The sequence below is a fragment of the Tauraco erythrolophus genome, chromosome 3, assembly GCF_009769465.1.
Source record: "Tauraco erythrolophus isolate bTauEry1 chromosome 3, bTauEry1.pri, whole genome shotgun sequence".
Classification (NCBI taxonomy): domain Eukaryota; kingdom Metazoa; phylum Chordata; class Aves; order Musophagiformes; family Musophagidae; genus Tauraco; species Tauraco erythrolophus.
In genome coordinates this window covers 43,247,816-43,319,904 of record NC_141467.1, presented here as the reverse complement: position 1 = coordinate 43,319,904, position 72,089 = coordinate 43,247,816, and the positions used below count along the sequence as shown (strand labels likewise).

At 38.3% G+C, this 72,089-nt stretch overlaps 1 protein-coding gene across 1 annotated transcript; it reads left to right on the top strand.

Annotated features, from left to right (window-relative positions):
- The first annotated feature begins 27,317 nt into the window (after window positions 1-27,317).
- LOC147529003 (endogenous retrovirus group PABLB member 1 Env polyprotein-like) lies at window positions 27,318-48,349 on the top strand. Its single transcript, XM_086609292.1, has 2 exons — window positions 27,318-28,110; window positions 48,027-48,349. The coding sequence occupies exons 1-2, from the start codon at window positions 27,318-27,320 to the stop codon at window positions 48,347-48,349; spliced, it is 1,116 nt and encodes a 371-aa protein (XP_086465418.1).
- The last annotated feature ends 23,740 nt before the right edge of the window (window positions 48,350-72,089 follow it).

Genomic DNA, 72,089 nt, shown 5'->3' with positions numbered 1-72,089 from the left:
TGCTTTATGCAGACATGCCGAAAGAGGAGCCGAGAAGGAATGTGCGTGTAGTGCACAAATCCGGTACAGATTGGCCTAGACGCTGATTGACTCCATGTACAATGTTAGTTTTCCTAAAGGTACTGTGGTAAATCACATTTATACATCAGAGGATACAAAAGTTTATATTTAACTGAGTTCTGTTTACTTATAAGAAGATTCATGGTTACTCAGAGGCTCATTGACATTGATTTTCATAGTCCTCACTTAGAATTAGTGTGTGTCCTTGATATAGGAAATTATCTGGAGTTGATACAAATGGCTAGCTGGAACGATTCCATGTATATTTAGCAGACATATTATCTTGTGGGGGAGCCAGACAAAAGATCCAGCTTTCCTGAAAGATTGCAGCAACAACATTATCAAAAAATAATGTAGATATACATTAATGCAGTAACGAGACTGCCAATTTTGTTTAAAATTCTAAGGTCAAAAAGGACATTTACAGACCAAAGAACGAGTCAGCCCAAGAAAGATCAAATAGCGTTATATTTTTTTCAGTAAAACATAAAAGGTCTAAAATTACTTTCATCGCTAACAAGGAAGTCTTTCCAATGTGACTGAAATAGAAAGAGATTTCTTTGATTAAAAAGATTTTTTTTAATAGATTTGGAAAAAGTTTGAGGATTTACTTATTCACAGATCGTCTAAACAGTACTTGAGAACTGTATTAGCTCAGTGGGGCAGAAGACCATAAAAAGCCAAACAGTTGGCTCAATTTATGTTTGTTTCTTTCAATCCCATTATTTCTGTGAAGAAATCTTTAAACATGGTCATTTCACTCATCGAAATTAATCAGGTATAGCAACCGGACAGCACAGTTAATTGACTTGTTATATATTTTTCCTTTCCATATTCCTGTTTACATTCTCCAATGAAATTGTTCCTTTTAGCTTCTATTAAGCTGCCCTTGGAGCTTGCCAATCCATGAAAAATTCAACTACTCCCTCTACAGTTCTTCCACTTTTTAACACTGATGTCTGTTTGAATGTTGAATTTATTTTTTTTTTCTTTTTTTTCTCTACAACATGAATACAGCTGTTGCATAATTTTCTCTGGACTTTTAAATTTTAAACAAATTTGTGTTAAAGGTAAAATTCCTTCAGCAACTGTACTGTGAGCATTTTCCTCCTGCTCCAGTATAATAACATATGCTGACATTATCTGGACAGTCCTGATCCTGTGAAGAACGCTTCTGAAGGGACATGAAACACTTGTATGAAAAGCATGGCCAGACAACTGCAGGCAAATGACATAAGATACTATTTCTTACCAGTTGTAAGTTTTATCTGAGGCTACTTACTGCATGTCAAGACAGCCTGACAATGCGTGCACAACCAGTTAGCAAGGATAGTGTAACTCATTTGGCCACTAGCAACTCCACTACTTTCATTATCATCTCTATAGCCTCGGAGTGCATGAAGTATTTATACACAAGTCGGTGTTGAGTAGCTAACATGTTAATGTAAATTTATTAATATACAATTCACCATTTTTCTACAAACTTGTGTGTTTAACTGCAAGACAGTCAAAAGAATCCTTCTTCATTTTAAATTTAGCTGCTTAGTCTGAAGCCATTCAGACTCTGTAGAAATATTTCATTCTACAATTTCTCAAAAATGACTGGATCTTGAAATGAATACTGCCAGAATAATAAATAGGAAATTTGACAATATACTATAGTTCACTTTCAGCTTCTATCAATATTCTTTAAATAGTGACAAAAAAATAACACCCATTGTTAAGATTTTTTCTAACTCTCCTGTCACTCAGTGACAGGATGAAGTGGCATTTTTAGGCAAAGCTGTCACTTTGAGCCTGACAGACTTTGCTTTTGTAATCAGTCATGATTCAGTATGAATAAAGATTGGGGAAACAGTGGTGGTGCTAGCTAGCTGACAAAATTTGACATTAATATTAGACCTAGAATTAACTAGCCAATAAATTCGCAAAGTGATTAAGTTATTTCAATGTACAGAGATTCTTAGTCTGCAACTAGGCGACTGAGGGAATCTATACTGCAGTCAGACCTGGTTAACAGCTCTGCAAAAAGGAACTTTTTTTTTTCTTGTTGTTCAGAAAAAATCCAACTCTGCAAGTGGTGCTGGTGATGAGGGATAAAATGTTTCTCGCCTCCCTCAGTAGATGTCCAGCAAATGATGCGCTTCCCCAGATGGAAGCTTCCTTAGCTCAGGCAATAGTTTAACACACAAATTAAGCTGGAAAAAGCCAACTCTACCACTGAAAGAAGCAATCCTTGTTATGTCCTCAGCCTTGACTATTTAATGTTTGTCTCCCCTTCCATTGTTCTATTACAAGGACCTCCATAGTCACACAGTGAAGTAGAGCAAAGAAATAATCTAATCTAAAATTATTTTTTTTTCCCTGCAGCAAATGACAGAAAGATGTATAGATATGTAAATGTATGTATGGTAATTCATACAAAATGCTCAAATCGAGTCTAACAAAGTCTTGGCAGAAGTAGTCATCTATTACATTTTCAAGGTGTGACAGTTATATTTAATAAAAAATCAGGAGAAGGTAAGAAAATAAAGAATAAATCAGTGACATCAAAGCTGGAGAATATCCTTTAAAATGAAGAATTAAAACAAAAAAAATGTTAAAATTGTATTTTATACTATTTGCATTTATTATATTTCTATTTAGTACAGCATTTAAATTATATTGATAGTTAATATTTTATTAACTTTTCTCCCAATTTGTGCTTGAAATGCTATTTTAAAAATATTTTTTAAAAGGGATGGACAGAAAAAACTTTTAATTTTCTATTCTGATGAACTGGTTTTAAATTCCTTTTTCAGTCTTCTGACTTTTGCAGAGAGATCAATCTTTTAACTCCTATGCTTATGATGTAGGCCAAAACAATCACTTTTTGAGATCCAAGATTTTAAAATTTAGTTATTGCAATTTTCCCAAACATGATGTTCAAATTCTTGGGCAGAGTAGAAAATAGGCCACCCAATTGGACTAGTGAAAAGTAGATTTGCTATGGTATCTAGCACTTACAGTCAAAGGTGTCATTTTACTACTTATTGTGTAAATAAATCGTGAAATTTTGTATAGTATAAAGAAGTTGTAAAGAAATAGCAAAATAAATTGCATAAAGAAACAATAAAAATAAAGCCTGATGACTATTTCTTACACACAGTTTACTATGGTTTGCTCCTCTTTGAAATTCTGATTTTTAAAATGCAGGAGAGAGATTCTATCAGTAGCTGAAACAGTAATAAGCAGGCTAGTCGCTCATCTCAACAGAATAATTAAAATTCAAATCAGTAAGGTTCAATTATTATTCAAAGGCTGTGATAAAGCAACTCTACTGTAAAATGAAGATCTCTGCCCCACTGTACTTTATAGACATATGAAAAACTCTAGAGACATTTTCTTACAGTTCCCAAATTGAATTCAATAGAAGTTTAGTGACACAAACAATTTAAAACTAGATTAAATCATTTCGGTATTTTAGCAAGTATTTTTAATATTCTCTTACTGTTTCAGTGAGCGTAATAATGTACATTATGCATAAAGAGCAAGATTCAGATAAACAGATTAGACTTTAGATTAATATGCTGGTCATAATAAAGGTTACATTTATGTAGATAAAGCCTCAATACATTTAAATTAGAAAGACACTTACTAGGTTATGACAATGATGAATCAAGTAAATGACCGATACTAAAATAAGATTATCAAGGCTATTTCAGAGCTTTTATAAAATAATTGCCTGGGTGTGCTTAATTTCAAAAGTGTCCTAATATAATTCCCACTGGGAATCCAACAAGGTCTTTTATTTTTCTTTTAATTAAAAATCCAACATGTTCCTTTTTCTAAAAGTAATACCATCATAAAATCAGTATGATTAGTATGATCAGTACTAGTATACAGCTTAGGATGCTGAGAAACCAGTGATGTGTAAATCCAATACTAACTTTAATTGACAAAGTAACCAAATTTGTTGTATCATGTGGTTTCATATCTCCAGCATATTTTTATGATAGATTTATATAATGACTGCTTTAAACAGAAGTAACTTTTTTTTCTTTCCTAATTGAAAATTATAACTTTATCATTTGCTAAATCTCCCCTGACTTATTTTTCTTTTTAGTAGGTAAACTTAACATTTAATTTTGCAAACAATTGAAAAGTCTTGAGGATATATTAATATGGATAAATGACTGTGTTGTTTTTAGGAAATAGAAGAGACTTAGAGAAAGAGAAATATCCCCTTGCATAAAATTGAAAATTAATTTACTTTTCTGCTTTCAATTTCAAACGACATATAATATCATGGTAGTATTTCTATAGAATAATCTCTTCCTGAAATCTGAAATTGATATAGATGTAATATTCAATATTAGAATTCTATGAAATTTCAAATATATTCTACAAAGAATTAGGTCCTCTTTCAACAAGACATTTATGCATGTGCTTAATCTTGAGCTTTTTTAGTTAAAGGAGATCCCTTAGCTGAGCATGAATTGGTAAATATAATGATCTTGGAATGCTTAATGCATTTGGCGACAAAATTACTGTCTCTGAAAATGTGTGACTGGCTTCCAGTTTCAGAAAGTTTCAGCCAATCCTAATATACGGCAACTCAAAGACACCATTTAAGTTCAGGCACTTTCTTAAATTTCACCAAAGGTTAAATTCCATTATCTACTTTGGCATGTAAAAATTATTATTTTTACAATATATGGGAGTTACTTTAAAAAAAAAAAAAAAAAAAGGCTAGAAAATCTTGACAGCTACTGAACACATCTGGTTTTAACTCACACGTTGGCTTTGCAAAAGCATTCTTTCACCTCTCATAGATGAAGTTAAGCTTTTCGGCAGAATACTGGCCAGCTAAGACTAACCACATCCCTCTAAATTAAGGTTCTACTATTTGTAGCGAACTCGATCAACAGAATAATGACCTTCTATACTCAGCATAAATAACAATGCCAGCCAACACAGTCTTTGGCTGACTAGATATCTACCAAAACGCTGAAGGATTCAGCAGTTCAGTGAAATTGGATAGAATTCCTGAGTTGTTTATAGACTGCGCAATATAACAAGTGAACAGGATGTCAAATAGAAGCAGGGAAAAGCAGAAAGCCAAAAGGAAATATTATGGTCATCTCATCTCAAATAAAATCTCGAAAACAAAAAATATCTGAAAAAGTCATCCCTCTAAAAGATGAAAATGTGAACTATCACAAGTATTCAAATTTTTCTGTCTTTTAGTCCATCTTATCCCAGAAGTGTTAATTTGGTCTCCATGTATAGCAGCACATCTGTGTGTAATTTCTTTAAATGTTTTCCTGTAACTGTCCTTTATGTTATAAATACAAGAATCCAAATTTGTAACTGTACTGATATCCCTCCTTCTTCCCACTTCTAGCAGGAAACGTTCTTCAATTAGGCACGTCTTTAATTCCTAGCTTTCTACATAAAATTGCATTTACTTTTAACAACCAATAAAACTTCTGATTTCTCAGCAGTTCAAGCCAATTTTAATTCCGTTACCTGAAGAGGCAGAGTTCACGTGTGCCATGTTTGTTTTACTGATATATTTTCAAACTACTATCTTCAGGGTCGAGACAGATTGTAAACACACAGGTAATGCGGATGTTCTTAGCTCAAATATCACTTGCAGCAGCAGGAATATCTTCACAATACTTCCTTTAACTTTCCATTTGTGAGTTTGTTTTTTTTTTCATAGTCTTCAAGTAAAGATTATTAACTATAAACATTATCACATGGTGTATTATTATTTCAGATCACCATCCAACTGATTTTGACCTTTGTTTACGACAAGAGATGCCTTTGTGAATCCAAAAATCATAGGCAATTCATGTATTTGGTTTATACTAGGCCAATGCTAATTTAAGTCTGGATGCTAGAAATTTTATCACACAGTCGTCATTCCCTAGTAGTCTTAATAGTTAGCAGTAGAACGAACGATCAATATAGGGTTGTTTGTGACCATTGGTATTTACAAGATGGGACCCAAATTTCTAATTCCATTCCTTAAAAGCTTGAAACAAACTGTACTCTCTCTGCCTCTGAATTACAAGTAGATTTACATGACTGTCTCTTTTAAAAATAGAAAAGAGCAAAAGAAAAGCAAATGAGGCCGGTGGCCTTTTAAAACTGAATCAGACACTGGAAAAAATGACATATTGTACCACATAAACAAATGCCAGGTGACATGATCAGAAATTAATGGTTTCTGGAAAAAAGCTTATTTCCTTTGGTATATGCCTTTGCTGTGTTTTCTTATCGTGGATGCATTAAAAGTAAAGCTACCTGGATCTTCACAATAAAGCATCTGTGTCAAGACTTGAGAAAAATCTGTTTGGAATGAGTCTCTAGAGTTAGACGTCATGTAAAAAGAGGTCACTGTAAACTGACCTTACAAACCATCCACCTGTCTATCCCATCACATATTGGCTTCTACTAAACAACAACAAAAATCCCTGATGATTTCTACTTCTTCTGCTCCTGTTAGCTCAGAAGAAAAGACAAGAGAATTATTTGTTACCATTTAGATAAAGGTGACATAGCAGACATTTTATCATTGTTTTTCAAACAAAGGATGACAGACAGCAAAGGAATCCTTTTGCTAGTGGAGTGATAAAAAAATAAGAATATTGTAGATGAGAAATTCTAGCTCCCTTTCTACATAAATCAAGGCCATGAAGTGTATTAACACATGATCTAAAAAATGGAAACAAAAGCTTGCTTTTGACGTTTGTGACTATGGCTATGTATTAGTTCTTTTTTAATAGCTGTTGTACTCAGAAAAAAGATTGAGATTGAATTCCTCCAGCTAAAAATCCTTCCTTTTGCAGGATGACAACACACTAATGCTTATATATATACACATATATAAAAATCTCTCTTCAAAAAAAACTTACTGTGAAAATTTTAAAAACAATTGTAGGTTTGTGGTCCTCAATACCGCAGAGTCCCACATTCTGATTAACTGTAACTACCTATTCAAACCATAACCCCTGCTATGAGCTCTGTGCAATAAAGCCAACAATACTGTTATCAACAATGAGCAGCATAATGCAAGTATTGCTATAACTATGCATGTTGAGACATTAGGAATTTTCTACATTGTGGAAGAGACTGTCCAATCTCATTAGCCATTTGTCTTAAAGACTGTACATGCTAATTATTCTGCTTTTATTGTGCTACTCCAATGAGACCATCTCAAAAGCATAATTGTCCCATTCCAGAGCACTTACAAGCCTCCTTAAATGAAAATTTTGGAAGAGTGAGGTGGGGAAAGAGATGAGTCTATAAATATTTTCCCAGTCTCAGGGAGTTTGCCCAAGGAAGCTTTTTTTTTTCTCAATAATGAATGTCAGAATACTTGATTTAAACTGTGGTATGCTGAAGATTTTTCACACACAAGCTGTTTTGAGAGCTTAAGATTCATCTTTTTTTATTGTTGCAAGGAAAGGATAATATCTAGACAGCTCTAAGATACTGAGAAAGGGTCAAGACTCACTGTACAACTGTCAGCCCCTTTCTTCAAGTGGAGAAAGGTCAGACATACCTAAAGAATAAGGATTAAGATGTATCTAAATCTAAAGGGAAGGAAAAAAATACCAAAAAGAAATTATAAAGAATAATTTTCTTAGGAGAAATTTGGTGAAACCAGGTAAATGGTATTAACCTACTTTTGAAGGAGTAAATGTTAATACTCTAACCTCGTTTTCTATTTTTTTTTCCCTGTTATGTGTAGCTGTAGTTTATATTTATGAAAAAAATAAAGGAAAGATGTTATGCATGATTCCATTATGGGGAAGCAGGGAACAACACAAGTTATTCTGAGTTAAAATTCTGATTTGCCTCAAGAATACTTGGAGAATACACTGGGAACAGAAAATATGGTTGTATCAAGGACTATCACTATCACAGTTCTATCAAGGACTGCAACATCCCTAGGAGTTTGAAGTCAAAAATGTGTAATAAAATTTGTATTAATATATAAATAAAAATTAAAACATTGAGAGAAAATTATTGTGAATTAATACAAATAAATTTTAAACTAAAATTTAAGGAGTTTTTTTGAGAGAGATGCATAGAATCGTAAGATCCTAGAATGGTTTGTGTTGGAAGAGACCTAAATATCATCTAGTTCCATGTACATATAAGGTAAAAAATAATTTTTTGCCAAAACATCAATTAGATTTCGTTGAATCATATTTTATTTGCACCATTGCAGCATTTAGCCATGATGTGGGTATTTACCAAGAAATTAGTTGAATGAGGGATTTTGGATTTTCAGTAACAAGATGTTATCAAGTTTTTCATCTGTTCCATTGCTTACCTAGAGAGAAAAAAAAAAAAGAAAAAGATATTTCAAGCCTCTCTGCTTCCTCCAGAGTACTCTGCCCTTGTAGTGGCAACACCACTGACCTTCACAGCACTAGGTCAGGACAACCCTGAAGAGTGTCAAGATTCAGTACATGTTGAGGAGATTTATAGTTGCTGCCCTGAGGTCTTTAGCTGTGCAGCCACAGTGTCACTGACCAGAAGTCACAAGCTTCCACTTACATATTAAGCTTCTGTTTTTCTTAAGGAGAAAATACCACCGAATTTCTGCTAATTTGGTTTAAATTTTGAGAATACTTCTCCAGTTGTAGCATAAGGTCAGGTAGTTGGTTTCTTCCTTCATGTTTTCTTACATTTCATCACACAAATGATGATATAGGTTACCTCTGACACATGTACATTATCTAGTTTGTTTTGAACCAGCTATAGCCAAATATCTGGGTTCAAACAAACAATGTCTGTCTTTGTCTACAAGTGAGGGGTTTTCATATTGAAAACACTGTAAAATTAGTTCTCAACATATTGAACTTAAAGTCCAAGGAATTTATTTTTTTTCAAATACATAATTAAACTTCATGACCTTAGAGTGACTGCAAGCTAGAAATGAGAGTTGTTTTGCAGAGATTTTGCATTGCAGTTGACTTTGGCGAAAAATCTCCTCTGACATTAAAAATATTTTCTGACATTATTGATTGAGTTATATAAACAGGTCTTTCCAGAGAAATAATATTTTTATTAAGAAATAAACTAAATAGATATTAGAAAAAAAGGAATGGAAAAAACCCTAAACTCTATTTTAATTACATTAAGGCTGTCACAAGTTTACATAGAGTCAGACTGCTAATAGATAACTAAGTCTAAAACATGTTCCTTCAATCACAGCAAAGACAAATAACTATGTGTGACGAAAAGAGACTCAACTACAAGGTCCAAGCAAATGGTTTATTTGCACTGCGCCTACAGGTTTAACTGTAAGGTCCAAGGCAACAATATACTTGAACTGCACTTGCAGATTCAATACGCACTACAAGGTTCAAGCAAGCGGTTTATTTGCACTGCGCCTACAGGTTTAACTGTAATGTGCAAGATAACAATTTTCTCGAACTGCACTTGCAGATTCATTCGACTACAAGGTCCGAGCGAACGGTTTATTTGCACTGCACTCACAGGTTTAACTGTAAGGTCCAAGATAACAATTTACTTGAACTGCACTTGCAGATTCCATACGCCACTATTACAGGTTCTTATAGATACAATGGAGGAATGCACTATTGCAATATAAACCCAAAATATACACTATTACAATACACTATCACAGCACAGCAGAGTCACAGAATGCGCTATTACACACACAAGAATGAGAGAGCACACAAGCGCACTAGACTTAAAGCATGCTAAAAAGAGAATAAAAAGAAATCACTTACCCCCTCAGGTAAGGGCTCTCCATCCCAGGGAAGTTACCTTGGCCGGCGTCCCGATCAAGGGGGAAAGAATCTCCTCACAGACCAGCTGTGTAGTTGGAGAAGCAACTCCCCATTTCCAACCCAAATCGTAGAGCTTTTATGCCCTGATGTACGTGACTGTGTAGGTACCATGCCTGAGGGGGTCTTTGGGGGTGTGACAGGGAGTTTCTCCTTATGGATTGTACCTGAGGGGGGGGATGTCTTTGAGGGTCTTTGAGGGTCTTCAAGGGTCTTTAAGGGTCTTCAAGTGTCTTTAAGGGCGTGACAGGGAGTTTCCCCTTATCGATTGTGCCTGAATACCTTATCTCAGGCAACTGGACAATGGTTGAATTAAGACTCAGGGCATATTCTTTGTTGAGGGATTTCAAGGCTCAAATCAAGTTTTGGTTCTTTGTATAATGCAGCACTGCATCATCAGACAACTCAGGGCTGAGCGATCTCCACAGCTCCCCGTGGGTCGTCTCTGCCTCAATGCAATACAAAGCTGGGTTGCTTCTACAACCCCCCTGTGTCACCTGTGTGCTGGGCATTGCCGAGAAACTTGGTTGGGATTTATGAGCCGGATGATCCATACACTATGATCATCAGGGAGATTTTAATTTTATTTATCAACTATTGTGTGGGCATAGAAATTCTGTGTGCCGGCAGTATGTTCCCTAGGTATGTGATCAAATGTTTTTAATGCATTGAACTCAGGAGTCACACTTAATATTTTTTCCAGGTAATTTAATTCTGCAGACTTCTCCAGCCCTTGGTTTTGTCAAGATCAGAATCCTGAGCAGAGAAATAATATGCAATGCTGTTATCCAGTTTTGAAAACTAAAAAGAAAGGTTTCATTATGCTGCTGCTTACTGTCATAACTCTGTACTTATTATAAACTACTTTTGAGGAGGCATTGCAAATTTATTTAGCAGATTTTGTTCAAAATAGCCGTGCTAGCTGAATAGTGTGAAAGTGTAGATCTGAGTCGAGATATTGCTTTCCTTCCTACATTGAAGATTAATGTCTCCAAAAAGATGAAAGCAGGAGGATAAAAGTATGATGTTTTCAAAGATCATTCTACTAGTGGCAATCATGATCATTAGATGAAAACGAGTAAGTCATTTTCATTATCATGTGCTTTGAAAGGAAGCAAGATTCACTGTGAAGGAAAAGCAAAAAAGAGGGGAAATTAAAGGCTTTGAAAAATTAACATTGATCCTAGAGTGCACCTGGACTTTTGTTTCCACTGTTCTGTCTCCAAATATCAGCTTATATTCTGAGATGTTTGGATACTAGACAATATTGAATTTAATGAAGAATTAACCAGACTTGACCCAATCAGGGGCTTTTCTTATGAAAACAAAAGATTTTTATGACAGTGTCCTTGTCACTTCTAGTTCTAATGCCTTGTTGTATGTAAACTCACATGATGAGTGTCATTTGAGCTCTGGGAACAATATATTTTCCCAGAAAATAGAAAGAAAAAGATGAAATTAAAACTTCATTTCCTCCCCTTGCCAATGTTCAAAACAAAAGTAAGATGCATCACTTTTGGCTTCATATAGCGGTTGTAAATAATGTTTATAAGAAAGAAAAGGAATTAAATGGAAAAAGAGGTAGTACTACACTGTCTCATGTATTGTGCTTTGCCCTGTAGTGTTAAAAACAGGGAAATATCACACTGTCGGTACCTACAATATATTAAATCAGTCATTGCAAAACTGATTAGAACTTCTTTCAACTCATCTCTACTTGTTAAGTGACTGGTTTTGGCTTTCTGTTCTGTTTACCATTCAACTATAAATTCTTCTACTGTTTCTCCAGACTATTCAATTTTTATTGATCTTATCGTCCTATTAAAATCTTTTACTGACTTAGTGTGTCTTACATCTTTATCCCAAATCTGAACTTCCACTTCATGCTGACCCGCATATATCCTCCTAATACTCCTCATGTTTTGCCAAGCCCAACTGAATTGTCCAATCTTCCTACTTGCAGCTTCATTCTGTTAATTGAATGCTTCCCTGTGCTAAAACAAGCACCTCAGGTTTATTCTTCTCTTCAATTCTAACATAAGATTTTCAGACATCTGTCAGCCACTAGAAATCTTTTCCTAACACAGTCTTTCTTCAGAATTTCTTTCTTCTGCAATTCACATATTCTGTATTTTCTGAAAGCAGAGGACCAAAAATGGCTTTTCCTCTGCTCACGACAAGAGTTGTGTAATCAGAGTGAGACCAGGAGAATCAGTGAACATCCGAAAGAGAAGCTCTGTGAATCATACAGGTAATTCTCTGTCTGACTAGTTTGAGTGCGCACATCAGGTTATGTATGATTATGTGAACTTTCACTATGAACTTTTGAGGTTTACGTCTCATTAACCATGGCAGTCCGGTGTTACAATCCTTTGATCAAGAGAGGTTCATGTTTCTCAATTAGGGGACATCCAGACTTTTGCAGCCACAAGGGCAGGACTAATATAAAGTCTGCAATTACTGTTTATAAATTTTTGACAGAATCTTGGAGAATGGAAAAGCAGCATGGTTTTGTGAGCCCTTAAACTAACAATTAACACAATTGTGGATTCAACTATGGAAGTTTGAAAACTGTAACAGAAATCTGGAGAATTAACAGATGAGCAAGAGCATATTTTAATAACCATTATCTGAAAAATCCAGTAGCTTGTGACAGATGAGGAGTTACTGACCCATTCCTTTGAATCTGTTCTTTATTGCAATTTGAAAAAACACATGCAAGAGCAGACACCACAATGTATAAGCAGAAGTACTGTTAATATACCAAACTGAACTTCAGTGTGTCTTTTTCCTTCACTGAACCTTTAAAATTTATAAATTATTTTGTTGGCTTTCCAATGAATTTACACTAGAGACTCCAGCTTTATTGATTTTTAGGGAGATATTGATGTTCTTTCCCATCCTCTCTTTATGAACAAACAGCAGCTAGGGCTAGGATAAGGAGGAATTAACTGGGTATAAGTGGTAGATAAAGGAATAATAATGCTCTGGTATTCATTTTAGGCCAATTATATGTTCTTCAGCCTTCTATTTACAACTCACCAAAAGTCTTAGTTTAACTATTGTTGTTCTTGCTATCTATTAGTAAGCAGGCCAACATTTCTGCATTCAGTTAAAATGAACATTTGTTGATATGCAAACATTTATTGTCAGTATGTATCAGGCCAGTTGAACAATAGCTAGAGCTAGACGCCATTTTTAACTTTTATAATTGGAATGGCTTTTGCCTAAAAGAATCCAATATTTTACTTTTTAAAACAGCATGTGATTAAGAATCTAGTTTTGGTTTTGGCCTGAAATTTCTCCCTACTTTTAGTATGACTTCTTTACTTTTTAGTAGTCCTTTGAGGTACTAAAGCACTTTTATATTCCTTGAGACATGGCTTACAGGGACACCTTGAGAGATGTGCCTTAATTTCCTGTGCATCTTAGCCACAGTGACAAGTGAACTCTGTTTTGATGGGGATGTGAATTTGTCTCTACAAGTTCCTACAAACTATTTATCATAGAACCTTAGCAGCTGTAATCTTGTATAGCCTTGTTGACTCAACCAATTTTAGCCTAGATGAAGAGATAAAGGTCTTTGAGTTCTGCCTCTTCATCTTTTGGAAGCTTTATTTTCTGCCCTTAACAATAAGATGTACCACTGAAAAATGTACATCAACTTCCTCAAAGAAGGTAGAGCAAGGAAAATTAAATATTTAAATTTTACCTCAGTGTCACAGTTGCTACCAAACAGTTTCAAGTCAGAATCAACACCTTCATTGTGTTAGGCATTTCACAAACATATAAAAAAACCCCAAACCTATCCTCCAAAAAGCTTTTATTTTGAGGAGTGGATTTCCCATTAACATTTGTCCTCCAGGTTTTAGTGTTAAAGTCCTGAAGCTTCAGTCTCCAACTAGTTCATCTAGTCTGGAATCTAGATGCATCTCAATCTGGAATAGTTTCACAGTATAAGCTACAATATGCCTGATAAACTGCCAATGGAAGTATAATCTGCTTTCACACAAACAGTGTGATGTGTTCGATAAGAATTTGTGATTCTAAAGATGACGAATGTGTCAAGAAGATTCCACAGTATACTCTGAACATAAGACTTCCTAACAACCTAGCAATTAAAATTTTTGTATGGGAGTTAAATACACACATGTACACACACATACACACCCCCTCTGCCTTGTGAAAACGTGGATTATTGCCAACCTTCAAAGTTTACTGTGATCAACAGTAGTCGTCTTATTGAGTGTGTAATTTAAAACTTTAATGAAGTAATACATTGGATTAGCAGACAAAATGTCCTTGGCCACTTAACAAAATCCACTAACGTTCACAGTGATAATCATACTCATATCTAATAACATTCCGTACTGGTTTTGGCTGAGATAGAGTTAATTTTCTTCATAGTAGCTTGTGGTGCTATGTTTTGGATTTGTGACAAAAATAGTGTTAATAGCATAACAATGCTTTAGTTATTGCTGAACAGCAGCGCTTGCACAACATCAAGGCCTTTTCTGCTCCTCATACTGCTCCACCTGCAGGCAGGTTGGGGGTGCTGGGAGGAAACACCACTGGGTCAGTTGACGTCAACTGACCAAAGGGATATTCCATACTAAATGACATCATGCTCAGCAACAAACACTGAGCTCTGGGTCGCTGGAAGAAGACATCTCAAAGCTGTCAATTTCTCTCTGTCAATCATTCTCTTCATTTGTAAAAGAGTTCTTGAAAAAGTCATTATCTTTCCACATGCAAGGGAAATTTGTCCTGTTTTTTTTACCTTCTCATGTTCACCCCACTACATATTTTCCTTTTTTTTTTTTTTTTCCCCCCCCTGCTAGAATAATGTTATTTAGCAGCAGCCAGGCCTAATCACAAACTGTCCACTCCTTCTGTCTTCCCTCAATAAAACAATATGGTGGAGTGGGCTGGGAGAAGGTCATCCCACAGGCTGCCATGCAGCATACGAGTTTGCAAGGCAATTTTGACCAAGAAAAGCAAGACAAATTGTCCCACACTGAGCTATGAGCTGGAACAGATTGCTTCCAAGTTTTGCTTAAGGTCTCAGAACATTACACAGTGCAAATTACAAGTATGCTTAGTCTTGCTTTTGTGGACAAACTAGCTGTGCTTCCTGTAGAAAAAAAGAAATGCTGATGTAGAAAGATATACTGACTTTTCTCCATTAAAAACAAAATACAACTTTGTTGAAAACTATGTTTTTGAATCAAAATTATTTTGGGGAGAGTTTATTTCCACGGAAAACATAATTTCACTTGAAGCTGGACACAAACATTCACAAATTTTCTGCTGAATTTTGGAGTAGCTGAACTCTGATGGTTCCATGGAATTTCCAGCTCCCATTGTCCTTTCTGGACTCTGTGTGCAAATTTACCAGCCTCCTTCAGAGCTGAAGCTTGGAAACATTGTAAAAGATAAGTTATAAACACAGAGTCCAGCTTGAATTAAAATACTTTCATTCTCAAATATCATCACCCTCTCTCTTGTCTCCAGAATGTCATTATTTGTGGAAGGTCCAGACTTTCCAGTCTCCATTTAACTCTAAAGACTATCCCAACCATCCCAAAGATGAATGAATAACAGGTGTCTTGTTCCTCTTGTGGACAGAGACCGAGGAAGGAAGTCTCCATGATCTAAAGACAGAGAAGTTCTCCACTCAGAAAGTTATATTATCTAAAAAGAAGAGTCTTCAAGATGATGTATAAATCCAAGTGTTACGGAAACTCCTATTTGAAAGCTTACACTGCTACACTAAAGTGAGCTTATTTATTATTATCACAGTGTATCACAAGTCCTTGATAATATGTTTTGAATAGCACTAATACGCGTATGCCATAGTAGACCAGACCATCCACTCATATCAATTCCTGTGATAGAGTTAACACCTGTTCTGATATAAGCCAGATAATAAAATTTAAATCTAATTTCAGTGGTCTGGAACAAATTGTCTAAATATAACAACAATATGGCAAAGCAGATGTTTTTAAACAAATACATTATCCTTCTGGTGCCTGAAATGCGAAACAAGATTGGATTTAGAGTACCCTAAAAAACCTTTAATATTTTGTGGGGCTTTCTGTAATGATAAGGATTTACAGGAAGGAAAACTTTGAAAGGGGCTTGAGATAGCTTGAGAGTTTTGTGAAAATACAATATTTGGGCAATTAAGGTGGGCTTTTAATTGAAGCATTCATACTTTAAGTATTATTAGTGTATTTTTCTACACATATACAACCTCTAAACAATACAAGTCCTTTTCCCATGGTAGAGTAGCACTTTTCAATAAAAAATAAAGGAAAATAAGATTTGATGGTCTCTAAGATAATTTATCACATTATGGGTATTTTCAATTTCCTCAAAAGTCAGGTAAGCAATTTAGACTATGGTTTCTGGAAGAAAAAATTTCTCTATTTTACAAATGACATTTATAGGGCATATAGTGCAGCTGACATTTCTTTTTCTAATATTGCTTACTAATATTTTCAGAGGGATGAATTACTCTTCCACATCTTAACCGTTGCAACTGCTCACAGAGAGAGATACGTTTGCTTCTGGTTTATTTTTCGAAGAGTATGTGTACTATGAATATTTTATGTACAATACAGTGTGTCTGAAAACAGGCTAAAACTACTGGTGTCTTTTGACTGTTGAAGTGTTATGGCACCACAATAAAAAGTCATTCTTTACAGTTGAAGGATACTCTGAGGTAAATACCATCATTAATTTGGTGTAAAATACATTACTGTGCAATGTTTTCACACAAAACTACAAAAACAATCCATTTTACTATTAGTTGTTGCAATTTCAAGCTATAAGTTCCATTTTAATGCACATTTACAAAAGGCTCTGTGGAGTCTTCAGATGTTGAAAAACTCTTCAAACTACAGATCAAATTAAGGTTCTATTCACAAAAGTAAAGCTCAGGCATATAAAATCTCAGATGCTTTAAAACTTAACTTCAGCATCTACAGGATTTACAAGAAATATTGAGCAACTGAAACGCTGTCTCTTAGTTCCTCCTTCTAAGCACTTCTTCAGTTTACTCATGTTAGTGGATGTGATCAAGCTGAAAATTCTGCTGGCTTTATCTTCTAAAAGTTTAACACCTCTATCACTCATTTTTTCTTGTGAAAACAGTGTGTTTTATGAAGAGAGTCCTTTATATGAAGAAAACAAAACATATCTGATGATTTGTGAACACCTGTGGGTCTACTACAAGTACATACTGGGTCAAAAAAAACCCATGAGGAACATAAACTTGGAACTTTCTTGCTCTTTGTTATCATTGTGCAAAGAATCTAGTTATTTTGCCTACATCACATTCTCTGTTATGAATTTCACCCATGCAGAGTAAAGGTAGATGTGTAAATGCATCTCAGGTCAAAGCTCCACATACACTTAGGCATAACTGGATATATTTCTCAGGAAAAATATTACAATATACAGTTCTTTTTTATGAAAGTTTTGAAACTGCAACTCTTAAACTGAGGTGTTAAAAACGGAAGTTTAACACTTACAGTTAATTTGCAAACCAGCCATAACCAAGAGTTATTTATTTAGATATTAAAACAGTTTCTAATTACCACTCCAACATTTTAATTGTGTGTCTGAGATTGCAAACTTTATACTTTGGATAAAAACACCAGTGACCTTCAGAGCTACTCTTCTTCCAGACTGAAGATATCAGAAAGAAAGTCTTTACCTCAGTGTTTGAAATTAGAATCCCATTTCTGATATGAAGATAAATGACAAAGCGGGGGTAAAACCTTTAGTCTTGAATGCGATAATACTGGGAACACGATTGTGATAACATATGCATATATTGCACATCGTCCACTTGCCACACCTCTTCACATCCAAATTCTTCTTCTCTAGCTCGGTCCACAATGTGAAACAATGCAACTAATAGCCTCCTGAGGAATTATTGCAACCTAGCAAAATGTGGTTTATCACATCAGAACATGCAAGAAAACAGGTGGCAGTATGATGTTCTAAAGGACTAGAAGAAATACTGCTTTGTTTCTTGCCCTGGGAGCTTTTTCCTTGTCTTCCGCACAGTTTTATTAAAGAAATAACAGAACACCCACACATTAATGATGTAACACGACTAAATTTCATTGCTGTTGCCAAAAGTGTATGGAAAGTAACCTTTTCTATCTCTCAGATAGAGCTGATTGTCCTGGTTGTAAACTGAACAATGAGCAGCAGGGGATGGAGCAATGGAAGAAGAGTAAAGGATCTCTACCTAGGAGCTTTCAGTAAGAGAAGATAAGAAATGGAAGGGACAGATTTGTAATAACGTCATAGGATAAGATAAATTGTCCTCTGTCATCACCCTAATGCTAACTGTCAAGCAAAATTTCTAGTTGCACTTCTATAGTGCATTGTAGTAGTCAGCAAACATTTTTCATTGTGTTAAGTTCTCCATCATTTTCAGTTAGCAAGTCTGTTGTTTCATAGCTGGTAGGTTTATATTTTCTTAATTATTATATTATTATTATTTATTGTTATTATTATAGTTATTTTTATTAACCTATAATCCCAGTCTCCATTTAAAGCATTTTGTTGAATCACATTTTTACTAGATTTAGAAGGAGCCAACATTTACACCTTGCAGTCCTGAATTTGATTTTGTCTACTACACAGTGAGAAATACTTATCTTTGAGGTGCCACACAAAGAAAACAGTCTTAAGCTGCAGTATGTGTTATTCTTTACAGTATTTCAATATCTAAGCAGATACATTTACAGATAAGAAATAGTTACTGAAAACTAAATGTAACCATTTGGCGATTACAGTAAATAGCAATTTCCTCTTAACATACATGATGAAGTTCTGGTTGATGCCTACATTTCCCTAATACCTGAAGAAAGTTACAATGGAAGCTTTAGTGTTTAGAATATACTTGTGTAAAGTTTTCCTTCTGCCCACCTATTCATTAAAAACAAGTAAGGACAAAATTTATTAAAAATTACAGGCTGAGAGAGTTGGGGCTGTTAAGCCTGGAGAAGAGAAGGCTCCGGGGTGATCTTATTGCAGCCTTCCAGTACTTAAAGGGGGCCTACAGGAAAGCTGGAGAGGGACTTTTTACAAGGGCATGTAGTGATAGGACAAGGGGCAATGGATTTAAACTGAAAGAGGGGAGATTTTGATTAGAGATAAGGAAGAAATTCTTGACTCTGAGGGTGGTGAGGCACTGGAACAGGTTGCCTAGAGAAGTTGTGGATGCCCCATCCCTGAAAGTGTTCAAGGCCAGGTTGGATGAGGCTTTGAGCAACCTGGTGTAGTGGAAGGTGTCCCTGCCTATGGCAGGGGGATTGGAACTAGATGATCTTTGAGGACCCTTCCAACCCAAACCATTCTATGATTCTATGATTCTATGATTCTATGATTCTAAAATTTCTGAGTCTAAAACACTTTCACACATCTGACCTTATCAAATTTTCATCCATTTAGGAGTGTACATATTTTTCTTAATTTTAACATGTTTCTATCTGAGGAACTACCTGTTTTGCCAAACATGACCTTTCTGCTGAAGTGTACTCTCTGTCTTCCTTCTGCAAGTGGGCTGTTCTTGATAAACTCGCTAATGTAAGTCATATTCTTCCATTACTCTTTCTTTTCCTTTCCTTTCAGTTAATCTGAAATTACGCCGCATTGTGTTCAGCAGGTTGAAGTTCTGTTAAGAACAGGAGTAAATGAATTCTTATGAACTATTTTTCACATATTAGTGGAAGCTGGGTATTGTCTTAAGTGCACATGTTCAAATTGTTAACATCTGTTTATTGGTTTTGAATCACTGAAGAGTGCTGGCTGCTTTACAGATTATATCTATTTACACCTTATGTTCTGAAAAGCCTGCAATTAAAAAAAGGTTATGTTTCAGTCCTCCAGAACTGAATCAATTTTTATTCTTCCTCAACTGAGTGCTTAGGAAAAAAATCAAAATTGAAATTATTTTTGCCAAGTCATTAACACATACCATCAAAAGAGTGGGATGTAGGTACTAGTGTGATGATTCATGGCAACACAATCCTCATTACATCAGTATGGCCCCATAATTGATTTAGTTAATGGCACCATCTGCTCATTTCCAGAGTTTTCTTTCCAATTAGAGTGTCAGATCATATGTTCAATTTTTGTGAGTTTAACTATGTTTTCTGCCTTTTTCCCCACCTTTGCACATACCTAAGTTCGATCTCTACTGCCTTTTCCTGCTTATATTCATTATTGAAATAGTATTCTTTTGCTTTTGAGGAAATGAACAGTTTTGAGAGAGGTGGCTTGGCTCTCAGAACTCTTTTTTGTCTTTCCAAGTCATATAATTTTCTTGTGGTGACAAAATGTTGCTACTTAATGCAGAAAATGTCTAGCAATGTTTTCAGTTATAAACCCATGAAGTGCCAGGTCTCAAGAAAAATACTTCTAACTTGCTAGCATTTATTTTCCATATCCCCTCAAGAAAGTACAAATGGAAAAAAGGAAAAAAAGGAATAGGAGCAGAGAGAAAAAAATTGCAGCCTATTTCACATAGTTGGTAAATAATGTTCTCCTTTAGTACATCAACTTCAGCCAGAGTTGACAATAGTATCTGAACAATAAATCATGAAACTGAGAATGTTAGTGAATGATTTCTCACATTTTGAGATGAAAGGAAGACTTCATTTGAAAACTACCCCCAAAAATTACAGTTCCTCTCCAATATGTTCTCCTCTATCTTCTCATTCAATGAGAAACTGTTAGAAGTAACCATGAGCAGTCATATATTAACTTGTCAAATACAGCTTTATGTATCTAACAGATAGGTCTAACAGACCTATCTCCATGTTATTTTCTCATGGGCTCCAATAAATGCTGCTTTTTCTCCCGTCTTTTTACTACAATTATGTTAGCGCAACCAGTAGACTGTGTCCAGAGAAAGAGCTTGAATAAACTTTGTGCATGCTGTTGATTCTTCTCTCTTTAGAAATGACATAAAAAAAGCGATTTACTATCTGCATGTGGTTTTCTACCAAATACATTCTTTAACTCTGTAGAATAGAGACATAATTATTAATTATTATCAGAACTATTTTGACTTGCTTAGTGTTAGAATTCAGAGTACGTGTTAGAATCAGACAGTACGTGTCCCCAAAAGAATTTTGATTCACAAGATCTGGACTTATGAAAACCAAAAGTCGCCAAGTCAAAAATATAAAAGAGAATATAAAAGACATTTACTTTGTATTTTTCATTCATAACCTGTCACTTATTCCTATGATGTTCAAAACAATATTTGAAACTTAAGATAGAGTAACGGAACGGTTTCCAGACACTGATCTTCAACTATAAAATCCCTGACAAAGACCTGTTTCACACATGTGCATATGCCATACTAAGAATTCATTAATGCTCAATGATATCCTGATTAATGGAGCCCATAAAAGATCTTAGCCCATAAAAGAAGGGTCAAGTGTATTTTTGGTGAATGGCTTCTAACTATTAATTTCATTATGTGCAAAGACACATTCATACACTATATTCTAAAAGAACTGAGGTAAGAAAAACTTCTACACCCCAATAGCCAAGAACAACTTCTCTAACAACATATTGATTTTAAATGGATCTGTTAAACAGAAGATATTCACCAATCTGACAATATGACTTAATTTCTGCAACAATATATCATATTCTGCAACAATAATGACAGAGTCAAGGTTTGTATAAATTACTGAATTCAATTTTAAACCTTGCTCTGGCATTTTATTACATGTGGTTTTGCCATTACTATTAGGTCATCCATTGTGGAGGAATTCCTTTCCGAGACTGGCCATAATATTCTCTCGGGTATGGACAATCCCTGTTTGGGCCCCAGAGCACAAGGTTACCAGCTAGATTACTTTTGTCCTTCAAGTTAAAACAATGGCCTTAAAAGGAAACGTAGACTGATAGCCTGCCAAGATGCACGCCTCCTGGATGCCTCTCCGATGACCGCAATGAGGAGACTGAAGGGATGAGCTTATTACCTGTGGTCTGCCAGCGCTGTCCTATCACTATAGCCCACGAGAGTGTGTTTATGCTAAGCAAGCCAATTGTAGTATGTAGTCGTGTCACGCCACATTCCGCTATATAACCTGTGTGCTGTTTGTAATAAACGGAGCATGATCTTTTAACCATATTGGTGTATGTTCATGACTCTGGGCCGTCCACAGTAGGGCACTGCAACAAGTGGCGCATGAGCAGGGACCCTGGAATCGCTTAAATGCGGAAAAAGTCGCTTAAATGCGGAAAAATTGCTTAAATGCGGAAGTCTCCGTAGCTTCGTGAATACGGTATTGGGAGCCTGTGGACGTGCAGCAGGGAAGGGCACGGGACGAAGAGAATCGCCGGAGCCTGGAAAGTTTCGCAGCGGCCGAGCGAACCCCTGCAAGGTAAGACCGCGATGGAAACGGAGGCGGCAATCAAGCTGTTAACCAGTATACTCTCTAAGAGAGGAGAAACGGTTAACCCTAAGGAAATACAAAGCCTCATTAAGTGGGCGAAAGCAAATGGACATTGTAAAACCTGTCCGCTACTCTTTAATGTTGACGAATGGCGTGAAGTGGGGGAACATCTCTGGGAGACCACCTTAGCGGGAGGAAAAGAGGAAAAAACGGCAAAAGAAGTGGGACAGACGTGGCGTGTCGTAATTAACACCTTACGGGAGATCAAAGCTGAGCGAAAAGTTGCTGCTGCGGCCATAGAAGCCCTGCAGCCGGATAACACCTCTGGCGAGCTGCACGAGCCGCCGCCGCCACCCTCCCGTATTGCGCAGTTCTTTGGGGTCGGACATTTACATCCAACAAAAGGCATGCGAGCTCCCACCTGTTCTACTATCACTGAGGTGTGGAAACAAGCCGAGGGGCTGGGAGAAACTGTGTCAGAACAAAAAACTGAGTCTAAAGAGCCTAAGGGGCCCCCAGCCTGCTCAGGGACAGCAGAGGAAGTGCCCGCCGCCCCTCCAGCGCCAACTGGGCACAAAGCGGAAGTGCCAGCCCAAGGGAACTCGGGGCGTGGTGACTGTACGGCTTTGTCATCGCTGTCGTCGGGCCAAGGAAGAGCGTCCTGCCACCCAAAACTTAACCCTGCTTTGCCCTCCTCTGGCGTGCCAGTTCTTTTGCAGCTGATGGTCCTCGGCGGGAGGGGTCGGCAGCAGTTACGGAGCGCAAGCGGCCGGAGCCGCGACAACGACAACAACGACAGCAACAGCAACAACAAGCGGGGCGGCCGGCACAGGGCGGCTGGGTCGTCGTCCCCACCCCGCTCCCCCGCCCGGCTGAGGCGAGGCAGGGCTGGACCCCGCCGCCGCCGCTTCCCCCCCCCCCCCCCCCCCCCCCCGCAGGCCGAGCCTGGAGAGCGGCCGCCTCGCCGCTGCCCGTGGCCCGAGTTTTACGACGAGACAGCACATTTTAACTTAGATCGTCTCGATCGACATCGCGGGAAATAACTAATCCTCCTTTGTTCCAGCAATTTGAACAGTTAATATCAGTATTGCAAAACCGTAAACATGCATATTCCATGGTACATCTGCGAGCGCACACCACGCTTCCAAGGCCTATAGCAGAAGGGAACAGGCGAGCTGAGCCTCTCACGAGTGCAGCTCTGGTACCAAACTCGTTAATGCAGGCAAAATCTTGCATGACTGCTACCATCAGAATGCTAATGCTATTAGGTGACAATTTGGTTTAACACGACAACAAGCCCGCTCAATCGTACAATTGTGTACTAGCTGTTAAAATATGATCATGCCACCAATGAATGGTGTTAATCCTCATGGTTTACGCTTGCAGGAACTTTGGCATACACTTCTTATCAGACGTATGTATTTTTGTCATCATGAGGTATTGAGCATGTTACTGGTATTCCGTACAATCCTACTGAGCAACCGATCATAGAACATGCACATGGTACTTTGGAGAATATGCCTTTAAAACAAAAAGGGGGAATGACAGGGAAATCTCCCAATGAAACAATAGCTAAAGTGTTATAGGTGTTAAATTTCTTAAATCGAGAGCTAAACATTTTGGGATGAATAAAATGTCACACATGTCAAAATCAGGCACAGGCAGAGTTACAGCAAGTGGCTTTCCAACAACTGACTGAATTGGCTATGAGAGCATTAAGACGTGTCCCTGATTTTTTGGGACAGGGGAGGCTTCCTTTGCTTCCATTCGGCAGGGAGCACAGGAACCTTATGAACATTTCCTTGATCGGCTGCAAGCAGCAGTTCAGAGACAAACAGAAAATCAAGCTGCTGCAGATGTCTTGCTATTCCAGTTAGTAATTGAAGATATCCTCTTAAGCACGTGCCAAGCCCATGTATACAGCAGTGTTGGTGACAATATTGGGGCAGCTGTAGCTATTGGCAGTGTTATAACAGGATGTTTTAAATGGCTGAAAAATCCTGAAGCGGAAGGTGACCATCTAAAGAGTGCTTTCCAGCATCTATGCTCTCCATCCTTTTCTACCTTTTTACAATTTCGTTTTATTTCGTTTTGCATCATGATGAACTGTCACCAGAGTTCTCTGCTCTGTAGTGACAGAGCATTCTGTGTATCACTGGTGGTTCGCAGCATCATGAGGTATTTCGAAGGTTTACGTTTTTGCATTTCACAGAGATCTTAAACTAAGACAATCACTTATCTTGAATAGCACACCCTACTCCTCGCAATCTATTTGCGCATCCATTGTCCCATATTGACATGAATCAAATGAATACTTTTTGCACAGGCAAGCTCCTGATCCTATCAGAAATCGGGCAAGAACAATTACAGATTTAATAAAGGGTGTCAGAATGTGGGCTCAAAAATTAGGCGATGAACAGCTCAAATTAGGACATATAATTCCCTCCACTACCCTATGGATTACTCCAATATTTGCTAACCCAAAGAAATCAGGAAAATGGAAATTTACGTTAAAAGTTTTAAGAGTTATTAATGCAATCATTTCACCAATGGGTGCATTACAACCGGGTGTATCAAATCCTACTATGATTCCAGAATGTTAGCATTTGATGGTGATTGATTTAAAAGGCTGGGTTTTTCTACCTTTTTTACTTTTTTATTTATTTACACCCTAACGATTGTCCTAGATTTACCTTTTCAGTTCCAGTACTTAACGATGAACAACCCATGCAACAATATCATTGGATTGTACTGCCTCAAGGAATGATGATTAGTCCTACAGTTTGTCAATTGCTGGTTGATGATACTTCCCATCAGGTCAGACAGTAGATCAAGCTCAACAGATTGTACACGCCTGCCCTGACCGTCAGCGTATTGTGCCTTCAAATAATCCAGCAGGAGTAAATCCAAAAGGTTTATGTGTCAATGAATTATGGCAAACTGATATTACTTATATTCAATCGTTTCTTCGATCTAAATATGTACATATACCTGTTGATATATTTTCTGCCTTTGTTGTTGCTACTGCTCACACTGGAGAAAACCATGGGAGTACCAAAGAAAATCGGGACAGACAGTGATCCAGTATGGTACCTTTTTACAGGATCAGGGAGTGACTCACACTACCAGTATCCCTCATTCACCTATGGGACAAGCTGTTATTGAACAAACTCATTTAACGTTAAAACAAATGCTTGATAAAAAAAAAAAAAAAGGGGAGTCTTCCGTATATTTCCCAGCAAGAATCCTTGGACAAAGCCACATATGTTTTAAATTTTCTTAATTTGTCTGCTTCTAGGCAACATACTATGGCTGTGGATCACAATTTTAAACCCAGTGCCATTTTTGCAGAAAAATCAACAACATGTTATAAGAAACTGGCCTCAACTCATGGGATGGCCCTGTGTCTCTGCTTGCATGGGGAAGAGGGTATGTTCGTGTTCTCTTTCCCACAGGTCCGTACTCGTTACCAGCAAGAAACGTAAAGCCAGCCAGGACTTTTGAAACTACAAATAGAGAAAGGAAGATCCAAGAATTAGCAGAGCAAGCAGAGATCACAGAAACACCGAATGAGGAGAATGGTTCAAATGGACAGACTCGTAATAGAAGATTTCATGTTAATATATCAACTGTTCTTATGTTTCTCATTGTTAGGTATAGTATGTGTGTGAAAGTTGCTTGTATATATGCTTTGTGTGTTTTCTCCGATCGGAAGGTGTATGGATTCCACCCGTAGCTACTGGAAGGAAAAGAATTGACTGGTACCAAATTAATGACAAAGAATTACTAACTGGACTTAGTTGTGAGCGCGTAACTTTGAAAAAGGAAGCTAGGAGGATTGTTATTAAAAAACATGTTGTGATTCGCAAAAACCGCTGTTAGCCGGCAGAGCACATACTGGGCAGCCTTGTTGCGCGCACTGGCCACGCGTGCGGCAACGCCGTGTCAGTACCTTTGTCATAGACTCTGTTGAGGGTGAAAAGAGATGGCTCAGAGCGGAGCTGAGGGAGGCTGCAGAGCACACTGTGTGGATAAACAGGGGACGCCCTGAAGGTGCTGTGCCTGCCTCTCTTCTCTGTGATGACCCTGCTGATTGTTACCCTCCTGCTCAGCGGAATCTTGGGCATAGTCGAAATAGTAAGACTCCCAGAAAGGGAAACAATATGCTAGTAACTGCTTTTGCAAGGCTGTACCAAAACAAAACGCTAGTAACTGCTTCTGTAGGGCTATAGTAGAGCTTACAGTATTCCTTCGCATATAAGGGGAGATCTATGTACTATAGGGACTTTAGGAATGTATTTACCTCATACCACCATGATCCTAAGTCATAGACACACCTGGAATAGGCAAAGCACGCACGCTTATGATAGCTAGTGCAATTCCATAGCAGAATTTGGGAAACCAGCTAAAATCATTGCAGCTTCAATATTTGCACCAGGAGTTGAAGTGGCACAGACGTTAACTACACTGAATAAGTTGGGTCACTTGGGCTAACAAAACAAATGTCTCGCAATTCTGTTTATCTATGCAAAGTGCCTCCGATCCTTTTCGCACATGCCTTATCGGTGTGCCAATACTTTGGCCAAATAATAGCACAAACATAACAGAATTCAAGGGATTCGTCAATGCCACTGCTCTTTCGTACCAGCAACCCAGTGGCGTAAGACGAGCCTGTAGTGGATGGGATTGGCCTTTCGATGTGGGATCGGAAGTCCAAGCCGCCTTGATTAGATCACTCAATGTGACCATCCCCGCAGGACTGCAAGAACTTGATCTTTTAGGTAGCTTGTTACCAGGGACATGGAAAAATGTTTCTGGTTTATGGAACCAGTTAATGAGTCATGACGCCATATGTAAAATCATTCACCCTCCCATGCAACTTGTAACTGGCTCTGGAGTGGTTTGGTTCCAAACGCTGAAGCAAGCCTATTAGACTAAATTAGGACGCAGTTTCTTCTTCCAAGATAAACCGCGTTTCAATGTGTCCGGCACATCAATGTGGGGAAATGTAAAAACTGGAGCGCTCATTGGGAAAGTATTTACACATGATACGCTCCTGCCCCCCGGAATTTTTCTGATCTGTGAAGATCGTGCCTGGCCCGGAATTCCACAAGGACCTATCGGTGGTCCTGGCTATTTGGGTCGCCTAACTCTCTTTGCCCCTAGCATTCATGATTTTCAAGCTGAACGAACAACCCGAACAAGTCGGGGTAAGAGGAGCCTAAAAGAATTTGACGGCACTTGTAATGACAACGTGCAGCTGCTGAATCCAGCTGAAATAGCAGCACTATCTGTCTTCCTTCTAGGAGCCTCTGACGGCAATGCTAATAGTCAGTTAGCTAAGCTTGCTTGTTGGGCATTGAAACAATTCAATCTTACCTCTAACATTCTCGCTTCTCTATTGCTTGATGTAGATGATATCCGGCATGCTGTATTGCAAAATCGCGCTGCTATTGATTTTTTGCTGCTAGCTCAAGGCCATGGTTGTACTGACTTTGAAGGCATGTGTTGTATGAATCTACCTGACCACTCTCAAAGCATTCATAAGCAACTTGCAAACCTTCAAAGTAACATGCATCATATCACGACACGAGATGACCGGTTCTCAAACTGGTTTGGTAGTTGGAACGTACCAGGATGGATAAAAGGATTAATCATACAAGGCATAACGATATTAGTTGCATTGCTGTTTATGATTCTCTTAGCAGGGTGTGTCCTGAAGTGTGCCTCTCGGGTCCTCCTTAAAGCAATGCCAGGACTATGGATTGTCCAAAAACAGAAAGGGGGAAGTGTGGAGGAATTCCTTTCCGAGACTGGCCATAATATTCTCTCGGGTATGGACAATCCCTGTTTGGGCCCCAGAGCACAAGGTTACCAGCTAGATTACTTTTGTCCTTCAAGTTAAAACAATGGCCTTAAAAGGAAACGTAGACTGATAGCCTGCCAAGATGCACGCCTCCTGGATGCCTCTCCGATGACCGCAATGAGGAGACTGAAGGGATGAGCTTATTACCTGTGGTCTGCCAGCGCTGTCCTATCACTATAGCCCACGAGAGTGTGTTTATGCTAAGCAAGCCAATTGTAGTATGTAGTCGTGTCACGCCACATTCCGCTATATAACCTGTGTGCTGTTTGTAATAAACGGAGCATGATCTTTTAACCATATTGGTGTATGTTCATGACTCTGGGCCGTCCACAGTAGGGCACTGCAACAATCCATGATGACTAGAAATACGAAAATATGAATATATGCATATCCTGCCTCCTGCCTTCATAACAGTGCTATTGGAATATCAACATGTATTCTCAACATTAAAATTTTGCAAGAAATAAAAACATAAAAGTTTGGGCAGGGAGGATTTCTAGGGCTTAGTCTTAGAATAATACCGGAAATGTTAATATGCATTGCTAATGTGTAATGCATAAACTATCCCAATTATGAACAAACTTTGAGTAAAAACCTTTTCACTTACACTGGCATATTATACTGGAATAGAGTAGATTAATTAAAATGTGTAAAGTTATAAAAGTAATTTATAATAGTATAATGACTATTCATGCACATATGGCATATTTAAATGAAAAAAGTAGAATGAAAGCCATTAGAGTCTCCCTGTACATTTTAGGATACATAACCAAGAATATTTTATGAATGGCTTGGGAAAATAAATACAAAAAGTCATGAAACTAAATGTAAAAAGAGATGATACTCTGTATTTGTTTTTTACTGAGACATATGCTTTTTAACAAGAAAGAATATTCTAATAAAGGAAGGCCACTTCCTTTTACTGGAAAACTTTAAGGAAGCTCTGAACCTCGGGGACATACTGAAATTGAGGAACACACTTCAGATGGGTAGAGTTAACTGTCTGTACAGTAATAAATATGCTTTTGGGTTTATTTTAATTGGACTCAGTCCCATTTTTGTCCTTGTCCTTGAAGGGCAGCAGGAACTATAATTGATAAGGTTGGGGGACTAAAATAAGTGCATTAAGTTGCATCAAAAATTGACAGAATAATAATATACCAACTGTGAATATAATGTGCAGCAATGTTCTTGCCTACAAGGTTCTGAGAATAAAATCATTACAATATGTACAGAATGAAATAAATTTATGTGAACTCTATATCATACTGTAGTTGTTTCCCTGTGTTACTAACACCCTCTTAATTTCCTTCTGGTCTGAACTGCAAACAGAACCTCCTCACTACATGTCGTTGCAAGATTCCACAAAATTCTGATCAGTATGGTAGACGTTTCCATAATAAAGGAATACAAACCAGAAATCTCCATGAACTGGTATGGACTACACCTGCCTCAAACTCCATATTTAAGTTAATTTAGCATTTTGTACTCAGAGTTTTTAGCTCTGTCAAAACTTGAATCTAATTAGAGCACAAATGCTGAAGGAATCCTGAGCCAAATTTAAATACTAGTCCCCTGGCAACCTACCTACTGCTACAAAGATGCAAAATTTAACTAGGACTTGGGCCCTCAACAGGAACATCTCTTGATCTTGCTTTATTCATATAGTCAGCTGCTGTGGGCTAACTCCTGTGGGCAGCCAAGCACCAGACGGTCACTCACTCACTCACTCACTCACTCACTTCTGACCCTATCCCCAGTGGGATGATAGAAGAGGAAAGGAAGAAAAAAAGCAAGAAAACTTGGGAGTCAAGATAAAAGAAAACAGAACAAAAGTTTAATCAGTGAAGGATAAGTAGGAGAAGAGAAAAGAAAATAAAACAAAATGAGTGATGCAAAGGCAATCACTCACCACTTCCCATGGGTAGATTGATGTCCAGCCAGTTCCTGAGCAGAAGATAGCTAATCCTCCTGTCCTAGTTTTAGCTGGGACAGTTAGCTCTTCTTTTTAACAGCTAGAAGAGCTCCGTGTTTTGGTTTTACTCAGAGGCTCGATCTGAGAAGAATGCTGATAGCAAGATGATGTTTGAGACTCCAAGGACTTTTCAGTGTGCCAGAGTGCAGAAACACGGCGGGATAAAGGGGGAGCATAGCTGAGACAAGGGGGACATGATTCCCCTTGTAATTTGTAGTGGAACTTAAGATTGAGGGCCAAACTGGCCAATTAGTATTCCATATCATGCAGCGCCATGCCCAGTATAAAAGTGAGGGTCAGCCGGGAAGAAGGGCTTTTGCGCTTTGGCTCTTTCGGCGCTTTTGCTCTTTTGCGCTTGCTGCACTTTTGCTCTATTGTTTTTCTTTCTTTTTCTCTCTCTCCCAGTACTCCCACTCTCGGAGTACTATCTCTCTCTCTCTCTGCCCCTCTCTATTTCGGGGCCTTGCGTTCGTCCGGGATTGCAGCTTCGGGAAGAGACGGGCTTCGCATACAAGGGGGTGGTGAGCATCTGCCCTGTGTATTAAATCATCTGTATTAAATTGTTCTTATCTCAACCCACGGGTTTCCTGTTTATCCTTTAATTCCCTCCCTCATTCCTGGGGGTGGGGGAGGGGGAGTGACCGGCTGTGTGTGGGGGTTCAGCCTAACCCACGACACCTCCTAAACCCCTCTCTTTTCTCTTTTATTGCTGAATGTGATGTCATATGATATGAAATATCTCATTAGTTAGTTCAGATCATCTGCCCAGCTCTGTCCCCTGCCAGCCCATTGCACATCCCACAGTCTATTCACTGCGGGAGGGGCAGACTGAGAAACAGAGAAGGCCTTGATGATGTGCAAACACTGTTCAGCAAAAGCTAGAACATTAGAGTAATATTAGAACTGTTTTGGTCAAAAATCTAGAACACAGCATCATATGAGCTGTTATGAAGAAAATTAACTCTCTCCTAGCCAGACCCAGCACACCAGCCTGCCAATTAGTACTCCGTTTTCATCCAATTCCCCTGCACGTAACAGTATCTGTTCATCTTCCTCAATCTCAGTAGTAACAAAAATCCACTTCTGAGGAATAATTTCATATTAGTTGAATTCAGTCTCCAACAATGTCATGGAACGTGTTCTTTCATTAGGGTTTGTTACTTTACAATATTCTGGAAGTATCTGCCTGTATATTTTGATCCCTTCTGCATTTAAAAGGTTATTTGGAAGTACTGAGAGCAATTTAATATGAACATAGAGATGAGGTAAGAAGTGGATTGTTAACATTAGGATCTCATCTGCTGTCTACATTGAACTCATGACAGGACATAGGTTTTGGCCACAAATTTGTGATATTTGGTCCCAGAGCTTGAGTTTTTAATGAAGGCTATGTGGACCTCACTGCAGGAGATTAGTCAGAATACCTGACACAGCCTGATAAACCAGATGGTAAGAGCAAACACGGAGACAGTGAGCAATAAAGATAGTAACTTGAGGCAAGAGTCCTGAAAGGAGATTAGGCAATGTATATATTAATTAGGGTAGAAGTAATTAGCAAGATACAATGATTAAGAGACACAATTATGAAGGGCACATAGAAGGCAGATGACCAGAAATTATTTGACAGAGTAATGGGCTGAAAAAACAAAGGGCATGAACCAAAGCTAAGAAAAGACTGGTCAGCAAGGGAGTTCAGGATAAATTTCTTCACACACAGGGTGATTAATGTGTAGCACTACAAGCTATTAGGTGGGGAAAAGCTAACCCTCAAATGGTAAACACATCTGAATCAGTCAGATAGGTAGATGAGCTGCATGGACTAATTCTGTATATTCTCTCTGCTGCAAGAATGGCAAAGGTAAAGCATTACTTAAATTACTGGGATAATAAATAAAGTTTTTTCAATGATACTTACAGTGACAAAAATCAAAACCAAGCACATTTACTTTAGTAGTCTATTTCTCCACGAAAAAAAAAAAAAATCACAGGACTTGTTTTACTCCAAAATATTTTAAGCAAAATAATTCTTTCTGATTTTATTGCTAACCAGAACATGATAATTCTGGATGCATCTCCCATAGAAGTTATGTATCTGTAATGAGGGACCCAGAAGATTTCTCCCTCGAGTTTGTTAGCCGAATTTCCTGCTTGTAGGTCCAACCATGGGGCAGGCTGAGCACATGTTCAAGAGAAGAGATCCATAATATAATTTACCAATATAATAGCAGCAGCTGAGCACTTAGTCGGAGAAACAGGCTATGTGCCAGCCCACATGACTGTTCAGCACTGAGCACAAATAACGTGACTCCATCCCTTCCACACGGAAGCCTCAAACAAGATCTTCTGCCTTTCCCACTTCTCCTTACTTCTGCGCTAAACAAACCAACACTATCCTCCACCACACTGTATCCAGCTCTATTTTTATCTTTCCCACCCATGAACCCTAAACCAATACCCTGCTCCACTCTGTCTTTTTTTTTGTCTCCCAGCATATGCCGCAAGCAGCACGAGATCTGTGCTCCTTCACTGCTGGCAAAAAGAGTGAGGTGCTCCCAGGTCAGCAATAACTGAGACTTTGTGAGCACGTTTCTGGCCACCCCATACCGACACTAAGATGCCTCTCTGCCCTGTCCCCTGAAAGGTAAGCAGCTGTGTACAGGTAGTAAGGACCTGCTGCCGCAGAGTGACGGGTACCAGAACTACATCACCCTGCTACTAGGAAATTTCAGGCTTGGATAGACGAATCTGTTCTGATATAACTGCCAATTATCAGGCATGGAAATATCAGTCACAGTTTTTCTGCTGGATAAAAACCTGCTGTAAGTGAGCGCTGCACCCCCAGCCTGAGGTGACACCAACAATGCCTACCCGAGTGAATTCTCACCACTCCCATCAGAACATCAGCTAGGATATTTAACAACTTCAACTTTCCCTGATGGAGACTAAGTACCTTCAGAATACAGAGGATAAATAAAATAGTCGAATTATGCGTGTGGAATTTTCTGTAGGCTGAGCAATACATTGACTGAGATCAAAAACTTTAGCCTTCATTATCCTGCAGATGAATTTCTGTGCTAAAAACAATATTTATTAATATCAGATATTTTATTAACAATATATAAATAACATATTGCTATGCAAATTTAAATTTCACATCATTTCACTTTTTAGTTTCCTTCCCCACTCAAAAGGAAACAAGCCAAAACAAACTGTCAATGTTGGATTTTTTATATTTACAATTTCAAAACACTTCTACAAAGCAAACAGTTGAATTGCTAAAATAAAATTAATAGTTTATACAACTGCACTCTAAAATCCAGGTTTTATACAAAACTTTCAGTTTTCTGTATTTCCATAGAACACGTTTAAGCAGAATTCAACAGATCTAACTTCAACTGCAATAATTTTTCAAGTCAAATGGATATGTAAACACTTCAAAATTAACATTTTTATAAGGTTAATGTAACTTAAGTTTTCTAACACTGAAAAATGAGTCATTTCCACATTGCATATCTATATGTTATTTTTAGGCAATAAGGGAATGTAGATCATTTTATAAAAAGCTTTTGAAGAGATTTATATACTAAGAAAGCAAAATGAGCCATTATCCAATTCAAATGATTGGCCTTTACTACATTTAAGATCATCAGTCAGGATGATCTATGAGTTTGAAACCTGGATCCCCTCCAGACTGATATGGAGTTCAGTCCAACAGCAACAGAGCTTAAGTTGCAGTATAAGTCAGGAGAAAGGAGATACAGAAGTCAATTTACAAAGGGAAATTCTTCTAAAATCTTTCCAGTTATCCTCCCATGTAGCCTAAACCAAAGGTGCATAACTGTCCTCCAAACTGATCAGTGGGAGTGGAGCTTATGCCTAAGAAACTCTGCTTAAGCCAGGAACAGGTCTTCATCCAGACGGCTCATATTATAGCAGTAAATGGTTTAGGTATATTCCCATATGTGAAAGAAGAGATTAGTGATACTGACCTTCTTTTTACAGCACTACAAAGGAAGAGTGATATCAGGGAGGTAGCCAGTGCATTGGGAAATTACTTATTCGCAAGTGTTTTGTCTGGATATAGAGATGAAAAATAGTTTTTAGCAATCCCAAAGACCAAAGCAGCCAGGAAATCGTGTTCATACATTCTTGGTTCCTTCATGTAAAGTTATTATTATTGCCACAAATTTCTGAATGCTGTTTTGGCAGGAAATTCTAAATATAATAGAAGTTTATCACCAGAAAGTGACTATTACAGATATAAGAAAAAAACAATACACAGTGTCTTTTGTAATTCCTATGACAGTTCATCCCTCAGTAATATCACATAAGAGATTCCATGTTGGTGAGGAAAGAGTTGGACCACCTTTTTTAGACCGAGAAGTGCACAGAAGTCTGAAGTTTAATTGTACCAGAAATTCAGGAGAATTGGTAGTGAAGGGGAAGGATGAGAGCAAGGAGGGAAATAAAAGATTTATTTCAATGTGATTACAGCAGTTCTAACACAAAACAAGAATAATTCCTGTATGATCTAACCATTATTCCTCCTTGTACTGTTGTCTGTTCTGCAACACCTCAAGCAGACAACATGAATATCAGGACTGATCTCCAGCCTGTTACTTTCCTCATAGGACATTGTGATGGGATGTGCTGTTTCCCATCAACATATTAAACATTTCCTGGTCACTAACCTGGACTTTGGTTGGTAGAGACTAAGCAGAACAGAAAGGCTGACTTTCTATACTTTCTTTACTAACCGAATTAAAATGAAACAGACACTTAGCATGTCCTTGGAATCAGCTATTTCTCATAACTCTAACCTGGGCATAGGAACAGCCATGGGCTGCACAGCCAGAGTAGTGAGGGAGCTTTTTTAGCCTTGCCTCACATTAACATATTAGTATATGATGAACTTTCCTTTCTCCAAAACTATTTTACTCATCTGAGGGTAGAGGACAGACCCTTAAAGGAGTCTTGTTTTCTTTCCTCTACTAGTCATCCGTATTGTTCCTTTCCCAATATCCTTCTGTTCTTAACGTTGTTGCATTTGTATTTGGAAAGGGTAACTTTCAGTTTCCTAAAACAAACTGCCCTGTAACATCTTAAAATTGTTTTTCCTTTGTGACAGTTTCACTCTATGTCCATATTACTCAGAAAACACAAATATTTTCTATAGTTGAGAATCTATGTACTGGAAAAAATGTTACACAAAAACACAACACAACTTCATTTGTCTACAGATGGGAAGCCACAGCATGAAGAAAGTGCCACATCATTTTTTCACAAAACTAATTCCTTGCTTCCAATTACATTACTACTAATAATAATCAAGATCTTATTACACAAGTGTAATTACTTAAGCATCCATGTACAAACAGTTTAATTATTTTTTTTTAATCAAATGAGTTTCCTGCAAGAGTATATGTATCTAAACTATGTGAATTCAGACTCTGACCCTCAGACTTGGCTTGCAACAAGATTGGCTCACTCTAATACAAACAGAGCTCCTGGTTAAGTATATTTCAATAAAAAGACAAATCTCAAATTAACTGAAAAATAAAATTTAAGTCTGTAAATGCACATGCACAGAAATTTAGCTACAGTATGAACATTAAGCAAAAGGGGGAAGATGACATCACCAAACAGAGACTGAGCCAGCTTATAAAATGATTCTACAAATGATTTGTTGCATGAATCTTTTTCTCTAACCAGCATAACAGGAAATCCTAGGGGAAAAAAAAAATCTCTAACATTTCTTCAAGTACTGAGCCCAGAGGTGCTAATCACCTCTGAACCTGGCATTAGGTTCACTCAAGTTTCTTGGCTACATTGACCTTCCCTTGAGTTCTCTGTGCTCAGAATTATATAAGATTAACAATTTGCTGCACAAGTGATTTAATCAGAACTGAGCTAACATAGCTCTGTTAGATATCACTAGCCAAGCTACAACAAATGATGGTTATATACACATATATGTATAAATACACTTACACACAAATATTAGTTCTGGAGAGAAAAACATAAATCAGTGGAAAATACAAAACACTGCAAAGACTTAGGAAGTACACAAAAAACTACTAGATTTCTCTATCTACGTGTCATGGTTCAGCCCGGCCGGCAGCTCAGCCACCGCTCAGCCGCTCGCTCACTCCTGCCCTCAGTGCGGTGCAGAGGAGAAAAACGTAACCAAAGGTCTGAGGGTCGAGACGAGAACAGGGAGGGATCACCCACCGACCATGGCCCCGGGCAAAACAGACTCATCTTGGGGACAGATCAATTCAATTTATTAACAGTTGCTTGGGAGGATAACAAGAAACGAAGCCACATCCTAATAAAACAACACCTCCCCCTCACCTCTCCCTTCTTCCCGGCTCTGCCTCCTCCCCCAGCGGTGCAGGGGACGGGGAACGGGGGGTCGCAGGTCAGTTCGTCACACGCTGTTTCTGCCGCTCCTTTCTCAAAGGAGGAGGATTCCTGACACTCTTTTCCCCTGCTCCAGTGGATTCCCTGATCCAGGCTGCTTGAATTGCCTCTCAACCTGCAAGTCTCATCAGCTGTATGTAATTCTGACCAGCAGGTGCAGCATGTAGCAACCATCCAGGCCAACCAAAGGCAGGGGAAACAGCAGTGGCATTCTTAAGTTACATGGAAAACAGAAGACGAAGCTGTGGGATAAAGGTCTGTTTCAGTAGTAATGCGATTTTGGAAGGGATGAAGGAATGATTTTAGTATAATTAACTGGGGAAAACAGAGATTTTGAGAGCAAGGAATCACATTTGTGTTTAGGGCATGCAGTAAGAAACACAGTGTGTTTTAGCAGGGTAAGAGAGATCTAGATGACCTACTGAGGTCTTTTCCTGGCTGAAATATTCTATGAATCTAGGTGAGGAACTCTTCAGTGTACAAAATTCACTATTCTGTCACAAATGTGACTTCAGTAATTCTAGTGTTCCACAACAATTTTTTTTCCTAAATTATGTTTTTTCAGATCACATTAGAAGATGCATACCTCATCCCGTGCCCATGAAATACAAGGTTGCTCAGTACTCAACTTTTTAATGTTTTATAACTTTTTTTGATAAAGAAGTCTTTTCAAAAAGGATGTTGTTGCTGGTATTTCTGTAGCAGTAGGCTCTGGCCCTAGTTCCAATTCTTTTTTATATGATAATCAGAAGTCCTATTTCTGCAAGTGCTGCTGGGATCAGACCTTATTAGACCCAGAATTACTGGTAAAGAAGTCTTAACATCTTTGCAGTGTCATTTTAGTCCCTAACAGTAAGAGAATTTGACTTCCCCTTTAGAGCGCCATTATGTCCTCAAAGCACTTATTCCTACAGACAGGTACTCTACTAGAGGCAAGAGACAGAACTTAATGCTTTATTGTGAAATTATAAAAGCTATCCTTGCAGATACTTTTCATGTTTTTTTTTTATTATTTTAGTTTGTGTTAGTAGGTAAAAAGCATGATCACATTTTAACTACAAAGCAGGCTGCTCTTCTAGCTAACCGGACAGGCAACCATGACCTCATGATGAAAGAAAGGTGATTTATAATTTCTGTACTAAAGATCTTGTAACTGATGGTTGATGTAGTCTCCATTTAGCAGCCCTCAGCCTTAGATGAACACACCACTACCTTAAATTAACTCCTGCTCTGACAGCTCCCGTGTGGCTTTGCAATTGGGATTTGAAGTTTTTGGCATGTGTCCCCTCTGGTTATGTCTCTCTTTGCCTGTCAAGTGATTCCTCCATCTGGCCCACCAGCATCAGTACATGTCCCACAGAGCACAGTACTGCAGAAGGCTTCATATACTGGGAGTATATGTTCAAAGTTAACACAAATACAAGAGTCTACCAAGGACGGTACATGGACAGGTCTGTGCAGGATGAGGACCAGGCTCACAGGAAGATTAATGTAAATAAACATTCCAAACAGAAAAAGAAGAACAAAACCCAAACAAACAAACAAACAAACCCACCTAACTAAAGACTACATTAAGGCTATTTATTACAAAAATTTGAAAGGATCATGACAGAGAATAGAAGCATTTAAATACCATTAAACAAGATCTATATCAACAGTGCATTCATTCCTGTCAAGAGCGGAGGATCTTCAGATTCTCGTTGATGTTCAACCTTAATTTGGATGCCAATAGTGGATGAAGATGTTACACTCTTTGAGGAATACTTCATTCAACAGTTTGCACAACCCTGTCCCTTCCAATTCATCCTCCAAAAAGGGAAATTAGGAATACAAAATTGTTGTTCAGCAAGATTTATACTGATTTCTTCTTTTAAGAACAAAGAAATCTAGTAGAGGCATATTCCTAAGAACTTAGGTGAAAAATATTTAATCTCAAGTAATTGAAGTCTTAAGATATTTTGAAGTTTTATAAGCCATAGGTTAAGATCCCTTAGGAATGTCATTTTCTCAGTAGGAAGCAAAATGAGCTCCTGAAATAAACATTACAAAGTTGTTTTTTTTTTTTTTTAATTCATATCTTCCTTCAAGGGAAAGTAAAATACACTATGAGGTGCGTAATTTCCTCCAACAGTATATTTGTTTAATATTTTGTAGCTATACAGCACAGCAACTGGTTAGAATTATTTTTATGGACAACATAAACAGGGCTCTTAATATCAGCATTCTAATCCATTTTAGAGATGAGAAAACTGAAGCACACCACAATTACTAACTAAAATGTTAGAAAAAAAAAATTTATAAAATTAAAATCCACCATAAATAAGTCATTAACATAAAGTATCTTCAATTTTGAAAGCTACTTTGTTTTCAGTTTAAATAAACTCATTTGCTCCCTCCCACATTGTTGGACACATTTCTTCACTGGAGCCTTTGATATATTCACTGCCATTTCCTGAGTGGATACTTGGATCAGGTTAAGAAGAATTTGGGATTTACAGAATTATGTGAGTTAGTGTTTGATCCTAGTAGGAAAGTTGGACAGGAAAAATATTTCCTCTTTGGAGAAATATTTCTGATATCAGCATTTTCTCCATTTTGCATCAGGCTGAAAAACTAATATTTTGAAAACACAAAATTCTTACCTTTCCCAAAAATAAGTAGCTGACCTATAGCTACCTATGTCCTCAGTGCTCAACAAGGATATCAGATACATGGATTCAGTCTTAATGAGTGCTGTAGGAACCATCCCATTTTCTTTGCTATCCAAACAGGAATGAATAAATTAGTTAATTCTATTTCTTAACTGAAGAGGGATTTGTAGGCCTGAAAGCTGGTTTACTCTATTTTGCATCTCCTTCAGAAATTAATATTACTTCTACTTATCACTTTGTCTTTTTTCTTTGGAGTAATTCCACATTGTCCAACTGAAGTATTTGTTAGCACAAAGACTCCAAAGCTTACATACAGCCAAAACTTCCAGTACTTCTTTGCTCTTTATTTCAACATAGACAGAAGCTTTCTACTTCTACAGGATGGTTGGTATTTAATATAATTTATTAAATATTGAAGTAGATGTAATCAAGATTGCAATGAACACTCCTCAGTGCCCAGATTTGTTCTATAGGTAATTGCAAGTCCATTAGAAACAGCAAAGCTTTATCCCAAGCACCAACATGCTGCATAAGTGCTTTTTAGATAATTAAAACATTAATTAGGAAAACTGGAATTTTCCAGGTTTTTCAGTGTTCAACTGCTTGTGTTATATGGTTTCCCCAAACTCTTTGGATTTTGGGAGTTTGCAGCCTTTGACATGTAAATTTTTTAAAACTCTGATTGTCTTATTAGCGAAGTAGTTTTGCCATTAGTCGCATATTACGCTTATTTAAATTTCAGTTTTAAAATCTCTCCAGGCTACAAGAGATCTAAAACAACAATGGCAAAAGCTCAGTGCTATCAAAATCTAGATACTAACATCAAACTTGAGAAACAGAGCTCTTGTTTCACCCCAAAAATCCACCTGTAAATCCCAAGAAGAATTAAGCTTCTCAAAATAGCAATCCAAAACAATCAGCAGAATAAACAAAGGTCAGTCTAAAGTCAAATATGTTCTGCCTGAATCTGCCTGCAGGAGGCCAGGGGGAAACATTGACTCTGCACCCTTCCTGAGGCTGAAGTGGCTGGTGACCTCTTCTACTTGGGATATGCAACCCTGAAACTTCTGATATTAAACATATTATTTCTAGCTGAGAAAAAACCAGGAATTTTTCCTTTTCTATAGAAAGAGATTTGGTGCTTGTTACTTATAAAATAACAAGTAGCAACAGTTCAAGGACTAGAGGTTTTTCCTAGACTAAAGGAATTTAAAGATACAGTCTTTAAAGAATTAAAAGAGTCATTGAAAAAAAAGAAATCAAGAAATAAGAAGGAATGGAAGGGTATGTTGTAAGCTTAGAAGTTAGAGCCTTCACTTGGAATGAACTATTGCTGGTTATCGGTCCCTGCTTCCAGGATTGCATTCATATTTTATTCAAGGATTTTTCACATACAGATAATTCTGAAGTAGGAAACCAAATCCAAAGTATTGAGAGTGGCGAGCATCTCACATGCCTTTAGGTGTACATTCAAGGTGTTAGCAGCAAGAATGTAGCAAGAATGTGGTTACTCCAAGAGGGAGGATAAGGCAGGGATGACTCCAGAGCTAGCAACACCCTCGTTGACTCAGGTGCAGTCCCACAGAACCCAAGCAGGGTGCTGATGACAGGGACTATCAACAATCCCAGACACATCCATTGGGGAACCAGGTACAGGCTCCCTTCAGGGGGCCAAGTAAAGAGCAGCAGGAGGTGGTTCCAGAGGCAAGACTGCCACAGAGGAACAATGGAAACAAGCCAGGAGGCAGGCATACCTAGAGCATAGCTCAGGAAGGGATTAAAGCCCCAAAACTGAGTTGAAATGGGGCTCCTGGACCCATGGACAGGTGTAGGGAGAGGTTCCAGAGGCAAGTGGTCAGGGCCAGTAAAGCCTGGTAGTGCCCTGAGGGCCCTGACACAAAGCATCCATCAAGCTTCAAGATCAAAATCAGGTTTAGGCTTCACAGTAATTCTCAGGATAGTGGTGGTGTTGAGCATTGAAATGTCCTGATCTAGCTACCATAGGTCTGGTACTCAGACAGTATAGTAGTGTGTAGCTATCTGAGGGAAGAGAATTACAGCAGACATGTCTCCATTTGCATGTGGGCAAAACATATTTTTATCAGATTTGCAATAAAGTTCAGAATATTTAATTGAGTTGGCTTTTGAGGTTCTACTTACCATGTTGGTTACATTCCACTCTCAGATCAAGAAAAATAACCAGGACAGTGAAAATAAAGAACAACATTTCACATTCAATTTGCTTCAGTTGCCAAAACAACACAGAACAATCCTGATGCTAATTCCCAGTGATAGGGATTTTGTGGCAATTATGTCATCACTGCAATTAATTTCACAGTGAATATTGTATTCAGCCTGTGTAATCCTCCCCATGAGTAGCACTGATCTCTCAGCTCGGTCTAATTAGACAAAAACTTTCAGGATTACATTAAGATCAGACAGAAGACATTTCCAGAGAGTGAGGTCAGCAAATTACACATAGGAGACAGCAGTGGTAGTAGAGTAATGGTCATGCCTTGAACAAGGAAAGAGTGTGGCCTTTTGGGACTATACTGGAAAACTAAACAAACTCTTGAGCTCTTGCCAAGTCTAAAAACACAGAGCAAAGAGAACAAAATCAAACAAGGTAAAAATTATAAATAGTCTCCTTGCACACATTTAGGAAAGCCAAGTATAGTCCTGGTTATTGTTATAGCTGAACTGTTTTTGGCAAAAACCACATTTTTAATAAAATACTCAAGTCACTGGGCACAGAAACTCCATTCCAAAGTGAAGCTTATTCTGCTGGGGATATACAAAGCTATTTTTCTCAACTATTCAAGCCACTTTGCCTGCCACAAGCCTAATTCTGCTCTGCTGAAGTCAATAAAAAGGTTCCTATTGATTTCAACAAGCATCAGATCAGATCCAATGTCAAAATCATCCAGGAGGTAGAAGAGAAAATAACAGCTGAATATTGAAATGGCGTGATGAATATCTGCCGTTTTTAGCACTGCTTTTATACGTTCTTCTAAAAAGAATAACAGGAAGATGTGTCTATTTTACCGAAATATTAATCAGAAATAACAGATGTTTCATCAATGCATAAAAATACCACGAATTATTACTCTCCTTTGTGCATTGTTGATGTGAAAAAAGGAGAGTGGATCCATCAGCTTCTCTACTTATTCAAATTGTATCAGGAACTCTAATAAACAAGACACATGATAGATCAAAGCTGTGTGTACACAGAAACTATTTTTTTGCAAAAACCCAGTCCAAGAAATTCTGTATTTTGGCTATATGTAATGTGTCCATTAATAGCTAGATATCAGAAAATCAGGTTACTAATTTCAAAAAGTTTAGTACAAATAATTTTTCACATATGTGAAGCAAATTACTCTAGACTTAAAGATTCTCAAGTAATTACTTTAAAAATGTTTACATTAGTAAACTGTAACTAAAGAAAACAAGAATGCACCAAAATTTGATTTGTTTGCTGAACTATGTTTTGTCTAGATATAAAGAACAAAGACTGTACCACACATAATCCCTAGGCTGATATACAGAATAATAAACAGTATCTTTTCTGCTACAGGTTCTGATTTTTCTACAGATTCCTACTCTTTTCAGCTTTACCTAAAGCAAGTGGTAAAATATAGTAAAATTATTTCAATAGAAGAAAGTATAAAGGACAATAAAGAAAGCTTTTGTGTGTCTGCTTCCCCACTTTTCCTCAAAATATTTGTTACTTCCAACTGTCTGTAAAGGCATTTGCATATAAGAAATTCAGCAATGTCAACAGCAGCACTACTTACCAAAGTATAAATACATTTTAGACAGCACATGTTTTTCTAAGTTATTGGAACTGTCTATTGAGCTTTTAATGCTGCATCTTCTATCTTACGCACAACACTCAGGCACTAAAAAGAAAGCTGATTCTCTACCTTGTTTCTCATAAAGACAGCTGAAATTCAGTATATTCTTCTAAACTTTATTGAAGTCAATGCAGAGTTGGTAATAAAAATACAATGAAGATCATAAACATTCATTCACTTATATTTTATATATTCTGCTCGTGTCTAATCACAGAAGCCTTTCTGATCATGCTTAAAATCCATGACAAATGGCTTCTGTAATACATACAGTGTCAGGTTGTTTTGAGATTGGTGAGATAGCAATAGCACCTCATACCTTCATGGTTATTGTTCCCTTCCCTTGCGAAGAAAAATACAAGTGGGGAAAGAGGACATGTCTTGGAAGTCAAGAGGATCACTTGAATCCAGAAAACAGAGTGTGCTCATATTGTGCTCCTCTTACTACCTTCTAGGCTGTTTCTTCATCCTTCTTGCTGATCACACTGTCTCCATTGCATGTTAGATAACATGTAATGGTCTCAAAGAACTGTTTGGTTATAGGGATACAGAATCTCATACAGTAGAACAAACTTCCTTGAATATGTCTCAAGGTATGAATAACAGTGATAATCTTACTAGGTACAGCTTAATGCAAACTAGTGAAGATGATGGAAGTACCTGAAGTAAAGAGTGAGAAGTGTCATTGAAACTCAGAGATTCATTGTGGTTTACTCTGGTGCTCCCTAGAAACAGCTCTTCTGTCTATTTGACACCTGTTGAATTGACATTCTATATATTTGGCATCTGCTTTTATATATGTGTGTGTGTGTGTGTGTGTGTGCATGTACTGCTTTTATACATATACAACGTATTTGGCATCTGCTTTCACATACTTGTGGTATAGATGCACTAGCCAGTTTTTCAGATATTTTCTCCAAAGAAAAAAATTATGATCTAAAGCCCAAAATCTTGTTACTGGAACTGTAACATACTGTGCTGTTTCTTTTTCAGACACAAAATGGGATCTCTGTTCTTATATTCATTCTACCTCCGTTTCACAGATATCTTCACATAGTTTACAACTGCACATTCTTTTGTGTAGGTTCTTCATTTGTTTTTCTTCTTCATAACCATTTAACAGATAGAAAAGAGTCAAAGTGAGAAGCAACTATTTTCTGTGATAAAACACTTACTGGAAGACACTATAGGCATAAGTAATAATTGCAATACACATCCAACATCTGAAATATGCAGTTATTATCATTGGTTGAATTTTTTAAGATGTCAGTAAATCTGTATGAACAAATATTATATATATGGTTCATATATATAATATATATGAAATATATATATATAATATAATAATATATATAATATATATATATTAGCTATATCAAATATAGCTAATGAACTGAAGGATCTTTAAAGAACCATCACTTATCTGCTGTACCCCAAATAGCTCTGCTGTTAAAGTACTGGTTAGGTGTACCTGCACTATTGATTTTGAAAGATGATCTATTTCTAATGACAATATTAAAGTAAGTAGAAAAGCCTCACACCTCTTCCTGTCATTTAAATGGCATTCAACAGATATGATATAAATGAAAATCTAATTCATGGTGTCCTCTAAGTTTTTTGTTAAAAGACATTCTCAGAAATCTTATGTGCTTATCTGATTTTCCCCTCAGTTTTGAAAAGAAATCTCTTTCCACTAACATAGTCGCTCTAGTTCATATCATCCTATGGAATGGAACAAAATCAAATTAAGAATTTTTTTTTTCTTAATATCTGTAGAATGTTTGTCATATGAAACAATAGATAACAGTCACTAAATAGGACAAGTTCCCCTGGGAATAGGTGATGAACCTTAACTGCTTAAACAGCACTGTGTGTCCATGACATCTTATCTTTGCTCGTTTGGTTAATGTTTATAAATTGAGTCCCTAATTCAGCTAAGATTGAGAAAGCAGAATTCAAGTTTTATTGCTTACTGTCAGCATTATAAGCTTTGAAGTAAATTTCTTTCCCAATGTATTATCTCTTATCATTAACTACCAGGACATTCCTTATCCTACTTTTTCTGGATCAAGAAAGAGAGATAAGAGAGTAATATATCTTTGCAGAAACTAACCGAACCCTCTCTGAAACAAAATTCATCAACATTTAACCTCGTAACCACAACTAATATGTTTGTATTTTAGCTAAAGGTGACTTGGAAAGATATCTGCATCTAAGTATCCTAAAGTTCGTCATCCAGTGGAATTACATAATGTATTTGCATATGCTTCTGTATACTTACTTCAGCTTTGACATTATGTTGAGACAGTGGCTTATATTTACAGATCTTTTCAGGATTTCCTTCCAGAACTCTCAAGAGATATATAGCAATTTCCTGTATCACAAATGCAACATGTGGAGTTAATAATTCTTTCAAAATATTTCTAACACATCATTTATTAATTTAACCTTTACATTCAGTGGCTTTCTACTGATAGCTTTATAGCTGTATGTTGTGGTGGAGAGGATGGGAGGAAGTGAAGGGGTATATAAATCAAAGAAAATTCATTAGTAATACTGAAGTTGGAAATCCTCATATCTCTAGTACATTTCATTTCAATAAATGACGTCTAATCTTCAGAAACGTAAATCTTTTATAAGAAACTGATTGCAGGTTAACATGTAAAATATTCTAATAAGTAGCAAGAAATCTAAAATGCTTACTGCTATTTTCCAGTAAAGGAAAAGCTACTTCTAACATCAGATGAGTGAGTCACCACATGAAACCTTTGATCACTGAGCAATGTCTCACAAACTGTCAGTAGGACATTGCATTTTGCAGATACCATTTCTGAGTAATCTTTTTGGTATTAAAAACTTCAGCCACAAACACAATGACACAATTTATTGTCATCTTCCTTGTTTTTCCAGAAAGTGAAATACTGGTCCTTGGTACATTGTGCCCTAATCCACAGGAATAGATGTGTTTCAACAATAGGATGTGATTCTTGTGTGTGAACTTCTCATCTCATTTATTTTATTTTCTCAGTGGAAAAGTATCTTTTTAAACAAAATTTACAGCTTGAAAAGCAAACAAAGAGAATAGCCTTTGAAAAATATTTGAAGGTTTTTTCATTCCAAAGAGAAAAACACACTGAAATTGTTTTACCGTTCAAGGAAAATATGTGAGCTTTCATTGCTAGTATTCAAAATATGGTGACCTTCAATTTTATTTGTCTTTAAAAGAAACAAAATATTGAAAGAGAGCTTGAAAATGAAAGAAAAGATACTCGAAGTCTCTTCAGGGAAGCAAGTATCATTCATCACCACATCTGTGCAGGAAATGTAAACACAGGTCAAGTTTAAAAAAGACACAGGCATAAAACTAGAATGAAAGACACTTGTCTAATTTATGTCAGAGATCCTACACACAACTTTGAATGTATGTTTGTCGTGGTTTAACCTCAGCTGGCAACTAAGCTCTGCACAGCCACTCGCTCAGTCCTCCTCAGTGGGATGGGAGTGAGATTTAGAAGAGTAAAAGTGAGAAAACTCATGAGTTGAGATAAAGACTGTTTAATAGGGAAAGCAAAAGCCATTTATGCAAGCAAACCAGAACAAGGAATTCATTCACTATTTCCCATCGGCAGGCAGGTGTTCAGCCATTTCGAGGAAAGCAGGGCTCCATCACACATAACAGTGACTTGAGAAGACAAACGCCAACACTCCAAATGTCCCCCACTTCTTTCTTCTTCTCGCAGCTTTATATGCTGAGCTTGATGTCATATGGTATGGAATATCCCTTTGGTCAGTTGGGGTCAGCTGTCCCAGCTGTGTTCCCTCCCAACTTCTTGTGCCCCCCAGCCTACTCACTGGTGGGGCAGTGTGAGAAGCAGAAAAGTCCTTGACTCTGTATAAGCACTGCTCAGCACTCACTAAAACATCCCTGTATTATCAACATTGGTTTCAGCACAAATCCAAAACATAGCCCCATACTAGCAGCTATGAAGAAATTAACTCTATCCCAGCCAAAATCAGCACAATGTGGGAGAACAAAAAAAATAGAGACTGAGAGGACTGAAAGTTCCTTATGACGTTTCTTCTTATAAATTGAAAAGGAAGACATACAGCATGCTGAAACTCCAGGCATCTGCAAGTAATATGCCTCCTAGGGGCCTCTTATTTAGAAAAGTTCTAAACCATCCCTTTATATGTTTGTCCAAAAAAAAATGGCGTAGTGGGAACCTTAAAGTGACAAGCTGACACTGAAGATGAAGTGTCTCTCCTCTGGTAGCTGTTAATGGAAGAATAAGTTTTCTTTTGGTCTGTATCTTCTGTAGATGTTTTCCCCAGCCAAGGTGGATCTGCTGGAAAACTACTACTGACAATCATTTGTGCTGGTTCCTGCTCAGCTGACAGAAAGGCAACGCTCTCATCAGTTCACACTCTATAAATGCTTATCAAACCTATGAAAAACAATGAAAGCACTAACAGTCTTTGACAAACCCAAAACAATACCTCTGCCTTCATCACTGTAGGTAAGCCTTGGACTATTGTTTTGTACAGCTTACAAATAGAAGACCAAAACCTGATAATACTGAAGTGCTGGAATCAATCACATTGACTCAACTGTCTCATTCACTGTTTCTATCTAAACATTTATAACCTAAATAAACTATGATTTAGACTTTTTCACTCTAATCCAGAATAATTTTCTGTTATTATTGTTGAGTTTTTAAATAAGTACAATAAATATATTACCAACAGCTTATTGAATACATTTAAACTGTTTGAATGTAGCAAAAATAAGCTGGCAACCATATTTATCAGTATTATCTTAGTAAGAGATATTTTATCAGATATTTACATACACTCATATTAAAGTAAAACATAGAGATAAAGTAGTGTTCAGTGACAGTGAAGTCTAGAGTGCATTGTTAACAACTTTCTGGCATAGGTGATCAAGGACGCAACAGGAAGGGTGCTTTTCTAGACTTCCTGCTTGCAAAAAACGAAGAACTGGTTGGGAATGTGGACGCTGGGAAAGGCTTGGCTGAAGTGACCATGAGAAGATGGAGCTCAGGGTCAAGAGAGAAGGGAGCAAGGCAAAAAGCAGGACACAAACCAAAATTTCAAGAGAGCAGACTTGACCATCTTCAGAGATCTGCTTGGAAGAATCCCATGATATACATCCCTGGAGAGAAGACAGGTCCAGAAATGCTTGTTGATATTCAAGGATCACCTCCTCCAAGTACAAGAAAGACCTGTCCCAACAAATAGGAAATCAAGCTAAAAAACAAGAGGATACCTGGATGAACAAGGAGCTCCAAATTCAACCCAAACATAAAATGGAAGTGTACAACAAGTGGAAGCAGGGGCAGATGACCCAGGTGGACTATAAAGTTGTTGTCTGGTTGTGCAGGAATAAGGTTAGGAAAGCCAAGGCTGGCATGGAGTTGAATCTGGGAAGGGATGTGAGGGGCAGTAAGAAATGATTCTACCATACAGAAGCAGCAAAAAGACTTCTAGGGGAAATGTGGTCCTGCTGCTGAGTGAAGCAGGGAACCAGGTGAAAAATGACAGGCAAAAGGATGAGATACTCAATGTCTGCTTTGCTTCAGTCATTACCAGTAAGACCAGCCTTCGAGACTCTCAGGCACCCAAAACTAGAGGGAAAGTCTAGAACAAGGAAGACTTGCCTTTGATTAGGAATCACCAGGCCAAGAAGCACTGCACATACCTAAGTCAATGACAGGCTGCACTCATCAGTTGGCTGATGTTACCGCAATGTCACTCTAAATTATCTTTGAAAGGTCCTGGCAACTATAAGAAGTTCCTGAGGACTGGAGGAAAGAAAATGTCAACTCAATCTTCAAAAAGCACAAGAAGAAAGATTTGCAGAACTATAAGTTGGTCAGTCTCACCTCAGTCCCTGGGAAAGTGGTGGAAAGAATCCTGGAATGCATGTCCAAGCATGTAAAGGACAAGAAGGTGATCGATCAGCATGGATTTATAAGGAGGAAATCATGCTTAACTAACCTGACAGCCTTCTACAATGAGATGACACAGCACCAAAAATTCTGGTTAGAGGTCAGTCATAGTGGTGTACTCCAGAGGCTGATACTGGGGCCAATACTGTTTAACATCTTCATTGATGACCTGAGGACAGAGTATGGTCTCAATGATTTCATAGGTGATACAAAAATGTGAGGAGTGGTTGATACAACAGAGGGTTGTGCTGCCATCCAGGATGACTTAGACAGGCTGGAGAACTGGGCTGCCAGAACCTTATGAAGTTCAACAAGTGAACGGTAAAGTCCTGCATCTTGGAAGAAATAACTCCAGGCACCAATACACACTAGGGGGCAACCATAGAATCATAGAATAGTTTGGATTGGAAGTGACCTTAAAGATCATCTAGTTCCAACCCCTCTGCCATGGGCAGGGACATCTTCCACTAGATCTGGTTGCTCAAAGCCTCATCCAACCAGTTGGAACTCATCAACCAGGTGGAAAAAAAAGCCCTGTGGAGAAGGACCTTGGAGTCCTGGTGGACAACAAGCTGATCATAAGCCAGCATTCCACCCTCATGGCAAAGGTGGCCAACAGTATCCTGGGCTGCATTGATAAGAATGCTGCCAGCAGGTTGAGGGAGGTCTACTCAGATCTGGTGAGGTCACACCTGGAGTGCTGTGTTTAGTTTTGGGCTCCCCAGTGCATGAAAGATAAGGACTTACTGGAAAAGTCCAGCAGAGGGCCACAATGATGATTAAGGTAACATCTTTCATTTGAGGAGAGGCTGAGAGAGCTGGGACTGTTCAGTCTGGAGAGGCTAAGAGGGGATTCCATTAGTTTATATAAACGTCTGAGAGGAGGGAATAAAGATGAGAGAACCAGACTCTTCTCAGCAGCATCCAGTGACAGGACAAAAGGCAATGGGCAAAAATTGAAACACAAACCATTCCACTGGACCACAAGAAAACATAGAATCATAGAATCATAGAATCATAGAATGGTTAGGGCTGGAAGGGACCTTCAAAGGTCATCTAGTCCAACCCCCCTGCAACAAACAGGGATATCTCCAACTAGATCAGGTTGCTCAGGGCCTTGTCCAACCTGGCCTTGAACGTCTCCAGGGATGGAGCATCCACCACCTCTCTGGGCAACCTGTTCCAGTGTTCTACCACTCTCATAGTAAAAAATTTTTTCCTAATATCCAACCTGAACCTACCTCCCTCTATTTTAAAACCATTACCCCTTGTCCTATCATAACTGGCCCTCCTGAACAGCCTCTCCCCATCTTTCCTGTAGGCCCCCTTGAGGTACTGGAAGACCGCTATAAGGTCACCCCGGAGCCTCCTCTTCTCCAGGCTGAAGAGCCCCAACTCTTTCAGCCTGTCCTCATAGGAAAGGTGCTCCAGCCCTCTTATCATCTTCGTGGCCCTCCTCTGGACCCTCTCCAACTGGTCCATGTCCTTCTTATGTTGGGGGCTCCAGAACTGGACGCAGTACTCCAAGTGAGGTCTCACAAGGGCAGAGTAGAGGGGGAGAATCACCTCCCTCGACCTGCTGGCCACACTCCTCTTGATGCAGCCCAGGACGCGGTTGGCCTTCTGGGCCGCAAGAGCACATTGCCGGCTCATATTGAGCTTCTCGTCCACCAGTACTCCCAAGTCCTTCTCCTCAGGGCTGCTCTCGATCCAATCACCACCCAGTCTGTATTTATGCCTGGGATTGCCACGACCCAGATGTAGGACCTTGCATTTGGCCTGGTTAAACTTCATGAGGTTGGTACGGGCCCACCTCTCCAGCCTGTCAAGGTCCCTCTGGATGGCATCCCTCCCTTCCAGCGTGTCAATGGCACCACACAGCTTGGTGTCATCGGCGAACTTGCTGAGGGTGCACTCCATGCCACTGTCCACGTCACCGACAAAGATGTTGAAGAGGGCCGGGCCCAACACGGACCCCTGAGGGACGCCACTCGTGACCGGTCTCCACTTGGACATCGAGCCGCTGACCACTACTCTCTGAGTGCGGCCATTGAGCCAATTCCTTATCCACCGAGTGGTCCATCCATCAAACCCATGACTCTCTAATTTAGAGAGAAGAATGTCGTGCGGGACAGTGTCAAAAGCTTTGCACAAGTCCAGGTAGATGACATCCATTGGTCGACCCTTGTCCACCGATGCTGTCACCCCATCGTAAAAGGCCACCAAGTTGGTCAGGCACGATCTGCCTTTGGTGAAGCCATGTTGGCTGTCACCCACCACCTCCTTGCTCTCCATGTGCATTAGCATGGTTCCCAGGAGAATCTGCTCCATGACCTTGCCAGGCACAGAGGTGAGGCTGACCGGTCTGTAGTTGCCCGGGTCCTCCTTGTTCCCCTTTTTAAAAATGGGGGTTATGTTCCCTCTCTTCCAGTCATCGGGGACCTCGCCAGACCGCCACGACTTCTCGAATACAATAGCCAGTGGCTTGGCAACTTCATCCGCCAGTTCCTTCAGGACCCCCGGATGGATCTCATCAGGTCCCATGGACTTGTGCACCTTCAAGTTCCTCAGATGTTCTCGAACCTGGTCTTCAAGTACAGTGGGCGGTGGTTCATCCTCACAGTCCCTGCTAGTTCTTTCCACAGCTTGGGTGGTAAGACAAGAGGCTTTACCATTGAAGACTGAGGCAAAAAATTCATTAAGTACCTCAGCCTTCTCTATGTCCCGGGTAACTAGAGCACCAGTATCCTTCCGGAGGGGGCCTACATTCTCTTTGGACTTCCTTTTGTCCCCTACATACCTATAGAAGCATTTCTTGTTGCTTTTTATATCCCTTGCCAAATTCAATTCCTTCAGGGCTTTAGCCTTCCTCACTTGATCCCTGGTCACTCTTACAGCTTCTCTGTATTCCTCCCAGGCTATCTGTCTCCGCTTCCACCCTCTGTAGGCTAACCTCTTCATTTTCAGTTGGTCCAGGAGCTCCTTGCTCATCCACGCCGGCCTCCTGGTCTTTTTGCCCGACTTGTTCTTCGTCGGGATGCACCTCTGCTGAGCTTGGAGAAGGTGCTCCTTGAATGTGGACCAACTTTCCTGGGCCCCTTGTCCCTCCAGGACCACCTCCCACGGCACTTTGCCCATCAGGTGCTTCAAGAGGCCGAAGTCCGCCTTCTTGAAGTCTAGGGTACAGAGCTTGCTGAATGGTTTCCTTGCTGCCCCATGGATCTTGAACTCCACTGTGTCGTGGTCACTGCAGCCAAGGCTGTCCTTAAGTTTCACCTCACCCACCAGTCCCCTCCCTGTTGGTGAGCACAAGGTCGAGCATGGCACCCCTCCTTGTCGGCTCCTCTATCATCTGCAGGAGGAAGTTGTCATCCACGCATTCCAGGAACCTCCTGGACTGCCTGTGCCCTGCTGTATTGTCTCTCCAACAGATGTCAGGGTGGTTGAAGTCCCCCATGAGGACCAGGGCTTGTGACCGCGAGGCTGCTCCTATCTGGCTATAAAGCGCCTCATCTGCTCTGTCCTCCTGGCCAGGTGGCCTGTAACAGACCCCTACCGTAACATCCCCTATCCGTCTCTGTCCTCTAATCTTGACCCATAAGCTCTCTGTCAGCTCCTCCTCCGACCCCAGGCGAAGCTCCACGCATTCCAGCCGGTTGCTGACATAGAGAGCAACACCCCCTCCTCGTCTCCCCTTCCTGTCCTTTCTAAAAAGCTTATACCCCTCCATGTTGACACTCCAACATCTTTTTCCTGTGAGGTTGGTCAAATACTGAAGCACGTTATCCAGGGAGGTTGTAGAGTCATCATCTGTGGGGATATTCAAAACCTGACTGGGCTTGGTTCTGGACAGCCTGTGCTAGTTCATTCTGCCTGAGCAAGGGGGTTGAACTAGACAATTTGAAGCGGTCTCTTCCATCCTAAGCAATTCTGTGAAATCTGAGGCTAGCTACAGGCAATATTTTGGAAAATGTATGTACTATGTCCTTTTTTAATGTTTTCCTATTGCAAGTCAAGCTACCAAAAAAAAAAGACCCAAACCAAACCCAACACTCGACTTCAGATAATCTGCACTAAGAATATACCTTTGTATTTTTTGTTTGTAGAGAGTTAAATAATTTGTTGCACAGTGGAAGTGTAATATTCAATTAAACCTACCCTCAGGGAGAAAAGCTATTTGAGCAATGCTGTAATCTTAGTGAAATGGATGAGATTTCAAACTTCATCAGTTTGGAATCTGAAAATAGTATGTCTTAGGCTCTGTGAAATAGTTTTACATTTTGTAACAAATTATCTGTCTCCAGTACACTGTAATTATTCGTCACTTGCATGGGTTTCTGTCACATTAAAACATTTTTTTCTTGAAATAATATAGAAAATCTAAGATTTTTTTATGCTGTATTTGATAATATTTACAGATATGAGAAAGTAATGATATTCTATCAAACTACAGTCTAGATATGTGCATATTATATAATAAATTATTTTAGGGAGATACTGTATCCATTTCTGACATTTAAAAGTTGTGGGTTTTTTCCCTCGGGAAAAAGAAAAAACATTACACAATGGTGATATCTTAAAATTTAAAGACTTCAATGAGATGCTAAATTGTAAACTATTGGTTTATAACTGATTTAATATTCTTAGATGAATAGTGTAATTTAAATGTGTTTTTATGCTATTTTTCTAACGTATCAAATTTACTGCTTACAAATATTTTCAGACTCGATACAGATCAAACCTGTACCTGGTTCTAGAAATTTTGAATGCTTAAAAATATTGTGATGCTAATAATAGATAAATGAAAATGTCTTTGACTCTACCACTCTCTTAATGTACTGTGAAAATTGAGGAAAACTCCAATACCTAAAGGGGGCCTACAAGAAAGCTGGAGAGGGACTTTTTACAAGGGTATGTAGTGATAGGACAAGGGGCAATGGATTTAAACTGAAAGAGCATAGATTTAGACTAGATATAAAAAAGAAATTTTTTACAATGAGGGTGGTGAAACACTGGAACAACAGGTTGCCCAGAGGAATTGTGGATGCCCCATCCCGGGAGGTGTTCAAGGCCAGGTTGGATGAGGCTTTGAGCAACCAGATCTAGTGGAAGATGCCCCTGCCCATGGCAGAGAGGTTGGAACTAGATGATCTTTAAGGTCTCTTCCAACCCAAACCATTCTATGATTCTATGATTCTGTGAATATCCGATGCAGAAACATCAGTCCTCCATAATATTCAGTCACGGTTATTAAGAGTTGCATACAGAAAGGAACATAGTGGTTTCTATCTACAGGTGCAATGTAAGCGCAAAACAAGGAGTGCTTTTAAGAGTTTAATCTCAGCTTCTCAACTTTATGTGGTAGGTACCAAAATTCACTGATCCAAGTAGCTACATTATAGTCACTCTAGGATTTCTACCGTTCTTATCCATAAACCCCCTGCTGAACACAATAGCCATAATATTATCAGAAACTTTGTATTATTATATGGTCACAGAATTACTATACATCTGAATGCAGTCTTAAATCTCTACTGTACCCGAAAGAGTTAGCTAAATTTTATAAAATTTTCAAATAATCTTCAAATGAGAAAGTTTTCACTGTTACTGTTCCCGAAACATTATTGACAATTAAACATTGGGTGAGAGTGTTCATTATACATTAAATGTAGAGAATAATCCAGTATCCAGCACTCTATTTGAGGCAAATCCATACTAGTTAGACTGCATGGGAAACTCTATTCCCAAATAATGGGAATTCCCAACAAAATTTTCGCTTTATTGTGGCACACTTAAATTCTTCAACATGTCTATGATTTTTTTTTAATTTTTTATTTTGAACGATCAAAATAACAAACTGGCATTCAACAATCAAACACCCATTGTGGAAAAAAGGAAAATGTAGCAGAGCATATAAAATAGCTGGTCTCTGTTTTCCATTTGTTTGTATTCAGCAAATTGTAATATTCTTGATTGCAAAGTATCATTTTTGTGTAGATTAGACAAATAATTTTGAAGAATAAAATTTCAGTGTGTATAACCAAGAAGTTTTGTATGCTGTTCTACCAGCTTCCCAATTCGAGGTTTGAAAAGTTGCTGATATCCTATACGCAGACAAGCGACTACAGCAAACTTGACATTTGTATGGAAAAATTTTACTTATCAGTAATGAATTGGGTCAAATAGTATCATAGGCAATGACATTTTATAATCCTAATGATAATTCCTTTAAGATCCATCCTAAAAGCAATTAGATTTCTTGCTGCCAGTGTTAACTATACTCTTTTGAAGGTACTAGGCTGCAGTTTTCCTCAACACTTACAGCACACAACTCTACCATAGTTCAAGTACAAAATAATGTCAGTGTGTCAAAACATGCAATGATATACTGAAGGACTTTATTTTTCAACAGGACATAGAGTGAACAAGTCTGTACACTTCTCTTGTACAGAGTCAGTTTTTATTTCTGTAAACAATCTCTCAAGTTTCTCTTATTAAAACTATTCTTTCTACTTGCTTCCATCTTATCTTCACGATTGTTTGTTCTTTGTCTCCCACGCATACACATCTCTACTTTCCTACCATTTCCCCACCTGCATCTGATTGCACATTCATTGTTTACAGTTGTGGCAAATAATAGTGACAGGCTATTCAACATCATCTACAACAGCAGAAGATAGAGGGCTTTTTTTTTCTTTTTTTTTTCCCCCCAGTTAAAATAATTAGCGATATAATTGTTTGATTATTAAAAACTCAAATTGCCAGACTATTGGAAAGAGTTAGGGAAGATTAAATATCAGTTTTAATTAATGTTCATTCTATGAAAGTGCTCAGGCTGAAAAATCCTCAGGACTCCGCTGGTTTCTGTAAGGGAATACATGAAGGCTTGGTCCTTGTCCTGAAGAGCTTAGTCTCAAAGAAAACTTAATATTTAAAGACAATTAACGTGAGAGAGAATGATTAAGCTGTCACCAAAAGGATCCCTAAGAACTGTTTAATATTTAAATCCACTTAAATACCCAGAATGGAAGGAACGATTGAGGGCTGCAACATTCAGTGCTCTATTCTTGTCTCTTTAACTTCAACCTGACTTATACATGCCAGCTCCCACTCTTAACAGCTTGCTGCCTATTTCTTTACGAATGAATATTTCATTAAAATAAAGGTTAGCACCATAGGGTGTTAATGGCATTGCATTTCTATTCACAACACTAGGTGTAATTTGAATCATCAATAGAAGAAACAGAAGGAACAGAAGAAATGACCTTTCTTGAAAGATGCTGAGGGAAGAGAAATGTCAATAAAAAGCAAACAGTGTTTTGCATATCCCCTTACAAACAGCTATTTCCTGTTTATGTGCTTAAGAGAACAGGCTTCTTTCTGAGCCATCAGATTGGCAGAAGGGATCACTTGCCAACATGGGAGTGAAATAAGAGCTCACACATCTCAGTAAGTGTCCTACTGCTCGACTGCAGCAATCAAATATACATGAAGCTCTATGCTCCCTCAAAATGGCAACAAGTTTAGGACCAGCAGATTAGAGAAATCAATGACACTATTTTTTGCTATCTCGTTCTCTTTAAAACTCCAAGAATGTCAAGCAAATATAAGACCATAATACAAATGCCATAAAAAGACCATAATACCAAAAACTTTTGAGACTTGAAGAAGCAAGCACTATTAAATGCGGATTTTTTATACCACTATATTGTTTCTGAATAAGGCCTCAGACCTTCTGGTTCTTATAAAACTGCTGTAAAGCTTGGTGAAAGCATTTTTGAATTATTATCACACTCCCTAAAGTTTCTGTAGTTTTCTGTAGTTAGCCTGAACCCAATGATTTCATGTGATAAAAAGAAAAAATACCCAGCAATTCACAAACCAAAAAAACTCAGCACACAACCAAACAAATGTGAGTCTTCAAGCACATAAATGTGATAAGTACGTTTTTCTAAGTCAAGAATTTAGCAACATATTCACTCTGTAATAGAGAATGCATTTTGAAAGCAGTTGCTTCTGAAAGCAGCTGGTGTTTGAACAATTAAGTTTAAAAAGTTGCATTACAAATCAATTTCTTTCTCTTCAATGCAGTTCATACATCTGCAGGAAGGAACTTCAACTGCATCCACCTCTGAGATTTTAAGCCTGTGTTCTTTACCCTCTTTATTCTTCTCTTTACCGCCTAAGGAAAAATATCATCATCAGAAATGAAGGAACGCAGTAAATGAAGTGGATAAACATTTGGAGAGTTAAAAACATGTAGTGAGAGATATATTAGACACAATGTAGTCTAAATACTGTCTTTACTTGTCAGTCTTCTTAACCAGCACTGGCCTGTCAATGAGCAACAGGATCCACCTCTGCACTCTGTTTCAGCCATGTTAACCCATGGTATGCTCAGCATAGACCAGTCCCAACCTCTGAATTCTCACTAGAACTGGGACTGATGAATTTATTGAAATACTGTCATCAGTTCAAGTATTTAACATTGCAGGAGTTTACATCTCAAGAAAATAGAAGCCTCTGTAACATCTGTGGGACAGGAATTAAAGATTTTGGAAAAATAAATCACTTTTGTTTCTACAAACATGATCAATTAAACCCTAATTATAGGTGTCTCTTCTCCCCTTCCTCTATTACTGCCTTTAGCTAGCACATTTCACATAAATCGAACCATGTGAAAAAAAAATTGTTTGTATAATTATATAATAAACAAAGGACAATTTTCTGGAGGGATTGAGGGTAAAGATAAATTGTAATTTTTGCTCCTCTCCCCCAGATTGATTATCAGTAGTGCTTACAGGGGAAAATAATTACCCTGGACAGAATCCATTTAAAAAAAAAGCAATTTTAAATTACTCTCTGGAGAACAACTTGATTAGTTTTCTTCATATTTTCAGGATGGTTTTCATTCACTTTAAAAGTTCATCTGAAAAAAATAGTTAAGACAACAAGAATCCCCAGAGGTAAAAAAAAAGCAAACAGGCTAGTAATGGAACACTTATTGAAGGCTTAATTAAGAGGAGAAGAGGAGACACTTGATCACTCTGTAATCACTACATTGAATTAAATCTTTCAAGTACAATAACTAAAATATAATGGTACCATTCAGAGCAATAGAATGGAACAACCTACTATTTTTTGGCTTATTCTTGGCTTCTCCAGATTTCCTTTTAATGATCCTTGTAAGCATAGTTAAAAATGCATATTTATATTGCTTGGAGGTAACCTCTTCCCATGAGCTTAATCACAAGAACAATAGAAGTGGTAATTGCTAACACACTTCTTGGATTAAGAATCTCCTACGGGTTTCAACATTTGTATACACAGCGTAACAAGATCTCTGAAGCTTTGAATAATTAGCCTTTCTGCAAGGAAAATGAGACCATTTTCCTTCACATCAAGGTAACCTTGAAAGAAATCTGTTGAAGTTAGGTTTTCACTAACATAAACAAGAAAGAGGAATCAGGGAGATGAAGGGAAAAAGAGGAAATTTTATAGGGCAACACTGTAAAGACAATAAAGAAAAAACAGGAGTTGTTAAGCAGTATATAGACAAAATGAAACAGTGAAATAAAATTAAAGAAACAGAAAAATAAAAAGTGTCTTAATTTTAACTTCTACAGCCTACCAACCTAAGGCATCCCTGTATTCAAGGGATATAATATGTACATGTGTAAATAAATTTTCAAACCCTTATTCTGGGTTCTTGTCTTGCAGCAAGTTTATACTGGGGTTTGGGGCTTTTTTTGACAAACACAGTAGCAGTACCCTGGTGGATTATTAAGGAAACAGAAACAATGTTGAAAACATTTCATTAGCAGGTTACTTCACTGTAAATTAAAAGGCCTGAAGGCAAACACATATGGCATATCAGGTATGGTACAGAGACAGTCTTAATAAAAGCCCAAAGCACATTTCTGACAAGGAATGAGGCAAAATCCGGAAAATTAAATGCAGGAATGTAAATATCATTCAATTTCTAAAGCCTTTATGGTATGTATAACATGGAAAACAAATAATAGGGAACAGATATATTTTTGTTTGTGCTACTATTTAATGCACTACCAAACAAATAAAACAACTACAAAAGGGGGAAAAAAAAAGAGAAGAAAAGAGAAAAAAAAAAGATGACAAAGAAAAGCAGATCTTACTTCCACTGTAGTAGTTGCATTATTGTTTTGTTGTAGGGTTGGTTTTATTTTAACCAAATTCATTAAATTCTGCAGCTTTCAGAGACAGAAAACTATTTCTTTCCAACTGGATATCTTTCAAGAGGCTGAGTCTTTACTTTCTACAGCATAAAAGCAAACAAATAGAAAGCTCTAACTTAACAGTCCTAAAGATCAGCAGGAAAAACAAAAGACTCACCCACCAACCAACCAACCAACCAACGAAATAGGAAATATGAATTCTCAGAGCTTTCACCAGTTTCCTGCTAGCCAAAGCAAGTGATTATATTCCCCAAGTATCAAAGAAAGTTAAAGGACTTCATGGACATGTAAGCCTTTCTGACTACACAGATCCTATTGAAACTTAAATATGGGTTGGTTGGGTTCACAGGTTCCTGAGATCACAGTGCCTGCGGAAGCGCTGCCTGTAATAGCTGAAACCTAGAAGAAAGCTGCAGCAACCCCAGAGTGCCTGCAAAGTTCATTTCCCATGTGAGAAACAGATGATTCAGTTCTTTCTGGAAAGCTTTTTCCTCCATCATTAACAAAGTTACCCCAGCAATCGCCTCCTAGAGCCCAAAACATAGCTGAGACTCCTGCAGAAGCCAGAGGCTGCTCTGCGACTCCTACGTTCATATCTGAAGGATTTTTCACTGAGCTTAACACCATGCTGAACTCAAATACAATGTGACAAATGGATAAAGAAATTAATACTGTAATTACACCAGTTAAGCAATTTTTATAATTGCTTATAGCTCTATGATTGTTTATTCATTCCTGTGACAGCTTGGAAATATTAAGTTTAAATGGAGAGAAGTGCAAATGAAAGTTAAATCAATTACTGATAAAACTTGCTAAAAATGACACAGGAGCAAGTCTAGTCAGACATGCTAACAACTATGCTTTAATTATCTTCCTAGGTTTTGGTAGCACTTAATCTTTTTGACATTATTCGAATTAGAGAGCAATGTGTTGCATTACTGGACCTGCAGGAGGTAGGATATCTTGAAACAGGGAGACCCCGATGGGCCTGAATAGCAAGTTAGCAGGCTATGCCTTATTTAGCACGTTTTTTAATGCCACATGTTGCTCACACTGAACTTCAAACATTACATTTAGTAGACTCCCACATTTGAATTGCATGGGCTGAATTCTTTGCTGTGATAGCTCCACTCAAGCTTATAAAAAAAAATAAGGGGCCTAAGGGGGATATAGGCAGTAACTCAGCAGAATGTTCAAGTCATCAGCCTGGATTTAATATTAGGGTAGAAATCCATCAACTGAACTGTGAGGGCAGAGCATTTTATACCTCTAAGGTATATAGCAGTCAAGCGCAACCCCTGGCAAGGACACTGCAATAAGAACTGTCCAGAGGTTATTCAGTGATAAGTCTGAAAGGGCATTAAAATCTTTAGTCAGTAGGACACCATCACCAATGCAAACCAATGCCCATCCTTAAAATAACATCAACAGGGCATTACACAAGCTTTTCTGACTCACCCTCTCAGTAAGCATGGGGACAAGATTTCAACTTGGATTTTTAAATATGTTTACTTTCAGAGTGAGAGATTTGAGTGGAAATACGAGATTTCTTATCAGCCTGCCACTGGAGGAAAAACTAACTAATTTTCATTCATAAATGCTAAGCATGGTCAGACCTTTGCTGACTTCCCAAATGGACCATACACGTTTACCTCTGCTTTTAGCTGACACTCAGCACCTTGAAGGACTGTGTCCTCTACTGAAACAACTGGCAGTTTTCCTTCTTTTCTTTACACCAGGTACATGAAAGAAGTAAACACACAATGAGATATGCGAGTTTCACTTTGGCAAAAAAGTTTCCCTTGTGGAATTCTTGAAAGAAAAGTCTCCAGTGGTTTTCCATCACTTTAGTATTCCTATAAGATAGTGGCACAGATGCTGTTTCTAGAAAACACATATTCTCACAGGCAAGAACTCAGTAGATTGGCAGGGATGGCTCTTTCTTGTGTTGACTGGATCCAGGAAGGAAAGTATTTAATGTGGATTCTACTGATGTTTTTTGGAACAGCTGTTTCTAAAAAATAACACAAAAATTGATGAAAGTGTGTCAGCTTTGTTGTGAGTGCCATAAAAAATTCCTTTGAGGCAAAGCACAACAGATCAATTCTCGAGGGCTTTTTGCACTAGCAGAACCTGAAATCTCAGCTTCACAAAATTATTTTTACAGGTAAAAATAGAAAAATGAACCACCACACACACTCTTCAAATTTTAACAGCATAATAAAGCTAGAAAGGCTCAAAATACACCCTTTTTTCATACAGAAGGCATTTTTTTTTCTTGAACATATAATTATATGTACCATATACAATTGCATGATATAATACCACTATACAAACATATTTCAGACATATTCTGATGTGTTTGTAGATGTTGAGGGGGGTGACATATGTATGTAGGATTCTGTGATATAATATGAATGATAGTATTTTGTTGCTGTCTTCTTTGATTTCTTCCAATTACTTTAATGTTATCACTGTAAGATATAATAATATAAGCCTTATATATATTTGAATATGTTTTACATATTTATTGTTAATTTGGAAAAAAATATATATGCATGGGGGTTTTGGAACTGTGTTTCTTTCTTTCCCATTGATCTAGCTCCCTATCCCACTAAAATGACTACAGTACATTGCAACCAGAATGAAAACAACACTGATGTCAGGTCCGTAAGGCAGTGATAGAGCTTACTTCCAAAGTGTCAGTACAAGGAAGATTTTACAGGATGTAAGGGAAGTATCGATAATCTAAATAGTTCAGGTACTGTGATGGTGGTTTTGGCAAAGATTTGGATATAGAGGTACCGAACAAAGAAGACTCAGGCTAGTCCCAAAAGTCATCCAGGAAATTTAGAAACAAAAACCATTTAGTCCTAATATTGTATCAGCAGTGCAACAAAGCTATAGAACCTAACTTAGAACCCTCATGCTGATAATGAGATGAAATGCAGCAAAATTAAGTCTTTCTCATCTTCCACAAAAACAAGGTTCCTCACATAGGGGGTAAACAAAAGTTGAAACACCAGGCCTGGATCTGGTCTCTTTCTGTGCTGTCACTCAAAACAGTATGCTGAATTTTTTAACTTTGTTTCCAGAGACTAAATTAATCAAAAATACTCTAATTTCACCTTAATTCAAGTGTTAACTAGTTAAGCAAGTCGTACAATGCAATGGAAATTTATCTAAATGTTTTTGGTAGAAGATTGTTTTATAATTATTTCATATAAACATTTCCTTCACCCTCTCTTGAGACAGGCACCAGCGTCTCCATTAATCTCCATTCTTGTCTCCATTTCATGTCTGTCCTTACATTAAAAGACCTCTCTGGTTTGGGAAAAGAACATAAACAACCAAATAAATGGATATGAAAAACAAATGCAAAAAGTATCCTTGGATGGAAAAGTAAGTCCTAAGTATCTAAACTAGTGAGCAAAAAGTGGGAAAAAGTAGCGAATCACTAAACAGAAATAACTCTTAGAAGGTGAGCTAAGAGCAAAGCAATATTGACTTTGCCTGCATGATCAAGGTTACCACAACTGCATATGCCTGGACGTCCTCCCCTGATTTTTTTTCTTTCTGATCCAAAGGATAGTTAGTGGGGGTATGCCAGCAAGATGTTAACAAGGAGATGTCCCAACTTTTTGTGCGCTCAGAGGGGTGTGCAAAAGAAAGGAGATGTGATGCACTCCGACCTCTGAATGAGATTCTGGAGGAGACAGAACAGGAGTTGCAACCTATGCAAATATGCATAGATATGAGTCAAGCTCTTCTTATGGCAGTGTATAACGTTAACCCAGAATACAAGACCAACTAGATAGCTGGGAAATTTCACCATTTTTGTTTGTAGATAACAAAGATAGGTACCCAAAATGGAAATAAGTAGTTGCTCCTGCATTGTAAACCAGGTAGTGATATAAGAGAGGAGATGCAAAAATCTTAAAGTGAGATGGAAGAACATTTTTCTATTACCAGAATGTAAATATATCAAAACCCCAGTGTTTGACTCCATAATCAAATGCTAGAAAATTCTATTTTCACCATTTGTTCTCTCTTCTATTATGGAAGATATTAATACTTTTAACTTTCAAGTGATCCTTAGAATGACTAAACTAATATTTTGTTAAACTTTACAAATTCTCTCTCTGAGAAGCTATACAGCAAGCAAAATATTTTGTGTGTCTCAAAAGATTACTTCTTTACAAAAAAGAGAAGAAGAAAAATATTGTATTCCATTTTAACCTTAAAATTATTTCAGGTTGCTATTGGACTTGAAAAGCTTTCTTGCTGTCCTCTTTTACAGACTCTTTGCACCTCTAGTAGAAAACTAAAAATAAACTCACCAGCAAAACTCAAATGCTGTTTCATGTATTAGAAATGACTGCGACTGATTGAATTTTGTTAAAACTTCTTGACTTAAAGATCTAAAATAAACTTTGAAAAGAAGGCTGTATCCCTCCAGCTCAGTTCAGTTTGAATCTCAGTCACCGTTTTCCTTTGATAGTCTTTGTAAGTTGCAGGCATAGCCTCAAGCAAAGACAATTCCAAAAAAATGCTGTAAGGATGCATTTTTCATGCCAATAAGCAAGGGAGAAATTTAAACTCATGTGCCTGGCATGCAAGAAATACAATCATACTTACAAAAAAAAAAAACAACACAAAATATTTTAATAAATTATATATTATTTGATATAATTTTAACATAATAATAGTTAAATAATATCATTACTATATTCTATAGTGCCAAGGGAAATAAATGCTACTTAATATTCTTAAATGTGTAATCTAAATTTCTATCACTGCTTTATCATGATGCTACTCTCTAAAGCACCTCAGGTTTTTTTTTCCCCACTACAGAAAATTGCAGTGGTTTTCTATTCAAAATCTGATCCTATTCAGCCTTGTTTAATTCATAAGTTCTCAACAGTTAGATTTAGTTGCTTACCTCAGAGAAGGATGAGCAAATAATTGAAAACAAACAGCAATACTACATTAATACATTGTTATGATTGAACACCTTGAAATTATAATAATATGGAAATGGTAAAGATTTTATGTCGCAAGGGTAACTTTAACATGAATGTATTATATGTACATAGCATTGTATTTTCCTGAACATATTTTCTACTTAAAACCATAATATGAAGGAAAAGCTTTGTGGCCTTTTATTCTGTTGTGGGCAAGAAGCCCTCCTAAAAAGATAAAGATTAATATTTCAGATTGTATACACAAATCACAGAACATAATATTTTAAATGTCTGAACCATGTTTCACTGACGCTTTGTAAGACTTACCCAGCCAACTGAATAAAAATACTAATGGTACTGAAAGCTCTTCAGAAATTCTCAAAGAAACCTGTTCACCAAAGGAGTTTGTAGGTCTTATTTAACAGAAATCTGAAGGGATGTCAACAAGAAAATTATCCCTTGAGTCTCAAAAGTGCTTAGGGTTTGGCTTGAATTTCAAGTCAGTTTCCTTCCTGTCTTCCTTATTAATTTCTTGTCCCCCTCTCTTCTTTCTTCCTTCCCTTCTTTCTTCTCTTCTTATCTCTCTTCCTCCCTCCCTTTCCCCATGCTCCTTCCCTCTCTGTTCTTCCTTCTTTACCTCTCTTTCCTATCTCCTCCCTCCCTCCCTTCCTTCCTTCCTTCCTTCCTTCCTTCCTTCCTTCCTTCCTTCCTTCCTTCCTTCCTTCCTTCCTTCCTTCCTTCCTTCCTTCCTTCCTTCCTTCCTTCCTTCCTTCCTTCCTTCCTTCCTTCCTTCCTTCCTTCCTCCCTTCCTTCCTTCCTTCTTTTTTCTTTAGTTAAGTGCCTATATAAACAAAGAACAAAATTTTCTTTTGCCTTGCTTCATTTTTCAATACCAATTCCATTGTGCTATTGTGTTCCATTATAAATTATAGTAACTATGCAGATTTGCATTTCTGGCACTGGAGACTTCTCAGCTGCAAACAACTGACGCATACTCAAAGACAGCAAACCTGGAGCTTGATAGAACTGATTTTAGGGTTAACAAAGAGAATGAAGCAATAGTATCTAATGTATGTAAAGCTGATCGTATGTAGTAAATTTGGATGTAATGTAGAGCTGCAGACCAATGAAGAAAGAGAAAAGTATGAATGCATGTTAACAATCATATAAAAATGATCCAAAGTAGATCACAGAGTGAGGAATAAGAAAGCATCAACATGAACATCTTATCCCTCCCGGCAAAGAACTCAGATGTTGACAACTCACTGCTAACATTGATGCTTACTGCTAACACTAGAGCGAAGCCACCAACATCACGACCCAGAGGAGCAGGGGAAAGGTGAACCTAACTGCAAGAAATGGGGTAGGAATGAAGTGTGTATGTAGCTGAACAAAACCACATTATTATTCTTTCTTTTCCTATAACAAACACAGCTCAACTAATAATGATTAGATTCTTAAGATATAGTAGCAATAAATTTGTGAGTTTACCTATATGTAAGATATGCTTTCTCTCCCAATAAACAAGATTTGAATATAATATGCAAAATTTGTTGTATTCAACTTAATATGTAGGGCTAACTATCCATAATATTTTTAATGACAGCTTGTAGGAAAATAGATGAAAAAAAGAACCAGGGAGGAACCTAATTTAAAGTAGTTCCTGCTTTTGAATGGGTTGAACTCATGCTTTCTATCTGAATTAAAATGAGGAAAATAGTGACTAGACTGAACTGGGGTTACAAGCCTATGTTATCTCCAATTTTGTTTGTTGTTTTGCAGCATGTTTGGATAATTTGGACCTGAACAGAGAATCCCTTCCTACACAGGGATGGATACTTATGCATTGTCAATAGTCACTGTGATAACATTTACCCAGCAAGGGGAAGGCATATCCCTTGGACCTCCCTACACAGAGATAAGGTTGCCTTACGTCCACATCTTCCTTCACAGCTCTGTCAGGTCTAACACTCATCCATCTCCGAGAATGCAAGTCTATGAACAGGAGTCCCCTGTCTGGTGCACTCGTGTAGAAAGCATAGAAGGAGTAAGCCTCCCAATAATTTTAAAAGATCAACTTTGCCCTTGAGGTAACCCCAGGGTACTCTGGGAAAGGTATAGAATAGCAGATTTTTGCCTTTCTGGTTTGCTTGAGCGAATACGTTGATTGGTGTGCTGTCACTTTCCCAAATCCACGATAACTGCACTTCAGCAAATATATTGAGAATCCTGAGTGCAGCCTTTTGCACTCAGCAAAATCATCCCGAAGGCCAAACCAACAGGTAAGTGAGGACATAAATGTATTTGTACAGATTGTGCAGATCAAAGACTTGCGTGGAAGAAGTCCTCAAGTTCTAATTTTCCAGTTTCTTTTTGAAGCGTATTTTTTAAGGAATAGGCACAGCTTCAGTTATAATAAAAAGATATGTACAAGATTTTTTCATCCAAACACTTCAAAATACTTTCTAGCTTTAGTCAAGTAAAAGAAAACATCCAAATGATATTTTTACATTCCTTTTACATGTGGACAAACTCAGGCATAGAACACATGGCTTTTCTAATAACAAGAGAATCTAGTGACAGAACCATGAACAAAACAGAGGAGTGTTAGGATTTCACTCTCACCACTTATACATGAAATTGCAAAGCCCTTGTTATAAATACTATTCAGCTATACAGATCATTTTAAATGCTGGGATTCATATCATCAAGAGGTCATTTGTCACTGCTGTTCTCTACTTTTTTTTTCATTCCTACTTTTGTGCTCAAAAGAGAATCAATTGCATTTAAGTAAGGAAGTTTCGTAACTGCCATTAGTAGCAGCTAATTTGGCAGATGTTAAGATGTGTCCTGGGTCTTTACTAGGATGGAGTTATTTCCTTTGTAGCAGCACAGATGATGTTGTGTTTTGGATTTGTGACCAAAACAGTACTAATAACACACCAATATTTTAGCTACTGCTGAGCAGTGATTGCACAGCACCAGGGTCTTCTCTGTTTCTCACTCTATCCCATCAGCGAGTAGGTTGGGGCTGGGAAAGAGGCTGGGAGAGGACACAGCTGGAACAGCTGACCCAAACTGACCAAAGGGATATCTCATACCTTATATCATCATGCTCAGCAATTAAAACTCAGGGAAAGGGCAGAGGGAGGGATGGACACATTCATTTGTCTTCCCAAGTAATCATTACATGTGCTGAGGACTTGCTGTCCAGGAAGTGTGTGCATATCTGCCTGCCACTAAGTGGTGAATGAATTTCTTATTTTGCTTTTCTTTGCTGTGCAGCTTTGCTTCACCGTTTAAACTGTCATTATCTCAACCCATGAGTTTTCTTGCTTTTGCTCTTCCAATTCTCTGCCCCATCCCACTGCAGGGGAGTGAGCTGTGGAGTGCTTAGCTGCCTACCAGGGTTAACCCACAACAGGATGTTAACTATATATCATAGAATCGTAGAATGGTTAGAGTTGGAAGGGACCTCAAAGATCATCTAGTTCCAACCCCCTGCCATGGGCAGGGAAACCCTCCACTACACCAGGTTGCCCAAAGCCTCATCCAACCTGGCCTTGAACACTTGCAGGGACGGGGCATCTACAACTTCTCTGGGCAACCTGTTCCAGTGACTCACCACCCCCACAGTGAAAAATTTCTTCCTTATATCCAATCTCAATCTACCCTCTTTCAGTTTAAATCCATTGCCCCTTGTCCTATCACTACATGCCCTTGTAAAAAGTCCCTCTCCAGCTTTCCTGTAGGCCTCCTTTAAGTACTGGAAAGCTGCTATGAGATCACCCCGGAGCCTTCTCTTCTCCAGGCTGAACAGCCCCAACTCTCTCAGCCTGTCTTCATAGCAGAGGTGCTCCAGCCCTTGGATCATCTTCGTGGCCCTCCTCTGGACCCGCTCCAGCAGCTCCATGTCCTTGTGTTGGGGACTCCAGAGCTGAACGCAGTATTCCAGGTGGGGTCTCACGAGAGCAGAGAGGAGGGGCAGAATCACCTCCCTCATTTAAAAGATGATTTTTTAGATACATATAACCAATATATAATTTTATATAATTGTATATATGTAATGCAGTATACATATGTGTATCTATATATATATAAACGTGTATGTGTGTATAAAGGTTTTTCATATACATGTGTGTGTGTGCGCTCTTACTAGTGATATGTAACTTACAACTCCAGCGATCAGAGAGCAGTGCTCTTCCCAGTACCCACACAGACACACAGCATGTGCACAGGCATGAGCAGCATCGACATCCCCACCCTGTTCCTCCTCTCCAGCTAATCAGGGCCAAAGCCTGCTAGTGAAACATGCACTCACAATGTATTGGTCTCTCCTGTACCTATGCAGTAGCTGACTCCTGGTCTCTCACTGTTGCTGCGCGCAGACCTTTGGGCCCCTGAGGTTTGTGATCCTTCTCCGGTTGCCAGCACTGGGACCTCTTAATCATGCTCACGGGCTCCTCCGGCTCGAAGGTCACTGGCACCCACGCGTATGCAGTCAGAACAGAGAGCGCATCCACACAGACTGAGTTTGAAAGCAGGATGTGATAAAAACACAGGACAATGGCAGTGATAAGGCACAGAGTCAGATAAGCAGATTGATCAACTGTGGTGGTTTATGCCAGTCAGAAAATAAACGCCACGCAGCCGCTTGCTCAACCTCCTCCAACCCGAGGGGATGGGGAAGGGAATTAAAGGGGAAAAGGAAGGAGACTTGTGGGTTAAGAATAATTTAGTAATATAAAATAATATATTAATATGTATATGTATAATTGCTCACCAGCTGGTGACCAAGGCCTGTCTTGTCCCAGCTAACAATCCCAAAACAGACAAGTCCTGACACGGCAGTCCTGGAAGAATGAGAGGCCTGAAAAGAGAATGATAGAGAGAGCACTCCAAGAGTCTGAAGGCAAAAATCACCGAGGATCACAGGCTCTTCTTTCTAGTCAGCCCTCATGTCTATACTGGGCACGACACTGCATGATACGGAATACTCCATTGGCCAATTTGGCCCTCAATCGTAAGTCTAAGTTCAAATCACAAGGGGAGTTGTGGACCCTCCATCCCAGCCATACTCCCCCCTATCCTGTTGTGCTCCTGCACATGGGCAAAACATAGGAAGCTGAAAAGTCCTTGAGACCTCAGTACCAACTATAAACATCAGTTCGTTATCAACATTCTTCTCATAATGAGTCCAAGACTAAAACCAAAACACAGAGCTCTCCTAGCTGCTAAAAAGAAGAGCTAACTCTGTCCCAGCCAAAACCAGGACATCAACTCTTGTTTACACTTGATCAGCCTTTTTTATCCCCTTTTCTCTCTATTGTCCTAAGCTTGTTCCTCCTTGATTCACCTTTATCTCTTCCTATGGTCCTTTCTCTAAACAGTTTACACCAGGTCTCACACACTGCCACAATCCTCTCATAAAATGTGTCATGCTACTCTTTGTGAAGACCCAAAATGCTCTTCCCCCTGCAGCCCTGCAGCCCTTTAAGCCATGCAGGGCATGACAGTTTGCCTGTTGAACCCTCTGAGTGGGTTTCACTCCAGAGACAATGGTCTGATTGTCCTCCTTGGATGGACCTAGGGAGCAGTCAACTCATCCTGGTCCATTCTCACTGTGGTGAGACACCGTTCCTACACTTCCTGTTGCTCCCTGGATGCCCACAGGGTTGGGCGATTAGCCCTAACCTCACAACCATAACTAATAGCATAGGTGGAATTACCTCCTGGCCAGATATAAAAGGATATAACAAAGCTCACAAGTCAGGCATACTCTCTTTTTTTTTTTTTTTTTCCAAAGTTAGATATGCAGAACTGATCAGTGACTTCTTGTGCTATCGTTGTCTGTATGTCTGCTATCACCACATTTGGTTTGCTGATGTTTGCCCTAGTACCACATCCAGAGAGCTTGGTTGTGGTTTGATACAATAATACTGCCGTCCAAAAGACAAGACTCAAAATGGGAAAACAAGTTAGAGAAGGAGAACTATTCACAAATTACATTTTCAGCCCAATATTTGTATTGCTGTTTTCAGCCTCCAGTAGCCCCTGGTCTTAAAGTTAGTGTTTTATAATGAGCTGATGTGCATTTTTTACTGACTTCTAAACCAGAACACACAAGGATCAACAGAAATCTAAGCCTGATAGTTGCCTCCTGATTGATTAGCATCATAGGGCTAAGAAGATGGCATATATCATTAGTAACAGATTCAGCTACAGATTTTTATCATTGGCAGAATGATGTAACCCTCATTACAAAAGAACATTGTTTAATTGATCCATTTGCTCCCAGAAGTCCTGTGTTTTTTCTCTTACAACATAAAGGCCAAATTGCAGTTCAGCTTCAGTCAAGTGAAAACATTATATTACAGCAGGATTAAGAGATAGTCTCTGCACATTTTAATTACCATGGTTTAAATATGAGAAAATCATTATATGATTAATGTTACAAATTATGCCAGAGGACATTTGAAATAATATAAATAATAGTTAAATTAGTGCAGAGAAATCATGAAAGGATCTCTTTTTTTTTTTTTTTTTCTTAATGTACTGGCCCCCAACCTTTTCCTAATTCCCTAATCTTTCTTTAGATTTGCCAGAGTTCACTTAGCTTGGCATACAAGCCTTATCATTACTACCTCAAACACATATGAACAAAAGAGATTTTTATTCTCAATTATAGCGAAAGTCTTAAAGCAACAAGTGTTATAATTAAGTCTGGCAAACCAATGTATAGTACATAGGCAATAATGATAACCCTCACAATTTCTTGCTGAACACTGAATACACTGCATAGAATTCAAACAAAATGCCTGTAGTTTCTAAATGGCTTTAAATAGGCAATCGTTTAAGAAAGGAGAGCTAATAACTTCTTCCCTCACCACGTGTGAGAAAAACAAAACAAACATTTCTATCTACAAAGGGCAATTGTAAAGAAACAAAAAATACCCAAAGTGAATCCTCTGTAATGGATCAGAAGCCAAACTGAGAACGAGTTATTCCAAAGGTCTAATGGGGTATTGGCAAGAATGAAGTGGTTTCTGCTGTGGCTTATTTCTCACTTCTTATGTTTCACATAACAGAAACTGTTGGCTTAAAGACTGCATCTCTTTAAGCAGCTCAATTTTTTTTGCATCAAGTTCTACCCTACTGCCTGTCCCCAGAACAGTAAAAGCTCTGGAGCCCTCCCTTGCTAGAAAATGATTAATTTCCTTCCCTCTGCAGATCCTGCCAAATCAAGCATCCAGCAGAATATATAAGAATACATTGAAGAGCTTGATTACTGTTCTCTGCCTCTGTATCCACTTTCACAGAGACCAAACTTCTTGACATCTGCAGTGTCTATATCTTTAGTAAACGCTCTTAATCCTATTTGGGATACAAGGACACTGTTGAAATACAAATACAGTATTTTTTCTTTTTGAAGAAGAATGTTTCTTTTCCCTTCCCTTCCCTTCCCTTCCCTTCCCTTCCCTTCCCTTCCCTTCCCTTCCCTTCCCTTCCCTTCCCTTCCCTTCCCTTCCCTTCCCTTCCCTTCCCTTCCCTTCCCTTCCCTTCCCTTCCCTTCCCTTCCCTTCCCTTCCCTATGATGGCACGTGGGGGAACCCCAATAACATGCTCAGAGAAACAGAGCCTGGGACCATCTCCTCCCAGAGAGACATCAGTCCATGGATAGTGATGGGTCTCACTCATCACTATCAGTCAAAAAGAGAGGTTCTCTGGACAACCTTGCAGGGGGACGGCTTATTCCCCAAGGCGTATGGGACTCATTATGAGGAGCAGGAGAAGAACATTTTGGGATTGCACAAGACTTACTATGGGATGCTTAGAGGAGGAACCAAAGACA

Coding starts and splice junctions, on each gene's coding strand:
- LOC147529003 (XM_086609292.1), top strand. CDS start 27,318: ATGTGGGGAAATGTAAAAACTGGAGCGCTCATTGGGAAAGTATTTACA. Junction 28,111..48,026: donor CCAAAAACAGAAAGGGGGAA/GTGTGGAGGAAT, acceptor TTTCTGGCATAG/GTGATCAAGGACGCAACAGG.